We start from the raw sequence: 72,089 nt of genomic DNA, 5'->3' as shown, positions 1-72,089 counted from the left end.
GATGGATCGTACAACATGACTCGAGTTAATAGCAACATACTGTACACTTGAAAAATGTTAAGAGGGTAGATTCTAAATATCCTCCCTACAAGGGAAAGGGGAGGGGAAGGAGAAGTACTGGGGTCAGAATTAGAATAATATATATACCAGGCTTTGTATAATTATGTCAAAGTGGATTCTGTTGTCATAGTTAACTAAAAAGAACCAATAAGATAAAGAATAAACTCTCCCCATCAAAAAGTCAATAATATGTGGGGTAATAGATATACTAATTCGCCTGATGCAGCTATTCCACAACTTGAGGCTATATCAATATCACATTACACATCATTAATATATCCAAATTATGTCAATTAAAAATAAATACATATATAAAATTTTAAAAAATTTTAGGGATTGAGCACTTGCAGAGACCATTTCTTTTTCCAAGGCGGATAAACTACCTTTCCCCAGCTCCCTCTTGTGAAGTCTTTGAGACTGTGTTTTTGTCTTGGTATCTGGAAAACAGAGGATAATAACTAAGTCTTTGTACTGACGTGGGGCACTTTAAAGGCACATACACAACTGTCTTCTCCCACAGACTCCTGCTCTCCTTTCACCTCCCAGGTGCCTCAGTGGTTTTCATTCTGTTAGAGATGGGAACTTTCTGGGAGGTTGACAGGGAGGAAGCTCTTCCCCTTTTTTCTCTGAGGTGCAGGCTCATGGGGGCTGGGGGTCAACATGGGTCTGGTTCCCCAGGGGATCTCACAGACACACATGTGCCCTTGCACTTCATCTTCCTGCCAGTTCACAACCGGCCGGCTTGGGGTAGGCTTTGGCTGGAGTCTTTCCCTTCTCAGGCAGATACACATTTTCAGGTGCTCTTCAAGCCGGTGGAAATCTGTTTGGATGCAGGAGAGCAGGTGTTTGGGTGCTGTGTGGAAGGTTAACTCACTTGCTGGAAACCTGGTTCCAAACGGTGGGGATCAAATTGCCAGTGTACCCCTCTATGAGAACAAGATCATTAGCCATTCTCGAAACCCAGCCAAGACAGACTTCATTTTCTCAACAAACATTTGACCACCTCCTCTGCATTGTCCTCAGTTCTCTGTGTCAAGGAATGTTCCAGATCCTGGAAATATTACAAAGAACAAAACAGACAAATATTCCTATCCCCATGGAGTAGAGAGATGGAGATCATAAATAATATAGTAAATAAAATATACAACACATTAGAGGGTGATAAGCATCAATGAGGTGAAAAATGTATGTGAGGGAAGAAAATGATGAGGACGATTGAAATATTAGATAGAGAAACAGTGAAGACCTCCTGGTAAGATGATACGCTACAAAGGAGGCAAGAGAGCAAGCCATGTTTAGTGGAAGAGTATCCCAAGAAAAGGGTAGGGCCCTGGGGTGACATATTTAAATAACAATCAACAAGGCAGTGGGAGGAAATGGACTTTTTGTTTATAGCTGTTTTTCATATTATCTCTGCATAGTGGAGAAGGTCTAATGTGTGAGTGTGACACAGTATAAATGGTTCCATATGTCTGCTGATTTCCACTTATCCAAAGGAGCCTTTAGATAATACAGGTGCTGGAATCCTCTTCCAAGCTAGTCTAGGTAAGTGGATCAGGGGCAAAGTTCATGTTTCTGTCTTTGTAGACAGTTTCCCAGGTAGTTTAGATGACCTATAAGTCAGATCGACAGAGGATGATCTGTAGAGATCAACTATATGAGAATCTCTATGACAAGAGCATCTATGGATCCCTCTGCAGGGGAATGAAACATTCAGATCATTCAGTTAGTGTGAGATTCAGTTATCTTATCAGCCCGGCAAAGACATGTGATGACAGGCTAAAGTTTTTATATCTTTCAAGCAAGAATTGCAACACAGTGTAGGATTTCCAGTTACCCTCCAGATTTTGTCCTTTTCTGTCCTCCCATGAGATCTAACCTCTGTCTTCAGGAGGGTTTCGTTACTCTATTCCATGTCTCCTTGTATTCAAGTGTTATGGTTTGGATATGAGGTGACTCCCGAAAGCTCCTGTGTTAATGCAGGCATGTGAAATGATCAGATTATGGAAGCAGTAACCTAATCAGTGGATTAATCCATTAGGTGGGTTAATAATTTGAAAAGACTGCAGTATTGGATTGTAACTGTAGGCAAGTGAGGTGTGGTCAGAAGAAGTAGATCTCTGAGGGCATACTCTTGAGGATTATAGCTTGTCCCTCTGACTCCTTCCCCTCCCCACCCTCCCCCCTCTCTCCTTCCTAGTTACCATGATTTAACCATCCTTCCTCTACCACACCCTTCCGCCCATGTTCTGCTCATCTTGGGCCTAGCCATGAACTGAACCTCTGAAGCTGTAAGCCCAAAATAAACTTTTCCTCCTCTAAGTTGTTCTTGTCAGGTATTTTGATCATAGCAACAAAAAACTGACTAACATACTGAGGAAGGGTTAAATAATCCAACTGTAGGTATGATAGGGGTATTTGGATCTCAAGGGAAGAGTCTGAATCTCAGGGAAGAGGCTCAGTAGCCTGTTATTGATCAGCTGCCTCCTATTGTGTGGATCTAACATGGTCAATGTCATACAAGAACAAGGTCACTTCTAATAGCCACGAGGGAGGCAGATGTCAGTTCTTTAAAGAAGGGAGAACGAAGTTGCAGATGAGTATTTCCTTAGGTGTATGCTCCACAGCTGAAACTTGCCTTGAAATTTTTTTTTTTTTTGAAATTGATTTAGTGCCATGGTACTCCAAGACCAAAGTACTTAAAGTTGAATAAATGGCTCTACCAAATGTAGTGACCCTTTCCCTGCCCATGTTACTTGAAATTGTAATTTTCACATCCCTGGGCTCCCAGCACTGCCTAGTAATTTTATCCATAATGCTCATTACCATATGGCATACTATGTCTTTCCTATTTGTTGTCTCTTTCATTTACTACAATATTAGTTCCAAAAAGCCGGGGATTTTTCTGTCTTTTGTACTTCTGTATCCCTAGCATCTGGAACAGTGCCTGACATAGCAAGCATTCGAGAAATAGAGAAAGAGTTGAGAAGTTTATATATGTATATTTGGACACCAGGGTTATTACACAGACATACTTTTCTACGGTTTTCCATGATTAGGAGCTCAGGGTAGAAGCCCCACCTGAGCCTCCTTTGGATTGAATCCAGTAGTAATTCCAGAAAACAAACAGAAGAGCAGGCAGGGAGACTGGTGTTGGCATAGCAGCTGCTGAGCTGGGAAGGAGGCAGCATCTGTATTACTCAAACACAGCGGCATCCCTGGGGAGAGGGTAACCCTGAGGCTTTGCAGGTCTTTTCAATATCTTGGATTAAATGAACTGTGAAATATTTGTTTTATTAGAAGAGTTTGAGTTTGTTTCTGAGGCTTTAAATTGTGTCTGTTCTGGGTAGCTAATCCACAGCAGAGTGGAGTGGCACAGTGTTTACAAAACTCCTGGGAACTTGCCCCTATCATTTGGGGTTTATCTTCAGAGGCCCTTCTCATTTCTCTTCCAAGACCAGCAATCCCTTCGTTGGTATAATACATTGGGGAGAAAGATGAGCTTGCAGATTGTTTAAAAAAAAATGTGAAGAGGAGAAAACTCAAGTCGTACTTAGGACAGAGGGACCCTGGAAATTGTTTTAACAGAATGGCAGCAGTTCCTACAAGTTCTGACTGGAGCAAGTGCACTGAATGAGGTTAGAATGAGGGTTGAGAAAAAATAAACTCCTAAAGCTAATAGAAAATTAGAGAACTTTGATGGGATTGGGAAGAAAAAAGCTCCTCATGAGTTCACTTATGAATAAAGTTCTAGAGCATCTCCTGTTGCGTCTTAAATCACACTTCCACCCATGCCTATGAAAGCTGAGGAGCTCTGCAGTTCAGGAAGGCACCCTCTTTCTGAGAGGGGAATGGTAAAGCCCAAATCCTGTGGTGAGTTCCCAAGGTGAACACAAAGGGAACCTCCTCATTCTTAACCTTAATCTTCTGTCTACTAGAGATTTGTCTTTATGTACATATGCCTGTGAATATTTATCTCTCTATGCATGGGTTGGTGTACATGGGTGTGCACATGTGAATGTGTATGTGTAGGGTGTGTGTATAAATGCATGGGAGAAGTTTAGGAACATATACCCTCCTGATGTCTGTTTAACTCTGCAGATAGAAGGGTTAGGATTAGGATTAGGGGTGGGGAAAATAAAGGGAGAAAAAGGAGTAGGGTTTTAGTTCAAGGATTATACAATCCTAAAATGTTTTCATCTCTTTTTCTGCCAGAATATCTCCATACATTTTGAATAGTTTTAAACAATTTTCAAAAAAAAATGTAATTGAAAAATAAAGTCACTAATGGACAAAAAATTGACTGATCTCTCCTCTTCTGCTCTACTCCATTTTCTACCCATCTAAATGACCACAGCAATAGTGGACTGGGGAGGGAATATCATCACACCATGAGGGGATCATTGTTTGTCTAATGTCATTGACTTACTTCTCTACAGATGTGCCATTATTGTATGCTGTCCCTTATATCTAGACTGCATCCTTCACCAACCCTAATTATCTTCAATCACCAAGTTTTGCTCATCTTCTAAGATCTATCAGGATTAAATCACCTCCATGAAGTTTTCTTTCCTTTGCTCATCATCCGTTCCCTCCACCTGTCCACCATGTAGTAAGTGCCTACTGAATGTTGAACACTGTGAAAATGTTAGGTAATACAGGTATCCTTCTTGCTGGCTTGAAGACAATATTATAAAGAGAAGAGACAGAAAAGTATACAATCAAGCATAAATGTATGAATATGAAATTCAAAATGGTAATGAATGCTAGAATGAAAATAGACACAGTGTCCTGAAAGAGAATAGTAAAATGACACTCAAATGAAACAGGGTGGTCAGAGATGGCATTGGTCCTGACCTGGAATGGAAAACATGAACAACATGTTATAAGGTGAGACAGAAGGAAAAGGAAAAAAACATACCTACGATCTCCTCTGCTTCTGAATTCCTATATTGGCTCATCACAGTGTTCAATATATTAACTGCTTCTATGTTCACTGGTTTGATTTTCAAGTTCTTCTTCTTTTTTTTTTTTAGCTTTGAGTTGCCTATCATGTACTAGATGCCTGATAAACTGAATCAAGCATCCGTGGACTTCACAGTAAGAAGGAGCACCCTCATATTTTCCCAAAGATAATTTAAAATCTCATTGATACTACCTCTGGAAAGTTTCTAAAAATACAGAGATTATTTCCAAAATGATCTTCAGGACCTAATATTAAAATTGTTTTTCTTTTTTTTTTTTTGGAACTGGGGGTTGAACCCAGTGGCACTCTATAACTGAGCTATACCCTCAGCTCGTTTTTGGGACAGGGTCTTGCTATTTTATGTAGGACCTCACTAAATTGGTGAGGTGGGCCTTGAACTTTCGATTCTCATACCCCAGCCTCCCAGGTCACTGGGATTACAGGCATGCACCACCATGTCCAGCAAAATTGTTTTTCTTTTTAAAGTCACCTCTCTGCAAGACCATTACCTGGAAGGGGAAAGAAAGATCATCAACATCACATTTTCCATTCTGGTTGGGTAGTCAATCCTTGTAACAATTATCTTTAAAAACTATTTTAGGTGCTGAGAGGTGGAAAATGGAGTAGAGCAGAAGAGGAGATATCAGTCAACTCATCAGACAATATCTTTTTTGAAAATTTATGTTCCCTTAGGCCTCTGGTCTTTTCTGGGGAAAAGAGACTATTTTTGGTAGACCAGAAATTATCTATAGTAAGATCTAGAATCCTCCCAGCCTCTAACCACTATGCTTCCAGATTGAGTGGCTGCTATTTTCCCAACTAACTGAGCTGCTTGTCAGTCATGTTGATTTTCCTCTAAGGTCTGCCCTGGAGACATGAAAAGGTTTTTATTTTCTAAATCAGTCACTAGGAAAGATCTTTGCTCTGTCCCTGGGGACTATCATCTTTGAGATGGAGATGCTAGAAAGAACAACTCTAATTCAGAAACCTAAGTTGACCAGAATATAATGGAAAACACCTGAGCATATCTGAAAAGTCATAGATTCTTGGAGTTACAAGAAGCCTCAGAAATCATTTAGGGGGCTGGGGGTATGGCTCAGTTGGTAGAGTGCTCGTCTCATAAGCCAAGGCCCTGGATTCAATCCCCAGCACCAAAAAAAAAAAAAAAAAAAGAAGAAGAAGAAGAAGAAGAAGAAGAAGAAGAAAGAAATTATTTAGGTTTCTCTCCTGCCTGAGGCTGCAATTTGTTTACAATAGTGCTAAAAAGGACCCTATGTGTATCTCACTTAAACACAAATACTGTCCTTGTTGAAGAACTTAGTTCCCTCTAAGAAAGATCATCCTTACTTTTAATTATCTTTGGTTATTAGACATTACTTCATGCTGGTTTCATCCCACAAACTTCAGTGAGATAGAACCAATGTTTCTAGCATCTTCCTTTACTCCTCAGTATGCTCATTGAAAAGTTAAGGAACATGTCTTATGTAGGGCCTAATTAAAATTAAATTGGGCCTTAATTCAGAAGGTTTAAATCATGGCTCCACAAATTAATTGACCTTGGGCAGGTTTTTAATTTCTATGCCTTAATTCCCTCCACTCTAAAATGTGGAGAATACTTACCTTGCTGGGCAATTGTGAGGACTAAATAGGAAAATGTGTGTGAAAATGCCTAACACATGTCCAACACATAGGAGGTGCTCAATATATTTTCTTCACGGTCCCATTTCCCTTTGTCATGCTTGCTTAGAGAGCTTGAGGACAGCTCTCAAGGTAAGGAGTGCATTTGGCTGCAAGTATCAGAAAATTCAAGTAACATTAGCTTAGATCATAAGGAAGTTTATGGTTTCCTTAATGGGACAGGTCAGGTAACTCACTGACCTCATCATGAACCCAGCCTCTATCCCTGCTCCACCATTAACATTACTGGCTTTTTCTCCCTGTGCGCTTTCTGCAACATGGTGGAGGAGGGTGGCCATAGTTTCAGGCACTGTGAACACATCCAAGGCAGGAAGAGAGAGGAGTGGCATCTGCAAGCTGTCCTGTCACTCTCTTTCTCTTTTCTCAGGAACCAAATGGGATTCCCTGAAGCCTCACTGCAGACTGTTGCTTAGTTTTCATTGGCATGACTGAGTAAAATGCCCATCCCTCCCTGCAGTACAGGCTGGGAAGCAATGTGGGTGGACGACGGGAAGGAGAGTGGGGGAGTTCACAAATTAGCCAACTAACTCTGGGAGCCATGACAGTTTCCATGACTTCCCTCGCTCATCACTAGGGTTATTACTCCCCTGGGAATCAGCAGCTTTGAAAATGACTTAGTATGCATGGTTTTCCACCCCTTTGAGATCCTTGATGGGTTAATCATGGCCAGAACCAGGTGATGGCTGTACCACTCATGGTTCAATCAGGGAGCAAAACCAATGTGACTGTTATGGACATTGAGATTTATTGTGGGATGAGATCTTACAAAATATGGGGAGGAGTTAAACAAGTAAGAGAAGGAAGGAAAAGGGCACTAACCAGCTCTCCCAAAGGATGAGCATAGGGGGACAAGTCTGAATTTGTGAAGCCAGGCATGTGAGCTGCCAGGGTGGGATCGTGGAATTTTCTAGAAAGCCATGACCTCTGTCTAACCGAGAACCCAGATCACTGCCAGAGCAATGGTCAGGAGGAAGAGATGTGCAGGGGACAGCTAGAATAATCTGAAACCTATTGGTCTTTTCTTCTTTCATTTCATCTATCACTGGCTACCCTCAGAGAAGGAGGCCAGAGTGATTTGACTAGGCTCAGTGTTGCTTCTCCATTTCTCAAATATCTCAAAGGGGATGAGAATGAGGCTGTGCACTCAAATGTACTATGGCCACCATGAGCTTCTGTACATGTTCATTGTAGTGAGAAGTGTTTTTAGGGCAATTCTCTGAAAGTCTATCAAATGATGGAAACGGAACCTATTCCAAAAGTAAAAAAGAAGATTAGTATGGTATAGGAACTTAGTTGTTTTAGGCCTCCAACCAGGGGCAGGAAAAGCATAAATTTAAATTTTGAGGAAAGGGAGAGGATGAACCTACACAGAGCCTACACCTCACAATTATGTTGCTGCGTAATTTCATCCCATCACCCTATTGATTTTTGTTTCTTTAATTTCTGCTTCAAAACCCCATGACAGCAGTTTTTCCTTAAGTGTATTTTCCCTCCGGAATGAAATCTTTTATCTTTGTCTTGACTCATATATCAGTAAATGTTTAGCAGCATGTTAGCTGTTATCTTTTGTGTACCAAAGAACAAGATTGTTTAGCATAATTAAGTCACGAGATGTCTCCCCTACCCATCTCAGCATTGCTACTCTTTTTTCATCTAGGTGATAAAAGCCAGACATATATTAATCCATATCAAATTGTCTCATGATAACTTGAAAAATTAGGAGGGAAGAGTGTTATCTAATCATGAAAATAAGTTCAATACCTTCTTTCATATAAATAAGAAGGTTTTTTTTTTTTCCTCCTCCATTTACAAAGCAGACAGAAGATCAGTGAGCAGGGACATTTTTTTCTAGTCCATTATGGAACACATGTGATGTATTTATTGTTTCTAAGATCTGTCCTTTAGGGTTAATTTGTCAAAAGGACAGCCTGACCAGTGTCTTCTCTGCATGGCAAGCTGAATGCCAAACAAACATCTCCTTCATTCCAAAGACACTGTTCTATTTTATTTAGGCAAAAGATGGCACTGGCTTACTTAGCAGGAAATTGCTTGGACCCGAGGACCATCTATGGCAAGCTTATTTCACAGACCTTCTCAGAGAAAGTAAGTTTTGATGTCAGTTCTTGTTAAAGAAATAGTTCCAATCTAATTTCCAATTATTATTGTCCAAATGGGAACATTCAAGTGCTGGGATTTCCTTATAAAAATTGCAATCCTAGAAAAAAAAAATCACATTTAAAAAAAAAAAAGTGCACGACTTAAGGGTATATACAAAAGCCAGCATTGTAAATTCCATATTGCTCTGGACATGGAGAAATAAGCAGATGGAATATATTGGAAGGGCTGAGGGCACAGATGTCTTCTTGGCTTGGGTTCAGAGTGAAAGAAGAAGCCCATTTTGTAGCTGAGTCTGTAATAGGAAGCATCCAGATATATGGAGAGCTAAAAAATCAAGTGCACGGGTTTTAATGAACTATTTTTCAAGACAATGATTACAACATTTAAGCAACAAGTTATTGTTTGGGATCAGATTCTTCTAGTTAATTCAAATGTGTTTTGAGTGGGACATCTTTTCAATGGTGACTGAGCTATATAAAGTCTTTTTAGATCTTTCACTTATGCATTGCTATTGATATGTCCATTTTTTTTAAAACAACAACAACAAAAATAAACAAAACAAACAAACAAAAACCAAAAACCAAAACAAAACAAAACAAAACAAAAAACCCTAACGAATAGAAAAACGCAACTTACCCATTGCAGCTCTAAGTCTTTGTTCATTACAAGTAATGTCTCTATGATGTTTGATGAACTGGGAATGGGTGTTTACTGTGTAAAGCATTTCCTTAAGATGTTAAAAATAAAATCATCTGCTATACATAGTTTAGGGCCATGTTCCTAAGGGAGAAGCCATGAAAAATGACTTCTGTTGTTTAATTTTTGCTACAAAATTTATGCATACTTACTATGGACAATGTAAGAAAATCCAGACCAAGAGAGAAGTTGAAATCATGAAAAATCCTTCAATCAAGAAACAATCTCAGCTAACATTGCATAATAAAACCTCCAGTCATGCAAGGACTGGCTGGATAGCCTTTCTTAAATTTCTGCTTTTTTTTTTTGCAGCCATATCTTATAGAGGTTGTTTTTTATGTAAATGAAGATTTTTTTGAAAATTTTAGTGGATGCCTATATTTTATCTAGTGCATCACTTATCTAATTTATCCATTGTTTGTAGACACTGTGTTTGTGCTAATCTATTATCTATTTATTTTCACAAATATAGCAGCAACTATCTTTGTACATACTCTCTGTGTGCTTGCTTGATTATTTTTTTGAGTTGAATTCACAGAAGTAAAATTGCTGGATCAACGGGTCTGCACAAGTTTAACTTTTGATAGGTATTGCCAAATTGCCTGCCAAAATTTCATACCCATTATACTTTCTTCAACAGGGTGTGAGGGTGTCTTTTCTCCATATGCTCCCTAACACTGGGCAATATCAATCCAATTAATCTTTGCCAAGTTGAAATTCTAAAACAACCATAGCAGCAATACTCGTCATTCTTACTTGTCTGTTCAAGGTTATCATTGAGTTTGCACATCTTTTTACGTGTTAATTAGCACTGTGTACTGAACACTATGAGTTTTCAGACTATGAACTTGTATTTATTGTATTCACACTTTTTTTTTGTATTTTAAAGAGATTATATATATATATAAAGCCTGACAGTTAGAAGACCTGACATTCCATCCCTTAGGGATGAGTTACTACTTTTCCCTGTAAAATGGGAACAATGATAAATCAAGCAGGGCACAGGACTATTTTTTACTGTTGTGTCATTGGAAAGGGCGAGGTTTTGTGTTCGTTTCTTCTGGCTTTAGATTTTTCTTTGTTTTTAAAATTTCTATCCACTCCTATGGTAGGCAGTCTATAAAATGGTCCCCAAGGATCCTCACGTCCTGGTCCTGGTATCCACACCTTTGTGCAATCTCCCCTTAGGTGTGGCTGAACCTGGTGACTCGCTTCCAGGGAAGGGACCACAGCAGAAGGGACTGATGAGAGGCCACTTTCCAGATTAGGTCGCCAGCAGACTCTGACTTCATTTTGCCCAACCAGTCTCACCCTCTCACTCTCTATCACTCTTTCTTGGCATCCTTGCTTTGAGAAAAGATACCACCATGTTGTGAGTACTCTGTGAACAGGTCCATGTAGCAAGACACTGATGTCTTTGCTCAACATTCAGCAAGAACCTGGGGTCTGTCAATGGCTGCTTGAGTGATCTTGGAAGCAGACCCTCAGTCCCGCTGGAGATGCCAAGAACCCCAGCCTGTATCCTCTGGATTCAGACTTGTGAGAGACCCTGAGTCTTACCCTTCCGGCCAGCTTGTGCCCAGATCTGTGACCCTCAGGAACTGTGGGAAAATAAGTGTTTATTGTTTTAAGCTGTGAAGTTTTGGGGTGTTGGTCTGTGACAATAGGAAACTAATAGGACTCCTGAGTTGTCCTCTTGGTCATTACTATTGAACTGTGAGCTCCTGCCTCCTGTTCCTGGTTTGGCCATGAGCCACCTCTCTGTCATCACTGTACCTCTCCTGGAACTTGGAGGTTCTCATCCCACTGTACTTGACCTATCCTCAGCAAAGAAGGCTGGGGGACAGCTATACTCTGGTGTTCACCATGTCTTTTATTTTCTGTCTTTTGATGCTTTAACATCTGGACCATGTGACCCTGAAGGGACAGCCCCTCCCAGGGTCAACTCCAAGATAGCACACAAGGCCTCCAGGCATGTGCTTTTCAAATGCAAACCAGCCAATCCAGGGCCCACGGGCCGCCCAAACACCTTATGGATTCCTCACCCTTAGAATCACTATCCAGCCTAATAGCACCAGACACAGGGGCTGGTACCAGACGGCTAAAGACACCCCCTGTGCTCAGACATTGTTCACACTCATCAGTTCTATGCCCTTTTACCCTTCCTTGCTCATTTTTTTTCCCAGAAAAACAACAATAAAGGTCTTTACCCACAGTTTTCTCCTCTCCTGCTGCCCCCAGACTGACCCTGCTGCTTCTCCATGTGGTCCCCTCCTGGTATGATGTGCCCCCTCCTCCTGAAATCCACAAGTATAGCAAGCTGTCTTTCCTGTGGCAATCATTTCCTGATCTGCTGGCCTTGCCGTCCCTGAATAATCACAAGATCTATATTAAAACAACTCTATTTTTTTTTTTTTACTCCTGCTTGCCTTATTCTCCTCCCTACCTTCCCTCAATATCTTATTGAATGGCTCACTTAAGTGAAAGGCTGTAACTACATGTAACCAATGGCTAGTACTGTTTCACAGAAACCCATATTAGCTGAAAGTGCAATAAGAAAAAGAAACACATCTGTAAAATGCACTTGATCTGCAGGATTCCCGTGTCTATTAATATGTAAATCAGTATCAGTTTCCCTTTGTTTATTACAACTTGACGATTCTGCCTTAGGCTCACCAGTATTTAAGAAACCAGGCTCATTAGAGCACAGGCTACCCCATGATGGTGACCCCAAGGTTCACTAAGACTGGTATGAAGTTTGCAAGTACTACCTTCAAAAATAAGAGGATTTACTGTCCACCCTCTCCTCATTTCTTCTTCTCAGAAGCCATACAGGTTGGTTTTACCAATTATTTTATTCAAAGTACTCAACCAAATGATATTTCAAGGTCCCATTTAAGGTCTTTGAGTTGCTTGCTGGTTTGGGGGTTGGTTCTGTAAATGGTAGAATGAGCCTTCAGAACCACAGGTTCTGATGTTTACTTATTCCTTGTTTCTGTGGTTCAATTTTGGTCATTTTTTTTTTTTTTTTTTTTTTTTTTTTTGAGGAAATAGCACTCCAGGGCATGGGATCCATAAGCCTATCTCCAGTCCTTACATAGGAATAGGGTGGGAATATACAGGAGCATGCCTCTTGGAGACTGTGTACCAGATTTCCCACACACTTGTTTTCCTGAATAGGATGTTATCATTTGTATGTAAAGGGAACAAACTTGGAAATTATTCCAGAAGAGGAAAAGTGAAAGGGTGTGCTTTCCTAAGGTACAATAGAATTTTGTCACAATTTGCATTTAATGAGCCCATTTGTCAACATTGCATTGTTCCTAAAATGCTTTTATGCACTCTTATTTGTCTTAGGTTGAACTAAGAAGCATGTAATTTACTAAATCACTAAAACATGGAAAAGAGAAATATTTCTTACTCTTTGTTCTGCATCTCAGCTGTGATGTGCCATGAATTTTGTATTTCAGGAGTGTCAATCACTTCCGATTGTAGCACTGCTTTGGTAAAAATTAAGATACTCTGACAGGTTATATTCAGATTCTTTTACTCCTCTGTTTGTTTAATAAACTGTCTCTTCAATAACACTCTAACTCTGTGGAGGAAGACAACCTCTGAATGGTCGTGTGTTGACTAGCAAGCACACATGTGGGATGGTGGTAGGGCTTCTGTAACCAAGAGAAGTTTACAAAAAACATTAAATTGTTAAGGGAGTTGCAGTGTTTCAGAGATTGACCTTGAAGTTTTGAAAAAGTGAATTGATACACTAGAACGAGTACAAAGCCAGCTTTGGTGCTAAATGTAAATTGTTAAAAATGGTACGGAGTAACATCTGCCTCAGAGTATGCCTTAATCAGCACTGTGAAAAATGAAAGTTTAACGATCTACTATAGTGGCTTCTAAGTGAAGGATAAACAAAGGATGAAAGAGTTTCTTGCATGGTTTGTAACTGATGCTATGAAAAATGTCAAGAACCATCTGCCTCAAACTTATCCAAACTGTCATCAAGTATTCTAATCCAGTCAAACGAGATACAACTAGAACAACCTATGGAACTTGCTGAAGGCTTATCAAAAGAGTTGTAAATAAAGGAGAAAAAAACCCATCAACTGTGTAGCTGCAGATTGCAGCCAGCTTGCCTGTGGCTTTGAAATTCAATCCCATTTCTCTACTCTGACAAACTGTACTAAATAGCAAAATGGATTTTTATTGCTCTCAGCCATTTTCACTTTAGTTGCTATCAGGAGATAAATACCCAGTTACCTAATAGAATCAGAATCATGATTTATATATATTTTTAAAGGCACAGATTAGTTCGGACCTCACCGCTCAATCCATGAGTAGGCACCACATGTGTGCAGAGGAGTTTAGCACTGCATTTCGGTCAGTAAGAGATCACTCACCCATCTATGGCTAGATTCCCATGCTCTAAGATTGTATATATGTATATGTATACATGTGTGTGTGTGTTCATACTACTTACTAAATCGATTTTTTAAATAATTACTCATTAAAAGTGTAGAGTTCAGAAGCAGAACGATGGGGTTTATGTTCCAGTTCTGTCCCTTACTGACTGAGTGATCTTAGGCAGGTTGTATGACTTCCCTGTTCTTATTTTCCTCATCTGCAGAACTGAAATAAGGATAACCACCTAATCGTAGGTGGACCTGAGTGTACACTTGTGAAATCCCTGGCATCCATTATGGCAGAGACAAGTAATGCCCACTGTGCTTCCATTGGTTTCCTGGTCTCCTGTGCAATTGGGTTGGTGCTATTGAACTTGTTCTGGCCATTGGACCACAAGTAGAAAGGATACATGTCATTTCCCAGCTAAGATGTTTAACTGCCCACGTGCCTCCTCCGTCTTTCTCCTTCTGTGACAAGGCAATCTTGGAATTAACATGTTCCAGACAGAATAGTTAAGAGAAAAATAAGGGCCACTGGTTCAACATTGGACTTTCCATGAGAAAGAAAAACGTCTTAGTTGGTCTTAGCTGATCACATTCCATGTTAATTTGTTCCTGTACATTCACATAGCAAAGCTAAGGCTAATAAATAAGTCAATAACTGTTAGTGTTTATAATTATAGATGTCTACTTTTCAACACATATATATTCAATTTTATGTAATGTTCTGATGATTCATATCATTCATATTTCTAAATCAGTAGAAACCAAAGACTTTTCTTTTTTTAATGAGTCACAAGGAAAGAGGATGAAGATGCAAATAACTGTGGGATAAGGCAAATTTTGTTCAAGCCATAGGGTAGCTTTACAATAGAACCTTTGAGAAGTTAGAAGAGGGGACCACTCATGAAGAGCTTTGAAAAATCTCATGGCTGTGGAATCTCTTTAGCTAGCTTTGATGGACAGGGAATATTCGAATAGATCTAGGGGTGTGGAGGGCATTCCTTGTCTGCCACCTACTTCACTTCCAAAGATGAAGAGGCCAGGCAGGAGTTTTTAGCAAAAAAACCCAGAAATGACCAATATGCATATGAAAATATATTAACTCCCACAAGCAAAGTAACCAAATAAAATTTAATCAAAATTAAAACGATAATCAGGCATTAATTTTTCACTCATTAGATTGGCCAAATTAAGAATAATAATATCCAGAGCAAGCACTGGATGACGGATATGGCACTACCACTGACCTCCAGTGGAAGGATAACTTGCCAAACATCTGAAGATTTGGGCAATTATATTAAAGGCCTTAATAATGTCCACATCTTTCGCACAGTGATTTCATGTCTATAATGATTTCACAAAGATAATTATATGAAGATGAATTCACCACCAAAAAAGATTAAAATAGTAAAAATGAGCAAAAGAACCCATAGTAAAAGAAAATAATATAGATGTCCATCAGTAGGAGATTGGTAAAAACAAATTATAATATATATGAGAATATTAAATTGAAATGATACATTTATAAACCCACTGACATGGGAAAATCCATACTTAAAACATTATGGACTTTATGACCACATTTGTGTTTATATTTATGAAGTTACCTATTGTCTATTTCACATTTTTAGAATTTATAAATATAATTTATAAAATTATGTAAGGTTTAATTACACTTGCACCCATTTTATGTATTATTTTGACTTAGATTTAGATATATATATACACATGCATATCATTTTATGTATCAAAATTTTAACAATGGTCATATTTGGTGGTTTTAAATGGGATCATTAATGATATTTATTCTTACCTCATTTTCTGAATTGCTTTCCATGTATATATGTGTTACTTTTATAATATGAAAAAAGCTATTTAAAAATTAAAGAAGGAGGGTAATGGTCTTCATATTGTGACATGGATTAGGGGTTTCTCTAACAGACTCCTTCCATATGCAATGGATATAATGTATTATAACCTGACTGTAGTACTCTTTGAGTAAGGAGATGAGCTATACCATCAAAAAGGCCATTTCTGCTTCTATCTGTCATATTGGATTGAAGAATACTGCCTACCACCATTTAAAAAAATCTTTTGAGTATTATCTGTCATTTCTCTAAAAGTCATTGTGCCTCTAATTTTGCAATAAGTCTGAAGTGGTCTGGCAGGCCACACAAAAAGATGGATTGACCATTTTAAGGAGCAGAACACTGAAACTCTCTTGCCTTGTACAGTCAAGGCAGAGAATTCTTTGTTTTGTTATGTTTAAAATAATAGTAGCTATCATTTATTGAGTGCTTCCTACTGGACAGGTCTACGCTGAGCATTCTCTGTACAATTTCTCATTTTTCCCTTACCACTACCCTTTGAGATCAGTTCAGTTTTGTTTTCCATTTTATAGATGAGAAAACTGAGTATGCAATTTGTTGAGTTTCCATAACTAAAAAGTGGCAGAATCTCTATTTTACCTGGTAATTGAGAAATGATCAGAATGCAAATGGTGGGTCAACTTGATGAATGAAAAAGAGCCAGGCGATTAGATAGTCGAGGTTATATTGCCTCTAATTCTTGATAAGTCTTTCCCTCTTGATGTGGAATAAATATGGTAAATGGAGCATATGCATGTATTTGCACTCTGTCACTCACCTGAGAGGAAAGGAAAAAAAAAAAAAACCTATATCTGTACATCTAGATCTATAGCAACAAAGACATAAAATGGCAGAAGAGGAACCACAGTTAAGAAATGGCAGGCTGGGAGCGCTGGTGCATGCCTGTAATCCTTGAGGCTCAGAAGGCCTAGGTAGGAGGATTGTGAGTTCAAAGCCAGCCTCAGCAATTTATTGAGGCCCTAAGCAACTCAGTGAGACCCTCTCTCTAAATAAAATATAGAATAGAGCTGAGGGTATGGCTCAGTGGTTAGGTGCCCCTAAGTTCAATCCCAAGTACCCCACAAAAAAGAGATGGCAGAGTGTTGTGGAAAGATTGAAAGCAGAAGAAAGATTAGTGACTAACCCAGCAAGGCAGACAGGGCTGAAATCTAATTGCTTGAGGTATGAGGAGGTGAGGCAAAGATGTTTACTCTAGAGATTCAGGTAAAAGTTCTGAGATTGAAGGCATTCCAAAGAACATTCATGCATCCAGTTATTTTCCTCAGAATATTTTTTGTCTACTTTGTAGAATTCTCATTTTCCAATATGTTATTGTATGGTTGCTTTCTTTTTCTTCATTTTTTTTCGTTTTCCTTTCCAATGCAGACGTTCTGGACTTCCTTAATTATAAAACTGCCATATTCATAAAGTGAGAATTTCAAATAATGCGGAAATGTAGACAGTTATAAAAAGAAACTCATACCTCCATTTGATTCTGGAGTTGTTACCCAGAACAGTATCCACTAGCTCCATTCTGCTATTTAAATTAGAACTGATTAAGCTGAACTCAAATTAAAAATGAAATGCCTCAGTTGCCCTCATCGTTTCAAGTGCTCAAAAGGCACTGTGGCTAGTGCTTACAGTATCGAATGGTGCAGACATGGAACATTTCCGTTATCACACAACGTCTGTTGGTAGCATTGTTCTGGAGGGATTCACTCCTAACAGTTTACTATGTAGATTTCAGTGTTTTTTCAATTACATACAGAATAGAAAGCATCATTTCACACATGCCCATGGTTTTCACAAATAGTCTAGCTGCTTCTTGGGAAAATCAACATTATCTTGTCCTATCCTTCTCTCTTTCCACCTCAGTTCGCCGGGAAGTACCCACTTGATTTTTCTTTTTAAATCAAATGATCATTTATGAATTATAGCAAACCGAATAACATAGAAACCCAAGAAAAGCACTCCTTGCCTCTTCCATTCCTGTACTATGGAGACAAAATCTACTTAGTACTTGTTTTTAGCTATTTTGGTGGCTACTTCCACAAGGTCATTCCTTGATTTGTCACTAGTCAATGTCTATTAACGCCTCAATGGGGAAGATGAGGATTATGTTCACCCACATTGACTTCTGCCCTTTAGATCTCTTCCTATTTATAGGAAATTTATATTATTACATTCTATTAGATGCCTCTCTAACTCTAAATGACATTGTTTAACCTCTATTTCTCATTCATCAATTTCTTCTTGACTTGAAAAATCGTGATATCAGCTCCTCCAAAATATCCTCCATCATTTCCTCCCATTTCCAAGCCCCACCTTCTCTGCTGAACCTTGACCCAGACATTATATTTCTCTCTGTCCACCAAAGCTACCGTTTCTGTGCTTTCTTCATGGATTGGCAGTAGAAGTCCAAAGGCAATTGGTAACATTCATTTTAAACAAAGAACATGATTTGCACTAAAGGCTCTATAATGTCCCTAAGTTTGGCTGTGCTGCCCTGAGGATAGGCTGACATTAGACTGTCTGGTATAAACCTCTCTTACATCAGTGAGGGAGGTTTTTGCATGAGTGTGTGTGTACGCATGTGCTCATGTTTGCATGGGTAAATGCTCTTCTCCTCTGATCATGTCAGGTGGGAGGTGCATGTTTAGGGCTTTGGCTGTCCCTGGGAGATGAGCCCAGCAGTATGATTCTAATCCCTTTGATTGCATACAGGCCTCACATCCCAGGTCTTTGTTCAGATACTGTCTCTCTGGTATGGCCTGGGGGCTGTGGGTACTGCTTAGCTTTCTGATCTTCCAAAGTATAAAGATTCCCTAGACTGAGTTAGCACATGGACTAAAAGATACAGAGAGCAAAATTTCAATCCCAGAGATCTATGCAAATACATGGAGCCATCTATATTCCATCCTCCGTGAAAGTTGATGCAAGTTATTTATAATTTCAATAACCACATTGGATTGTCTTTAATACATACCAGTTGAAAGAGGTAACTGACCAAAAGCTAATACTGGAGCTTGTTCTGGGGCTGCTGTGAGGCCCCAGGAATCTCATTGGCAGTCTCTTTTGAAGATCAGTTGCCTATGTCCATTAAACCAAGATTAAATTAGTTTGTGGGAGCTGCTTTTAGCATTTGCACTATTACATTATGCATGATTCCTGACTGCACATTGCATGAACAAACTGCATGGAGGTCCATTAGTGATTTTTTAGGGCTGTGCTTCACTTGGAAATGGATTGATTTTGTGTAGGTTAATGTATAGCAGGGATGCTGCCATGGCCTTCAAAATACCCTCTTCCATTTGATATCAATAGGGAAGCACTCTTTGGGGATTATGGCTCATTTTAAAGGGATAAATTATGTAGATTGCATGATTAGAGAGCAGTAAACCCTGTTACAATATATCGTGTCTCAGGAAAAGAAGCAATCCCCTCCTCCTTGTCTTGGAGAGGTCCAAGTACCTTATTCTGTGTGTGCTCTATGGAACTGTCCTCATCAAGGTAGAATGATATCCCTGGGATTAGTCAACAAATCAGGGAAGAGCCAAAAATTGAATGCACATTTTAAATATTGGTCGTGAGAATCAGGAAACTGGATTTTTAATGGACTTTAGATCCTCCTCTGTACTGAAGAGCAGCACTAACCTTTCCGTCCTTTCTGGAGCCTGGCAAGGTGCCTGGGATAGCTTAAGTGTTGGTATGCAATTGCTGAATTGAACTAATCATTCAGCTTCCCTATTTTAGAGGTGAGGTGTGGCTGAAACAGGGTATAAATAGTTAGCCAAAAAGTTCCTTTAGGGAAGTGGACCTCAAGCCAGGCACAAAGGTTAAACCAATCATCAGCACTACCCTCTAGGAGAGGAGAGTTGAGAGTTCTGGTAGGGGTGGCTGAAGGCAGGCAATAACCCTATAAAATGGTAGCATGTAGCAGAGGCTCTGGGAATCTGCAGAATGGTCCTCTAGCTTCTTTGGGACAATAATACCTGTGGTTAGGCAGACAGATGAATTGACAGAAGACATCCAGGCAGAGGACAGACTTGAGTGCAGGTAGAAAGGTATGAAACACTGTGGAGTGGGCACAGGTCAAGAAGCCAGTGTAGAAGATATGGGAGAAATCAGGAGAGGTAGGTATATTAGCTACTCTATGTTGTTACTACAACAAAACACCTGAAGTAACTAACTTTAAAAGGGCAAAGATTTAAGTAGCTTAGTTGGGGGAGTTCAAGTGCAAGATCAGATAACCCCTTTGGTTTGAACTCCCTCTAAGTGTGGTACACCATGGTGGGAATGTCTGTAGGAGCAGAATGGTCACATCTCAAACTACAGCAGAGAGGGAGAGAGAGGGAGGATGGGCAGGGTCCCTGGATCCTTTATTAGAGGCCTTGCCCCTAATGATTAAAGACCTCCCATAAGGCCTCACTTCTCCCACCCCCTCCCCCCATACTGGGGATTGAGCCCAAGGCTGCTTAACCACTGAGCCACATCCCCAGCTCATTTTTTTGTTTGTTTGAGACAAGGTCTCACTAAGTTCCTCGGGGTCTCACTAATTTGCTGTAGGCTGGCTTTGAACCAGCCTCAGCCTCCCAAGCAGCTGGAACTATAGGCATGTGCCACCAACCAGGAAGGCCCACCTCTTAAAGGTCCACAACACCTCCCAGTACCACCCCTTTGGGGGCCACACTCTTGGATATGGACCTCTGGGGGACAGTTATCCAGACCATAAATGTAACAGAATCCCCCTTCCAGGAGAAGGAGCTTGCCTTGCCCACGGATGCCTGGCATTTAATGGCAAAAGCAAGAGTCAAATCCAGACCCTTGGTTCCCAGAAACACACCACCTCCTGTGTCAGTCCACGAGGCTCCTTCTCCTGCCTGGGTCCTGGAGTCAGTCTTTGGCTGCTCTTCCTGGGTAACATCTGCTGTAGACCATTCTTTTTATTGGTATTTTTAAATTATAAAAGTAGTACATGTTAATTTTTTTAAAGAGCCGAAAGATAAAAAGAGAGAAATAAAATGTCTCCCCTTGTCTGCTTTCTCAATCTCAGACCACGGTGGTTTTTAATGTGTCCTCCCAGACATACTCCACGGTGGGTAAGTGGTGTGATAGACAAATGGCATCAGGCAACATGGACTGGGAAGCGACTTGCTTGGTTTATTTGATAATAAATCTCATATCCCTTCCCATGACTTCATCGTTCTGGTTCAGATTTTTTTAAATTACCACATAGTATTTCATAATGTGGATTGGCTCTAATTCATTTAAATATTACTTCATATGTATTTAAATATTACTTAAATTATTTAAATAACACTGTGTTATTGAACATTTAATTTTTCCTCTTATTTATAACTATATTATAAACACACACTTTCATATATAAGTAGACTTACATACTCAGAGACACACATATATGTTCATACCATGTGAAGGGTATTTATGCTACACACATACTATTATAGAGATGCAATATACTTATTACACAGGCATATGTATATGCACATACACACAGAAGGATAAGTATGAAATGGACAGGATACACTAAAAGTCATAAGACTAGTTGGCTCAAAAAACGGGATGGAGAGGACAGTATAAGTGACGTGATCTTTATCTATAATGTTTTATTTCCTTAAAAAATATAGAAAAATAGGTACACTGATAGTTATGGCATAATCCCTTGTAATTTTCTGTAGCTATCAATTCTGTAGGTTTAATTTTAAAATATGCATGCCCAAAGCTGGTTGACATTCCTAATTCCTGTAGACATGCACTTGAAAAGTATCCATGGAGTCACCACAGACACCTCAGTGATAGGCTCCCCAGATTTGGTCACAGGATTAGTGAGCAGATCCTAAATTTCTACCTCGTTTTACTACATGAGACCAATGGGAAGCAAGGCCCAGGAATGAGTGAGACAGATGATCTCCCCTCCCCCCATTTCATTGGGTGGCTTTTTCCTGCAGCCCTTCTGGAACTTTCCAGTGTGCCAAGCCAATATACTCGCTGTGGACCTGCTGGTGCTCCATTGTGGTTTATTGTGAAGTGGCAGCCAGTCCAGGAACCTGTCACCTGCAATATTTTGAATCATCGTTTCCCTCCCATTTTCATCACTGTAAGCTTTATGTTAGTCAGCCGTTTATCCCTGTTACAAGAACAACTTAAAGGAGGAAAAGTTTATTTTGGGCTCTTGGTTTCAGAGATTTTAGTCCATGGTCAGGCAACTCCATTGCTCTGGTCCCAAAGGTGAGGCAGAACATCATGGAGGAAGGGCACAGCAGAGGAAAGCTCTTCAGCTCAAAGCAGCTGGGAAGTACCAGAGAGAGCAGGCAGACAGGCTAAGATATATCCCCAAGGCCACGCCGTCTATGACCTACTTCCTGGAGCAGGCATACCCTATCTGCTTATAATTACTACCCGGTTAATCCATTCAAGTGGATTAATCCACCATGCAATTTACAACTCATAATCTAATCATTTCACCCCTGAACATGTTTTCTGTTTGCAACTTTTTTTTTTAATTAATTTTTATTGTAGGTTGTTCAAAACATTACATAGTTCTTTATATATCATATTTCACACTTTGATTCAAGTGGGATATGAGCTCCCATTTTTACCCCATATACAGATTGCAGAATCACTTCAGTTGCACAACCATTGATTTACATATTGCCATTCTGGAGTCTGTTGTATTCTGCTGCCTTTCCTATCCTCTACTATCCCCCCTCCCCCCTCCCCTCCCCTCTTCTCTCTCTACCCCCTCTACTGTAATTCATTTCTCCCCCTTATATTTTCCCTCCTTTCCCCTCACTTCCTCTTGTATGTAATTTTGTATACCCCTGAGGGGTTTTGTATACCCCTGAGGGAAAGTTTATTATTTACTTATCACAGAGGAGGAAACTGATTCTCACCTTTCATTACAGACTTGATAATCTAGGTCTCTACCTGATAAGGACTGTGTTGGGACTAGATAAAAGAGAGAGATTGAACTTGTGAAAAATAAGATGCTCCCACATCTGAGGTTTGAAAAAGTTGTACAAATCTATGATCTATGTTGAAAATTACCTTAAATTGCTTAGGTGTTATTTTTTTAAACGTTTGTTTATTTATTTATATTTATTCTTTTTAGTCATACATGACAGTAGAATGTATTTTGACATACCATACAGGAGTATAACTTCCCATTCTTCTGGTTGTACATGATGTGGAGTTACACTGGTTGTGTATTCATATATGAACATAGGAAAATTATGTACAATTCATTCTACTGTCTTTCCTATTCCTACTCCTCCTTCCGCACATCCCCTCCTATCCCAATCCAATGAACCTTCACTCCTCCCGTCCCCTCACCCATCATAAATGAATAAAAGAACCCACATATCAGAGATAACATTTGGCTTTTGTTTTTTTAGGATTGGCTTATTTTACTTAGCATGATACTTCCAGTTTCATCCATTTACTTGCAGATGCCATCATTTCATTCATCTTTATGGCTGAGTAATATTCCACATTTTCTTTATTCATTCATCTATTGAAAGGAACCTATTTTGTTTCCATAGCTGAGCTATTGTGAATTTAGCTGCTATAAACATTGATGTGCCTTCATCACTATGGTGTGCTGATTTAAATTCCTTTGGGTATATGCTGAGGAGTGGGATAACTGGATGAAAGGGTGGTTCCATTTCAAGTTTTCTGAGGAATCTCTATACTGGTTTCCAGAGTGGTTGCACCAATTTGCAGTCCTACCAGCAATGTATAAGTGTACCCTTCTCCCCACATCCTTGCTGACATTTATTGTTATTTGTATTCTTGATTATTGCCATTCTGACTGGAGTGAGATGAAATCTCAGTGTTGTTTTAATTTGCATTTCTCTAATTGCTATTGATGTTGAACTTTTTTTCATATATTTGTTGACTGATATTATTTCTTCTTCTATGAAGTGACTGTTCAGTTCCTTTTCCCATTTATTAATTGAGTTATTTGTGGGTTTTTTTTTGAGTTGTATAAATTTTTTTGAGTTCTTTATATATCCTTGAGATTAATGCTCTATCTGAGGTATGTGTGGCAATAATTTTCTTCCATTCTATAGGCTCTCTGTTTACATTTTTGATTGTTTCATTTGCTGTGAAGAAGCTATTTAGTTTGATACCATCCCATTTATTGATTCTTGATTTTACTTCTTGTCCTTTAGGAGTCTTGTAAAGAACTTAGTTCCTAAGCTGACGTGATAGAGAGTTGGGCTGACATTTTCCTCTAGTAGGCATGGGGGTCTCTGGTCTAATGCCTAGGACTTTGATCCACTTTGAGTTGAGTTTTGTGCAGAGTGAGAGATGGGGTCTAATTTCATTTTGTTACATATGGATTTCCAGTTATCCCAGCACCATTTGTCGAAGAGACTATCTTTTCTTTAATATATGTTTATGATGCCTTTGTCTAATATGAGATAACTGTATTTATGTGGGTTTGTCTCCATGTATTCTGTTCTGTACCATAGGTCTTCATGTCTGTTTTGGTGCCAATGCCATGCCATTTTTGCTACTATAGCTCTGTAGTATAATTTAAGGTCTGGTATTGTGATGCCTCCTGCTTTACTTTTCTCACTAAGAATTGCTTTGGCTATTCTGGAGCTCTATTTTTCCAAATATACTTTATAACTGTTTTTTTATTTCTATAAAGAATATCATTGGAATTTCAGTAGGAATGGCATTATATCCATATAGCGATGGCCATTTTGACAATTTTAATTCTGCCTATCTAAGAACATGGGAGATCTTTCCATCTTCTAAGATCGTCTTTAGTTTCTTTCTTTAGTATTCTGTCGTTTTCATTGTAGAGGTCTTTCACCTCTTTTGTTAAATTGATTCCCAAATATTTTATTTTCTTTGAGGCTATTGTGAATGGAATACTTTTCCTAATTTCTCTTTTAGTTGATTCTTCATTGATGTATAGGAACAAAATTAATTTGTGGATGTTAATTTTATATCCTGCCACATTGCTGAATTTGTTTGTGAGTTCTAAAAGTTTCCTGGTAGAGTTTTGGGGGTCTTCTAAATACAGAATTATGTCATCAGCAAATAGGGATAATTTGAGTTCTTCTTTTCCTACTTGTATCCCTTTAATTTCTTTATTCTAATTTCTCTGTCTAGAGTTTCCAGGACTATGTTGAATGGGAGTGATGAAAAAGGGTGTCTCTGTCTTGTTCCAGTTTTTAGAGAAATGCTTTTAATTTTTCTCCATTTAGAATGATGTTGGCCCTGGGTTTAGCATGTATATCCAGGATACACTCAGGACCATCAGGGAGCTCTGAGGACCAGATGTGTTCCTACTATCCCTGGTTTTTTGAACATGAATGGATGCTGTATTTTATCAAATGCTTTTTCTGCATCTATTAAGATAATCATGTGATTCATATCTTTGAGTATATGGATGTGATGAAATTATTTTTATTGATTTCCGTATGTTCAACCAACCTTGCACCCCTGGGATGAAACCCACTTGTTCATGACGTACTATCTTTTAAATATGTTTTTGTATGTGATTTGCCAGTAGTTTATTAAGAATTTTTTCATCTATGTTTACCATGGGTATTTGTCAGAAATTTTCTTTCCTTGATGTGTCTTTGTCTGGTTTTGGTTTCAGGGTGATACTAGCTTCACAGAATGAGTTTGGAAGGGTTCCTTTTTTTTCCTATTTCATGCAATCATTTGAAGAGGATTGTTGTTACCTCTTCTTTGAAGTTCTAGTAGAACTCAGCTGAGAATCCATCTGGTTCTGGGCTTTTCTTTGTAGGTAGGTTTTTCATGGCATCTTTAATTTCATTGCTTGAAATTGATCTGTTTAAATTATGTATGTCCTCCTGATTCAAATTGGGGAGGTCATATTTCTCTAGAAATTTGTTGATGTCTTCAAGATTTTCTATTTCCTTAGAGTATAAAATTTTCAAAATAAGTTCTGATAATCATCTGTATTTCAGTAATGCCATTGTAATACTCCCCTTTTCATCAAAAATTTTGATAATTTGATTTGCTCTCTCTTTCTTTTTGTTAGCTTGGCTAAGGGTTTATTGATTTTATTGATTGTTTTTCAAAGAACCAATTTCTTTGTTTTGTTGATTTTTTGAATTGTTTCTTTTGTTTCAATTTCATTGATTTCAGCTCTGATTTTAAATATATCCTGTCTTCTTCTGCTCTTGGCATTCGTTTGTTCTTCTTTTTCTAAGGCTTTGAGTTATAATGTTAGGTTACTTATTTGGTGAGTTTCTATTCCTTTAATGAATACATTTGGTGCTATAAACTTTCCTCTTAGCACTGCCTTCATAGTGACCCAGAGATGTTCTGATGTTGTATCATTATTCTCATTTACCTTTAAGTATTTTTTTACTTTATCCCTGATTTCTTCTGCTATCAATTTGGCATTTAACAGCATATTATTTAGTCTCCATGTATTAGAGCAGATCCTAATTTTTATTATGTCGTTGATTTTTTATTTTCCTGAACATTCTTGCATTGTCTCACACGTGAGATTTTTTAGCAATACCTCTTATGCAAACTAGAACAGTTTTACCAAAATAACATAGCAGCACTTAAATCCTCAACTTCTCCTGTTTTCTAGAGTGCTCAGAACATTCCTATGACCCAAATGCTGGTTTTGACACAGAGTGCACACAGAGTCTTATAAATCCTGGCCTGTAGTGTTTCTGGAACAAAGCAATGTGGTTTAGTTAATGCAGATGAAATTGTGAAGCCAGGTGACCTAGAGTCTGACTTTGGCTCTACACATTATTAACTGCTCACCCTTTTATGACTCTCATTGGTCTAATGGAAATCATGTTAGTGGCTTCCTTTATCCTGAAATGTCATCATCAGGATGAAGACAGACACATTTCCTTTCCCATTTATTAAAGACTTTATCATTACTGTAGGTAGTGATACTTGTTTCATTTTGTCATCATAACTAAACTGTAGACAGTATGCTATAATTTGTTTTATAGATGAGCCAACTGAAGACAAAATATTGAGAAAATATTTAATGTGTAAGTCAGAAAGTATTACACAAATGATAATTATTGCTGTGAAACTTGAATTTGGTCCAGTGATTCGTTTCCCTTTTCTGTTGATTCAAGTTCAGTGTTAAAAATTTATAAAGTTGTGGAAACTTCAGATACTTCATTACATCTACTATATAGGTATGCTGTAACAAAGTACTAAAATGGTGTGGCTTATAATAACAAAATTTATTTCCTGAGAGTTCTTTAGGCTACAAGTCCAAAATCAGGATGTCAGAAAGACCATCCATCCTCAAAAGGCTAGAATCCTCCCTTTTCCAGATTCTGGTGAGCCCAACTGTTTCTTGACTGTGTTATTAAACATAACTTGAGCATAATTCAGCTCTGCCTCCAACATGGCTGTCTTTTCCTGTCTCTCTCTCTCTCTCCTTATAAGGACACCCATCATTAGATTTAGGGTCCATGCTTATCCAGTATGATCTCATTATATCTGCAAAGACCATATTTAGAAGTAAGGTCTCATCATGGGTACCTGAATTAAATCTTCCACATGTTTTCTGGAGACACAAACCCACACCAGTCATATGATGTCTATAAAAATGTATATTATATATATGGATATATAATTTTTTTGGTACTGAGGATTGAACTCAGTGGCACTTAACCACTGAGACATATCTCTAACCCTTTTTTAAATGTATTTGTATATTTAGAGATAGGATCTTACTGAGTTGCTGAGACCGGCTTTGAACTCACAATCCTCCTGCCTCAGCCTCCCAAGCCACTGGGATTTCAGGCGTGTGCCACTGGGACCAGCTAGATATATAATAGTTCATGTATGTATATATACATATATAATATTACAGATCTATATATCTATAATAGTATGGATCAGTGAAGTTAGCAACAAGAACATAAGTACAATTTTTATTAATAATAAAAATTATCTAGGTCTTAGTAATTTTTTCCTAAATGTTCAAAATATCACACTTTAGTTTCTAATTCTCTGCCCCAAACTTATCACAACATCTTTACAATAGTTGTTTAATTCTGTTCCATGAAGTGATCCTTTAAAGAGGTCCTCTATCATTCTAATAATCAAGATCTCAGCTTAGGGAGAAAAGGAGAAATGAAGAAAAGAACTCACATTTCCTTTGCTATTTGTTGAGTACCTCATCATTACTCCAGGTCATACTTGTTTCACTAAATCATCACAACTTACTGTAAACATTATGTTTTTGTTTGTTTTGTGGAGGAGCAAATTGAAGCTCAAACAGTAGAATCATGTCTAAAATGTTCTAGTGCCTGAGGAACTCGAATGCTGGGGTTGGGGGGAGGGCTCGGAATCAAAATACCCAGATGGCTTTCTCATTCTTCATTTAATTCCAGAGTAAACACTATGTGTAATCTCTGTCTCATTTCTTTAGCTACTCAGTAATATCAAGGGTACCATCTGAGCAGTGAGGGACAGACCCCAATCTCTTTATGCCCTGGTGCCCAGATATCATAGTTGAGGCATTTATTATTTCTTTTGTTCATTTAGCAATATTGTGGGACATCTGCTGTATGTTAGGTCTGGGACTCTGTTGGGTATTGAAACAAGCCCTTACAAAGCTTACAGTTTCATGGCACCTAAAGCATGGTTCTGGAGGTCAAACCAGCATCTCATTTTTGCTACCAACAATGAGATTGACTTTAGTTTAAAACACACACAAAAGACCAAGAGAAAGAAGCACTGGATGTGATATGTTCAGTCAGTTCTACAGGCCATAGAATGCTCCTTGGCTTCTAGCACAGTAAATAAAATCAAAGAGGAGAGGAGAGGAAAAGATAGAGAAATTCACCCACCCCCCATAAAGGAGATAAAAGGAACATTCATTTATGCAGGTAACTGTTGGTTCTGATGTTTGCAAGATTTCCCTTTTCATATCATAGGGCATGGTTGAAAAAACAATCCTGTTTCTAGATGCATAAATGCTGACCCACTTTAATAATTCAAATCAGAGCACAAGTTCTCAGATCTTCCAGAATGCTGCATTCAATTCAGACATACATGAAGCAGGGAAAAGGTGCAATCTCATTAGAGGGCACACAAGCTAGGCAATGTGGGTGGGTGGGGCAGGAAAGGTGGGGTCACCCTGCAAAGAGCCCGGGAGAGAGTGCTGGTGGATATCAGAGAATGACTAGAGAAAGTAAGAAGAAGGGGGACTCTGAGGCCCCTCTGAGGAGTTGGTGTTTTCTCCCTATAGAGTGCTAGGTTTGTGGAGTCTGTGAGACCTTTGTTCCCCCCCTTTCCAGGAGTTTTCTGAAACTCATGAAAATTTTCAGTGTAATCCATTTGTCATCAAGGCAGATAGAGCACATCTGCAGTCAGCCAAGAATAATGTAGCCATGACCCAGTTGTGTCTGGGCCTGCATTTCACTGGCTGTATGTACTTCTCAAACCTGCACAAGGTCAGAATCAGTTCCTATCACCAGGCTTAACCCAGTAGTCATGAGTCTGGAAGAAAGCCAATCACATGTGTTCACGGCATTATTCTGCCTTACAGTGAAAATGAGGAGCACCCAAGGATTAGTCCAAGGGGACAGGGTACCTGTACTTTGGCATATTCAAGTCATGTAGCAACATACAGAAATTCAGGCCAAAGAGCTGGATTCACATGAAGTAACATGGCAAAATTGCAGGTTTATTCTTAAATACTTTCAAGTATTCACCCCTAATATTGTTCTTTGTGTCTATTTAGAAATTATGTATATGTTCTACTTTTAAAATATCTACTAAAATGAAAATGAATCAGATAAATAAATGCAAAATATAGTATTGTCTTCTGGACCCCATAGACCATCTTTAACATATGTACAATTTGAAGATCACAACTCTGATATATAGTATTCACTGAAAAGGAGAGAGCACCGATCTCCTCCAGAACTGGCAGGTAAGTATTTTCAGCTGTGTGGGCTAGACACACTGCCAGTTCTCAACCCTGCTCTAGTAAGGCGAGAGCATCCATGATCATATGTAAAGGAACGAGTGTGGCTGGGTTCCAGGGAAACTTTATTTACAAAAAAAGACTGCCCTCAGAATTTGCCTGTGCACTGAAGTTTCTTGACCTTGGTTCTTGTAGGATACAGCTTTTATAAAAAAAGTTAAAGAAACAAACATAGCCTACCAGAAGTTTTCACAACTTTATAAAAATTTAATGCTAATGTTGTTTTGACATAAAAAGACAACAGAGTTTATTGGACCGAATTCATGTTTGGCAGCAATAATTATAACTACCATACGGCTTGTACATTACTTTCTCAAACCTTATCTCTCTTCGTTCTGATGATGACATTTCAGGATAAGGGAGGCCACTAACATTATTTCCATTAGACCAATGAGAGGCATGAAATGGTGAGCAGTTAATAATGTGTAGAGCCAAAGCCAGACTCTAGGTCACCTGGCTCCACAATTTCATTGCATTGACTAAACCACATTGCTTTGTTCAGACCAGGATTTATAAGATTCTTGTGTGAACTCTGTGTCAAAACCAGCATTTGGGTCACGGGAATGTTCTGAGTACTCTAGAAAGCAGGGCAAATTAAGGCTCTAAGTGCTCATATGTTATCTGAGAGGTGAAACCTCATAGTTGTGAAGGAGAGGAAAAAGGAAATGATTCAAAGTATTGCAGGTCGCAATTCTTAGACTGGCTACCACTTCACATTGAGCCATAGTGGAGCACAGCAGGTCCATCCAGTGAGCATAAATTGGCTTGGCACACTGGAATGTTCTAGAAAGGCACGAAGGAGCCATAGATGGAAGAGAGGGATGAATTGTCTGTCTGGCCCCTTCCTGGGTCTTGCTTCCCATTAGCTAACATTCAAGCCATGTTGATCTCTTTCTCCACCCACTTCCAGGTGACCTCTTGTGTCCTTTGAGGCTATAAATATCTATTAGAGAAATGGAAAGGAAACCAACCAAAACTCTTCTAGAGCCTCCTGCTCCCAAGAGAAATAGAAAAAAGAGAAGGATGTGAAGGCCCTGCTGAAGCAAATGGGAGATCACCAGGCGTGCACGTATTAAGACCTCATGTGTCCTCTGCTCAGTGTGGGACATGTCACTGTCATCATCAGTATGAGTAGGTCACTGCATTTTCTAGATGAGTAACTGAGGCTTCGAGAAAATGAGTGATTTGAGGAAATCAACTGAAGGTATACAATGCCGAGCTAAAAATTGTGCCCTGATTACCTGCCATCAAAACCAGAGTTCAGGGCTGAGAATGTGGCTCAGGAGTAGAGAGCTTGCTTAGCGTATGAGAGGCTCTGGGTTCCAGCCACCACTAATTAAAGTCAAATCCCGATTTTATATATGGTCAAAACATTTTTCAAAATGCCCAGTAAACTGATGCATTGCTTATCACTTAGAAATTATTTTTACCTATTTACAGTTTTCTTTAAAACTTATTTAGATAAACTGCCATTTGACCTAGGAAAGAAACTATAAACAAAAAAAGTTTGTTAGGATATTCCTAAAATATCTCCATTTTTGAGTGATGTTTCATCTGGGCTGTCAAGGTCGGCCTCACTTGTTCCATGAAGCTCCTTGGTAATGATCCATTGCGGAATCTGCTATTGTCTCAAGAATTTTCTTGCAAACCATAGACATGATTCTGCTACTGTTGATGCCCACATTCAGACAGTGACAACTGTCTCATGACTGTCATGTGGCCAAGTGATTATGGAATGCATCCCGAGTTCAGGGATGTAAAAAGATAAAAAAAAAATGTATTTTAAAATCTACAAAATATGGAAATTTTATCCCTGGTTACAATCTAGATATCATCTACCATTTAGAATAAAATGTTCTCTTCCTATAACCTGGGGGGATTTCTGCTGGCTGTATAGGCTTATTTGGGGGGAAATGTAGAAAATCTCTCTGTTGCCAGGTTTCAGTAATCCCAGCAACATTAATGAATTGGATTATTTTATAGGTAAACCTAACCCCCTCCATTCTTTGAAAGCTATGAGGTTTAACTGTGTTTGAGAAAGTTTTCCACTAAAACTCCTGAGCTTTCAACTTACGTGGAGTCTTAAGTACAATTCATCATCTTATCTAATCTGATATCCAAGGATAGCTTTGTCAAAGCAGAGTCAAGTATTGGCAATCCCTCAGAAATCTCTGAAGAATGAATAAAAGAAAAATGATTTAAAGCTGAAAGATTTAAGTAGAACTTTGAAATCTTTTTAAAAACTAAACAACGAAACCCTTCCCAAATCTGCTAATGCTGGCTTTGGAATATGAATAGAAAATCAGGCTATGGGAGCAGAGATGGATTGTGGGTATCATCTCATCTCCTGCAAGAGGTGTAGTTAGCATCCTCGTCAAATAAGAATGCAGTGATCCTGTGGAAGATTTCCACAGAATAAATTCCCTTGCTAGGAGTCTCACTTCCTCTGGAAGAAACATTTTGAGGTACATGTTGATATCCTTTATCCTTGCTCTCAGACAATATGGAAAAATATGACCATGTCCCTCATATAGCAAAGGGGTTGTATGTTGTTCAGAAAGAAAACATGTATTCAGATGCAGATTTGAGTTACAATTTTGGTACTTATTAGCTATGGGACCTTGAGTTAATTCTGTGACCTCTCTATGCCTTTGTTTTCTTGTATATAAAATGAAAAAAAAATAGCTGGGTCTGTTAATTGGTATGGTTTTGAAAATTAAATACAAATACTTATTAAGTATATGCAACGTATACTAGGTAAGTGTGTGTTGATCAGTTTTCTGTTACTATAACAAAATACCTGAGATAATCAACTTATAAAGAAGAGATATTTATTTTGACTGTAAGTTTTAGAGGTTTCAGTCCATGACTGATTGGCCCTGTTGCTTTGGGCCTGGTAGGGTGTAAAACATCGTGGAGGGAATAGGTGGTGAAGGAAGCCTGTTCACCTCATGTCAAGTGCAAAAGAGAAAAAGGAAGAAATCAGGGTCCCACAATCCTCTTACAGAGCATGCCCCCAGTGACCTAAACCCTCTCATGAGGCCCCACCTCTTAACGGTTCCACCTATCAACCGTGTCAAGCTAGAGCTAAAGCCTTTAGCACATAGGCCTTTGGAGGATGTTCAGGATCCAAACTCTAAAAATATGTTTTCTTAAAGTAAAACAAAAGTAACAACTATTCCTATTAATTCAGGTTCCTATAAATAACATAAACGAACTGGAGTCCTTTATTATGTCATGTAGCCATTGCTTCCTTTAATTCCAAAAGAAGAACAATGAACCAGCATAGACCCTTGGATTATTTTTTCTTTGGGCATAGTTATCTCAGAATTTGTTTTCCTAAATTCTGATAAATAAAGATGGGAGTTTCCTGGATTGATGTGTAGCCTGTTTTGCATGTGAATACAATATACACATTTTTCAACTTTATTTTTGATCGGCTTTAAATTTGTGCTTCATGCTACATAAGGACAGATGGAACTTATAGGACTTTTTGGCCAAGGCAACTGGGACATTGCATTTAATTTTTTTTTTCTTGGCACCAAAGTCAGAGCTCTTAACTGAAGGATTGAAGGCTCTTTACTCTGGTGCTCTGCTATTAATGTGTCTCAGCCTCCCTCCAGGGGTTGCTTCTTTCTATCCTCTTACCTTCTGGTAAAGTCCTTTTGGGATTTGGATTTCTAGTAGAGAGAATGTGCATGTCCAGTGCACTTTTCTTGCAGCCAGGCTACTTCTTAGGCCACCAGTCGGCCCCACTCCAACGATAGCTTCCCTCATGTGAACAACCTGTTGCTGTCTCCATAAATAGAGATTACATATACATGGGTTGGAGAATAAAAGGCAAAATCTGCTCTGGTGGCAAATAGATTGACATATCTGGTACAGATACTTTGTTCCTACTTGCACTTCCCATTCATGGAAGCAAAATTCAGCAAATCATGAAAAACATGTCTCTTTGTTCTAGAAGGTTCCTAATTCAAACTCAGATTTTTCAGCCCCCTCTGTAAGTAGAATATGGTCTCCATCAAAGCAGGAACATGTGACTGAGTTGGACTCCTCTGCCTCTGTATTGTCAGTGCCTTTCATGATGCCCAGTCCTCAGTCAACATTTAGCAGGTAAGTATGTTATTTCCTTGGATGTAACTTAAGTTTTAAGTTAATATACTGACTAGCTAACTGAAGTGATCACTGTCATTATGCTGTATTATTTTAAAGAAAGAAAGAATGGAAGAGAGGAGGGAGAAATAAAGTTCCAGGCTCTCTAGGAGCAGAGTTGTGAATGATTCCCTGCTTGTTTACATTGTTGCCATGTCTGGACCACACTTATGGAATAGTCCAGCAACTTGACCTAGTAGCTGCCAATAGTATCCACTGGATTATAAATGAAAATGAATGTTTTGGGGTCTTTTTAATATTGTGATGGTCATGAATGCCTGTTTAATTTTTAAAAACCAAGCAATAAGAAATGCAACAAGATGAAAGTCTTCCTTTCTCTTCTTGCCCCCATGAACAGCTTGATCCCCTGAAGTAGCCTTTGTAACAGTCTGGTGTTGATAGTCTTAAGACACTCTTCTACAACATAAAAGCAAATACAGAGGTGGCGGTTATCACAGACATTTCCAGAGAGACTATTTATTAGGCATGGAACTCAGAAAATCATAGATTTTAAAGTGTAGATTACTTTATTTTCAGTAAAACAACATAATTTGACTCTGGCCTTCTGTGCTTCCAAACTGTGAGAAGATTCAACCTCAAATTGAGCTCCTCAACTCTCCAGGATTGTGCTAAGGTCCCTGCGTCTTATGAGGCACTAGGTTATCACCAAGGCTGCTGGGGCCTTCTCTCCATACTGGTTATGGCTGAGATGTCCCTTGCCTCTATTTACATAGCTAAAGCCTTGGCAGAACTTCTAGTAGTGGTAAGGATGCTGAGATGGGCCGAGTAAATGGGGGCAGAACAGGGGTAAGACCTCATTTACCATCTAAGAAGGCATGCGACCTGATGTATTTCTCTACGGGTTTCAGGAGAACCAAAGATGAGGACATCATGGTTCATATCTGTGTAAATCATAATTTAGTTAAACCACAGAACTATTGCTATATTAACTATGAAGTTACATCTGTCATTCTACATTTTCTTTGGGATAGTGAGTTAATAGATTACAATAAGCACAAAGAGAAGGCTAAAAAGTCCTCCTCTCTGATTCAGCCTTTGTTTGCATGAAGTTTTTTTTACCAATGAAATCTTTCTGGTATGTTGAGAGCAAAGCTTCATGATTCAATATGCACCCGGTCATGTCCATAAGGGAGGGAATCGGTATTTGAGCTGAGCGAGGCACTGGCTGTCTTGGAAGAGACCTCTCAATGGGTTTTTCTCCCCCTTTCTTCATCACTCCATGGGGGTATTGATGAGCTTTTTACCTTTCTATCTTCCTTTCCTTCTGTTTGTTCTACTCTTGGTCTTTATTTTCCTAACTGTGGCAGCAGTTTAGCCCGCTCCAGTATGATGGAGGGAAATCCCTTAATGAAATATCTGGCAATAAGAACTTGGGCTCTTCACACACTGTCAATAACTGTTTTTGAAGTTTAAAAGAGAAGCACGAACCTGGTGAGTTTGGAATGAGCCAACTTACTTTGCAATTTAAGCTGGTTGGTTTGAACAATATATTTGCGGCACAGAGGGAGGGGAAGTCTTGACCTCATTCCACATCGCATCCCCAACTTGAGTTCCAGTCAATTTCTGAGTCTTCAGCTAAGTCGGGGAACTTTTAAAAATCCAGGATTTAAAAAGTAAGGTGTGCCGCTGGGGAACATCCATCATGCTATCTTATCTGATGCTGCTGTTCCCCCTTCGGTTCACCAAAATAGGAAAGTCAGTACTTTTGGGTGATGTGCCCTTGGTACTGTAGTAGAAGGCATCTTGACTAAGTTGACAAGTGCTGTTGGAAGTGAGAAGTCAGTTTTATCTTTAAGCTCCCCAAATTTCTATCCACTGGGAGTACAGCTTACTATCTAGAATCTCAGTATCTATTTAGATAACATATCAACTTCTAAAATTTATATTAGAGTAGCTAATAAAACTGGATATCAATTAACTTCTGTGCCAAGAGCTAAAGAAGAAAGTACAAGAAATTGCAATGGTTTGCGTTTTTGTCATATCATCTTGGTGGCTTTTTATTACTATTTCAATGTTTTTCATTATCACAGGATAGCAGGTTATGGAATTATGACACACATACATAACCCATGGCACTCATTTCTTGACATGGAAAGAGGAGCACACATTTAATGCATATATCTCGATGAATCTGGGGGTGAGTCTGTACCCATCCATGCCGCAGTCTGGCTCTCAACATCTCCCCCTCTCTGTTTAAACAACAAGCATGTGGCTTAGGGACTGTGCCTGCCTTAGGTTGTCCAATAGTACATATGGTCCTTACCCGTTATCTTAGGTTGGTACCATTGTAATTGGATCTTACCCGTCACTGACTACTGGTCCAGTATACAGCCACACCTGTGTAGAGGTCTTTGTACCAGCGGGGTGTGTGTATGTGTGTGTGTGTGTGTGTGTGTGTGTGTGTGTGTGTGTGAGGTTCTTTGCCTCACCTCTGTTGGCCCCCGGTAGAGCTTTGGTGCTGATAACACCAAGGTCGAGGGTTCGTTCCCCGTACGGGCCACCAAATGCCACAGTCTGGCTGGGCACAATTCAGGAGCCACTTGTCAAAAGAAACTAATTTTATTTTTAGAACCACACATGCCAAACAAAACAGCTCCTCAGGAAAAACACTCAGAGCCAACTGTCACCACCGGCTTCCCACAAGCCACTCCCCAAACCACTAGCCTCTCCACCTCCCACAATCCTCCTGCTTTTGAGGCCGATTGGCTGGGTCGCGTGGGCGGAGCCAAAAAAAGTCCCCCAATGAGCAGCTCCGTGGCCTGAAAGGGCAGGGAAACAGCCCAATGAGCATCACCGCAGAGGAGCCAATCAGCTAGATGTTGCTGGGGCCGCTGTGAGCCAATCATTAGCTGGCAGTCTGAAAGTTTGCTGGGGCCCCTTCGACTGTGGCTCTCAACACATCCCCACCACCAAGACCACAAACATAAACATATCCAATATATCTTCCAAAGGATCCTTCCACTTCAAAGAGTTCCTGGTGTTTTTCATACCCCAAATGGTACACACAACATAGTAGGCCCCAAATTTGTTTCAATTTCCTAATGCTCCTGCATCCCCAACTTTCTACCTGTGTTATATGAGACTCGTGACCATTGAAAAATCTATTTTTTTTTAGAATCTTGGGCTAGGTTTTGGAGATAAAACATTTTTTTAATTTTTCTCATTGCTTTTTTTAGACTATTTTTTTCCTTCTCTCCCTGTTTCTTCAAGATGATGCTCTCAGATGACTTGCTACTGTTCCTTTTTGATAGAGTCATAGTAAACATGTGAGCCAAATGTTTCCCACATCTTTATGCTTTGAGGGGAACCCTAAATTAATAAGGAGGGTCTATAAGATTTAACATCTCACATTCTTGCTTCTTTCCCTTCCAAAAGTTCTTTTCTCCACATACCTGTTTTAGCCATCCATTTCCATGATGGTACCCCAGATGGCTAAGCTCATTTCCATTCTTCTGCCTCTATCAGGGGTATTTTCCCCGGATCCCCTGTGTTACTCAATCTGTTAAAACAAAGCATCACTGGAGAAGCCTTTGGATTGCCCTGTCTAAACTCACCATTCACCTCCTAATCCTCCCTACGCCCTCACTTCTTATCTTGCTTTTTTTTTTTTTTAATCCTTATGTCTCTGACTGCCATCTTGACAATGCATTCTAGATGAAAGCAATTCCTCTTTCTTCCTATAATATGCTCATGAGGGTAGAGCATTATCTGCTTGTTCACCACCATGGGTCTAACATGTACCTAAACTCTGTCAATTCTTATTGGACCCTAAATAGGTATTTGAAAGTGATATAATGGAAAGATCATAAGTGTTTATAGCTATGTACCAATTTACCTTGAACACTTTGGGGCCATTATTAAATTATCACACCATCTCAATGCTCATATGGTAACTCTGATATATTAAGAGCATTCCTGGGAATAATTTCCATTAGAATTTTTATATTTCTCCACTTGAAATGTGTCTGATGTGTTCTAATTAATCCAATCACTTTCATAGCCTATCCTGAATTGCTGTGCAGATTCCTCTGGGGAGCAATTTTGAAACGGGCATGCCAGCTCTTTATAATATTTCTAGCATAAGTTTTGATAATTTTTCTTTATAGAGGATGAGAGAAATTGCATAAATATCAAGGGTGAAGGAACATGGGTCATTCTTGTGAATGAGAAGATTTATTGCTTGCTTAATTCTCAAGGAAATACCTTTAGCTCCTTTTTAAACTATGGGTCAATAGCTGTTCCTGTGTTTATGTAGTAGCTTTATACATGGGTCTGATATTTGGCCCCTTCTGGAGAGTTCTAAGATTCTGCATTAGAAAAATGCTCTGCTTTGTGTACAAAGATGATCTGTTGACCTGCCTACCATGGGACCTCCTGCTGGGCCGCTTTGCCAGAAGTGGGATTTTTAAAAAAATTCATTTTTCTAAGGCATTAATAATTCTTTTCTGATTTTTCTTCTGATCAGTGGCCTGAATTTGTAAGGTAGCTGGCAGGATCCATAGTCACAGACCAATGCTGAAGAAAAGATTTTCCCCTTGTGTGAACCTAATTAAACTTTATATAGACTTTGGCCTCATTAACTCCTTTTTCTAAGTGATTGTATAGCACACTCCCAAGGTTAAGAAGCCCAGATGAAGTTCTTCCCTAAGGTAACCTCCTCTGAAAACACTGTTATATTTAAAGGAAGCCACAGGGTCCCTGAACTAGAGTAAGAAGTCTTCTCCCTCTACTTTACCATCATCCGTATTCAATAAATGCAAAAGAATTGATTGAATGAAAAATGGGAAGATTGGAGGTTAGAAAAGGGGGAGAAATTTATTATGTTCCTGGAGATCTTCCTTGGTAAAAGTTTTAAAAATTCAGCCTGGGAACTTCTTGGCCTTAAACATTAATCATGGCCTGGTGAGGGAGATAAGATATCAATAGTACAAACTCTCAACTTAATGTGTGAAGGGAAAAATTCATGAACATTAGTACCCCTTTCCTCACCACCCTCTCTCCATTATTATGGTGAAAAGCAGAGAAAATTTCTTGCTAAAGAGAGAAAAACAGCGAGAGATGATTCAGAATAAAGTTGGATGTGTTTTGGATAGAAACTGGGTGTTATGAGAAGTGTTAAACATGAGAAATAAAACAAAAAAGCATCTTAAGAGGAAAGAATAGCTATGTACCTTGTGTGGTTTCCTTCATCTTATATGTATGTGTTTCCTAATAGAAATTATTTTTAGACACGTTTTCCATTATTGTTATTGTATTGAAGGCATTTTGGGGTCCTTTGTACCTGCTCAGTCATGAGCTACCATTGTTGGAGGGAGTCTTCAGAAATATATAAATCACCCCCACCCCCACCATTGAAGCAGACATTTTTCAAATTAAGGAAAGAAGAAGGTATTCAAGAAAGGAGCACCAGCAGAACTCTCTTGATGGCCATGTAGGTGCAATTTCTCCTAAGCCATGCAGCTACCTTTCAAATAAAAAATGGTATTATTTTTATTTAAGACAAGAAATTTACCAAGATGCAAAAATACTGAGAAAAAAAAAACATGGCTAAAATGTCACGCCCTAAAGCATAGCTAAGTCTCACAGAAGTAATGACATTTATTTGCTTGGAAATATTAAATATAGAATCCAGTCAGCACACCCCCCTCATTTCTTGCTCCTAAGTCTATTGTCACTGTTGTCAATCATAGCTGCTCCATCTCTCGCCCACTTACATTTATATTGAATGCACCTGTGTGACTTTAAGGTACAAGGATCCATAATAATAGGGGATTTGGAGTAAAATTCTTCTCCCACTGAATATATAAACCCAGTAAAATATTAGCTTAAATAACAGATGGAGGGGTGATGAATATATTAATCATATTGGTGAATATAGTAATCATCTCTACAAAAAGATTTGTGAGTTATGAGAGCAATAGGATATTATGAACTCATGATTTCATTTAGGGTTTCCATGTTTATTCATCCAGCACTAGTTTACCATGATAGGTTCTTGGGGTACAGCAGTGAAGAGACTTAGCCCTTCACTTTGTATATTATTGTTTGAGGTGTTGATGCATGGTGGACACGTGATCACAGATACATCCTTCAATCCTATGGATTAAACAGGAGGAAGCACGAGGTGTCTTGAGAATGTACACCAGGAGGACCAACTTGAATGTTTGGTCAAGAACACCCTCCTTAGGAAGTAGTTCTAAGGGCAGTGTATTCAAGTTCTCCAGAGAAACAACCAACATGGTATACAGAGGTAGATGAGAGAAGATAGATAGATAGATAGATAGATAGATAGATAGATAGATAGATAGATAGATAGAGTTGCCATTTAAAGACAAATGATAGACTGCATGTCTTAAATAACAGAAGTTTATTTTTTCACACTTTGTGGGGCTATAAGTTCAAGCCCAAGGTATTGGCAGGTTTGGTTTCTTCTGAGGTCTTTCTCAAGTTTATAAGTTTTGTTATTTTTTGTTTGGGGTGTGTGTGTGTGTATGTGTGTGTGTGTGTGTGTGTGTGTGTGTGTGTGTGTGTTGAATACTGGGGATTGAATTCAGGGCTTCATTCATGATAGACAAGCACTATACCATTGAACTATATCCCCATCCCTTTTTAAATTTTTTGTTTCAAGACAGTGTCTCTCTAACTTGCCTAGACTGTCCTTAAACTTGCAATCCTCTGGCCTCAATCTCCTGAGAACCTGGGTTTACAGGCATTTGCCATCAAGCCCAGTTTGTATGTCCTTATAGGTTCCTTATATGGTATTATATGATCTCTGTGAGATCCCATTTTTGGAATCCCTTTGTGTGTCTAAATTTCTGCTGCTTATAAGAATACCAGATTGTATTGGGGCCCACCCTAATGGCTTCACTTTAAAGGCCCTATTTCTAGATAGAGTTATATTCTGAAATCCTAGGGGACCTAGGGTTACACATATGAATTTGAGGAGGGTACACAATTTGACCCACAACAGACAGAATCTGATGAGTAACAAGATGTCAAATGGGAAGGAGATGGAAAAGTGGGTGCCTTTCCCAGGAAGAATAAAAATCTCAAAATACTCTATGACCATGGCAAGCCCACCACCCACACGTGCTCCATGTTATTTTAACCTGTACAGTCCTGACAGCACTTCAATTATGGCCCCTGTCCTGCTGATGAGGCAAGTAGGGAGGATAAGTCACTTGCCCAAGACCAGGGAGGTGCAAAGCGGAGGCTCATGCTTCCAACCACTACACTGGAAGGCCTGTCCCCAGGCCAGAGCTGAAGGTCAGCAGGGTACAAGCCAGAGAGCATGTGGTGAGACATGCAGCTGGAGGTGGCCATGGAAGCTTCCGGAAGGAAACTGGACTCCATTTGGAGATCAGTGAGGATCCCCTGAGGAATTTAAGAGTGGGAACAACAGGATTAAAAGATTCCTCTTGCTGTTCTTTGGACAATGGATTACTCAAGGATAAGAATGTGAAGAAGGAAATGAAAAAAAGGAGATTTCCACAAATGACTTGGCCATTGACTTGGATGAACTGACTTGGCAATAAAGATGGAAGTAAATAAAAATCCAAGATGTGTTTTAATAATGGAAGAAATAGGATTTGGTGATTGATCAGATATCGGGAGATGGGTCTTTTAAAAATCGTGATAATATGACTAATTGTATATATCATTCAATTGCATATCATCATGCAAAAATTTTTGAATCACAAGATAACCTGGTATTGACAAATAATTGAAAACATGCGTATTAGATTTCTGTCTAAATAAATGACATGTTATTAATTTGTCTCCTTCCTCTCCCTCCCCAACCCCATTAAGAAAAGTAAGCAAAGAAAATTTACCAAAAAAAGGTCAGATGAATGCATCTTCTGGGCTAATTCCCCCTTTCAGTTCCCATCATTTCTGAACACGAGCCTTTTTGGAAGCACCTACATACAGCATGTGGAGATATAAAATGAGGCCATTTACAGTGACACATTTGCTCGAAGATGTGTTATCCTAGCCAATATGTTCATCGATGAACTGTCTTTTTGTAAAGTGTGTTTTCTTTATCACTGGGAAAAAAAGGTTTGGGCCCACCAGGAATAACCAGATGAGGTATGTTGAGATTCATCTCAGGCGCCTGCTCTGAGGGCACTCAGTGCCTCCTGTCTGGCCAGAGTGCAGTGCTCACTGTGGGGTGAATTCCTGGTGAATCTGTCTCAGGTCCAATTCCAGACTGTGCTTTGCAACCGACCTTCTCATGGGACTGGTTTTGCCAGTACTTCGTCATTGGCAGAAGAGGCTGGGATGTGAGTTCCACCCTAGGTCCTTTGTGAGAGCCATACCATTTGTGACAGAGATGTGTGCAGAGCAAAAAATAATGTTCTGCAAGGAATGCCAACCAGAAGGAGAAACAACTGATAAAAACAAAGATGGGTGAAAGATTCATGTGTAAGTGGAACAGAGGCTCCTGCTCTTCTCCACTGCATCGCAGGAACAATTCTGCCCCAAGAACTGGCACTGGCTATTGTTCCTTCAGGCAGACCTGACAGTATGCCTTCCTTGTGCCCATGACCTTACCATGCGGCATGTCCTGTAGCAGATAGATCAAAACCATCTGCGCCTGCAAGGCCAACCTCAAGTACCACTGCTTCCAGGCAAAACTACCAACATCCATTGCTCTGTTCAACTTCCTCTGTGATTCCTCCAGCCCCCTGAGCCCATCAGTCACTTACTGTGTGTGGCAGTACGGTTTGCATCTGGAAGGTCCCCCAAGGACTCAGACTCATGTGTTGAATGCTTGGCCCCCAATGCAGCAGTGTTCAGAGGTAGGGCTTTGATGTGATTGGATCTTGAAGGTGCTGACTTCATCAATGAGTTAATCCATGAATGAGATTGTAGCTGAATGGGTGATTGGGAAGTAGGTCACTGGGGATATGCACTGGGATTCCCCACTCTTTGCTTTCTGGTCAACATGAGCTGAGCATCATTGCTCTACCACAGTGCTGTACCATGATGGACTACCACTTCATCACAGGCCCAGAAACAACAAAGCCAAGTGACCATGAACTCAAACATCTGAAACCATGAGCCAAAATAAATCTTTCCTTCTTTAAGATGCTTTGCTCAAGTATTTTGTCAGAGCAATGAATAATTGACTAACACAAATGGTATATAGGCATGACATTAAAAAGTATCCCCCAAGGAGGGTTATTGTTTTTTAAATTCTTCAGGCCTTATCTTTAAATCAAGAGGAAAAATTCAAGTTTTGTGCTAAGACATCTTTATCAATTCTTTGATATCTGGTAGTCATTTTTTTGTTTTTTAAATAAAGAGAGAGCAGGCCTTGGGCTTACAGCTTTGGTAGCAAACAATTTCTAGCTAGAATTTAATAATATTGTTTTATTTTTCACATACTTTCTATTTATGGCCAGGGACAGTAATGTTCCATTTGTATTTGTGATAGAGATCTTCCTTTAGAAATAAATGTATTTAAATAAAAAGGGAACTAGTGGGGAATGTTAAGCACTAGTAGAGGAGCTATAAAATGCAGCCAACAGTACAAATAACTAAAGTTCCAGCAGCACAGTTAGAATATGTGTACCATGATGCACAGAGAGGCAGTTCTCTGCTTCTCTATGTAACAGAGCCCTGAAGGTGTGTGAAAAAAATAGGTGCAACAGGCAGACTAATTATGAGAACTAAGAAAATTATATTTCCAGAGTCAGATATGCATTTCTTTAATTCTCTTCTTTTACCTTTGAACTCTCAGTCACACGTGACCCACTGAACATTCAAGGGAGGAGCAGGTTTGGCCAATCTTGCCACACCTAAAGATGTTCATGCTTGAACTTCAAGAAGGTTATGAAAACTATACTGCAATTTCACGGTGTGCTTTTATTTCCATCTTTATTTTATTTTAAAAGCCAACATGCAATAAAATAACCATCTTTGACCTGTACACTGCAACAAAAAGATGCAAGAAGGCCCAATTTTAACTGTTGGCTTTCTGGTGCTGTTATGTTGATACCTTGGCAGGTGCCTGGGAAAGCAGATATCAAATATCAAGCCGCAGGTGGTTTAGGGGTATCAATGTACAGAGCACAAAATTGTGTATTAAAAGGAATTGAATCTTAAGAAGGTCTCTGTTTGGTTCTATGTAATATGCTTATGCTATAAATAGAGCTCAGGCTATTCTTATTTGAATGCTGTTTTATATTGTTTATGAATTGATTTGTGTTTTCCCCAACAAAATATTAACCTCCTGTAGGTTAGGAAGTTTTCTTTTTCTTTTTAGACATTTATTTAGTTATTTGCATGTTTTAAATAAGTGCATTATAATTGCATATACTGATGGGATTTGTTGTTACATTTTCGTACATGCACACAACATGACAATATAATTTGGCCAATATCACTCCCCAGACTTTCCCCCTTCCTACCCATCTCCCACCCCTTGGCTTAGGGATTTTTCTTATTGTTTCATTCCTAGTCCTTTTTTTTTTTTTTTTCAGAGGGAGGGGTTTATGTACCCTCTTTACCTCCTCAGCATCTCCTCTTTTGGATGGAATACCAGAATTTTCTTTTGGAGAATCATGCTTGGTCCAGCTCATGTAGTTTGGATAGGGCCAACCTCGTCCCTCGCCTTATGGGTGAACATTTAATCCACATCAGGTTAAGCAAATTGCTGTATCTAATGGGTCACAATAACTCATTTGTTAATAGGTACGTGGTCAAGGCTGGACCAGAAAGAGCCTTACCTCAGGTTTTACTTGAACTATTAGGATTTTAAAAAGAGTCTTTCCACTGCTGAGTAACCAGGATGTCAGAATAAAGGTACCAGGGCTCCCATCTTGAGACATTGGACCGAGAGTGAAGCCAATGCAGAGAAAAGCAGAGCTTTGAGTGATGGTGACAGTAATAAAATGCAGGAAACCTTGTCTGTGCCTTAGGTCCAGCCATTCCTGCAAGCACGACTTTGAACTTCTAGTTATGTGAACCAGAAACCTCACCCTCCACCTGTGTAGGTTACAACTTGTTTGGTTGGGTTTTTTGCATCCTGCTTCTGAACACACGCTCACTAACGAAGGCCCTCTCCCCATCAAGCAACCAGCACCGTGCCAGGCATGTGATGTGTACACAATAAATACATGCTGCTTTGCATGTTCCAAAGTCCCCTAGGATTAGAGAATAGGCTTATATAGTTTAAAAGGCACTGGAAAAAGAGTCTGGAGATTTAAATCATTGTCTCACTTAACACGTTTTTATAGAGCACCCACTTTGTGTGTCGGGCACTGCTCTCGATCCTGGGGAGACAGGAGTGACCGAATAAAGAACTCATTGTAATGAATTTTCAAATAGGACAATGATATTCAAATAAAGCAACATAGAACATGCCAGGTGGTGATCTATTCTATGCATCTGTGAAACAAGACTTGCTCCCAATGAGGCATGGGACCTTGAATGGGCCCTTTGATTTTTCTGGGATTCAACCTGCTTCTGATCACAGGCTCATATGAGTTTCTTCACATATAAAAAAAGGGAGAGTTGCAGTTACACTTTTTACCCTGTTTTCTTTCCTCCTTTTCCAGGACCACCAATACCTATATTAATAACATTTCCACTTTCTTGGCCCTTTCACAGACCTAAATTTTACATTTCCCTGTGTTTATTGCTAACTGTCTCTCTGCATAGTTTCAAAAGCTATGAATTCCTTCTTGTTCAGGTTTCCCAGAAATGAGTCCAATTCCCCTGGGATTTGGGGGCTGACTAGATGAGCTGGATTCCCTTGAGGTCTCCTCCTGAAAGTTCTGTCTGAATGTACCTTTTCTGTCCAATAGCCTTCTCCGAAATCAATGACAGCCAGTCCACTCAGTCACCTTTCATTTGGTGAAAAGTTTCTGTTATCTCTGAACCTTGACTAAGTTGAGATATTGTTTTCCCCCAACACAGCTCCTAGTTAATCACTTTACTTATCATGATCTCTGGTCTTGTCTGCCTCTTCCTACTAGTTCCCAGAGTCCTCAGGACTCTTCTCCCGGTGGAAATTATCTCGCTAGCATGATTGCCGCTGCTTTTTAAATGATGCCATGAGGATAATTTGCCTCCAAAGAGCAAATGCCATCCTTTTGGCTCTCGAGTGATGCTTTTAGGCCTCATTTCCATATGTGTATGTTCTTTTAACAAACATTTATTAAACATATACTGGGTACTAGTGGATACCCAATTCTTCTGTCTGGTAGGAGTAGGGGAGAAATAAATTCAATTTTGGGCAACCACCAATCACTCCTTTGTGAGGCAATTTCCAGGGTGCCTTCTAGGTCATTAGAATCTTAGGCTCTTGGAAAAATATCTTTTTGTTTTTCCTGAAAATCTTCTTAAAGATGACTGTGAGCTTCTGGAAGTGTTTCCTGAAGAGGCGATTTTGAGCCTAGGCATGTGGTACTTACATAAACTCTGTCACTTGCACTATAGTACCAGCTTTACTTTAGGCCAAAGGCATTGGGTTGTCCACCAAGGAGATGAAGCCTCCCTCTGCTCCCAATTGTCATGATTTTGGCAGGCTGTCTCTTTGGGCTCTCCAGAATCGACAGTGTAGTTGTTACAACCCTAGGTAGCTCAATTTTAGCTTGATTAAGTCACAGGGGCTTTGCCACGTTTGTTTCCATAGAACACATTGGAATCATTCTTCAGGTCCCATGACCATGCCTTCTGGTGACATTTCTCCTAAGGAGTCAGGCTGCGTCTCATTTTTCTTCATCTTGCAGCTCCTCGCTGACTGTTTTGAATGCAACGAGTGCTCAGTGAATGTTTTGACAATTGGATTTTGAATCAGTTACTTTCTTGGATAGCTGTTGACAATATCCCAGCTTCTTGATAAAGCAAAACCTTATGTTAGTCATTGAATTTCTATCAAAGGCATTGCAAACTGGTTATTGATTTTTTTTTTAAAAAAGAGAAAAATAAATCAACCACTGGATACTTACTCTTGCATTAAAATGTGAGCCAGGGCGACCAGGTGTAACTCAGAATTACATGAAACACTTGCGAAATTAGTAATAATAAAAACAGGAGAGTGAAGTCAGACGGGGATTTAGGTGACTTTAAACAACAGCTCCTTATGCTATCTTGGGAAATTCTAGAACCCTCTCCACCATGGAGGGAAGATATTAGGATTTAACTCTACACTTTATGACTCTGTTTTCTTATTTACTTCGTCTCGTCACACTCTGTCTTCATCTCAGCATGAAACTCAGGTGCTCCACCGTGTCCACCAAAATTTTATTCACATACAAGCGTTTTATGAATTTAGTAACTTTAGTGAAGGACAGGTGTAGTCCACAGGCAGTCACAGGGAGCTTGTGACTTCCTGGTTTGGGCCACCCTTCCTTTTTCTCTTTCCTTTCTCCCTTGGTGGAGAAGCCATTCCTTTCTTCCCCTTGCCTCACCACCAGCTCCTCCATCCACCCTCATGCCCTCTTCCATCAAAGCACTTTCCCCAGTAGCCTTCTTCTTAAGAATCCAAGCAGAGTAAAAACATCTCCATCCATGACAGGGAAAATGGGTCTGTCATGTAGAAAGGGCTACAAGTACACTCACTATCATTCTTTTTTTTTTTTTTTTTTTTAATTGATCCCAGGGTCTTTTGCATGCTAGGAAAGTGCTCTAACACTGAGCTACATCCCCGGTCCCACTTACTGGCATTTGACACCCCACTTCCTCAAAAGACACGTACTAGAAATGTGGGGAACCTATAAACCTAGTGACCCACAGAAAAGATGAAGAAGTTGATCATCTTCAGCCCCCTCTCTTCCAAAAGAAGTCTTCTCACTGGTTGCCTTCCTTGAGTCCTGCTTCAGAGGAGCAGGGACGGAGAGGTCCCCCAGATTCCCACTGTGAAATCTAAAGAGCCCTGGTAGGCTGTGGGGAGCTAAGTTCCTAGGCTGGAGCAAGTGCTCTGGCTTTGATGGGCACCTCTGTCCATCCTCCCTGCACCTTGAGAAGAGGCTGGAAGTTTGTCATGAGAGAGTCTACGGTGGGTCTCCATAGATGGCTCTGTGAAGTAGGTTCTGTTAAAATAAAGGCAGTTAACAGGAAGCTCCATCTACACCCATCAGAATGGTCTTTCCATTCAGAAATGGTGCCAAGCCCCAACGCGGAAGGCTGACTGCCAAAAATGTATTATGTGCAAGTGTAGCAATTTCTGGTTTCCACAGGATGAATTAGATGAAGGGTACTCAATAAATGCTTGGAAATGATGACACTCTGGCAGCAGTGGCATGCATATATCCCTGCTTCAGCAGAGCATGGTGCCCTTCCTGTGGGAACCCGAATGCTCTGCCAACACTCCCACCCTGCAGCTTTCCCAGGTGCTTGCTCCTAGCTAGGAATGCAGAGTGAGGTGAGCAAAGAAAAGGTGGAGAATCACTTAAGACAGGAAGGAGAATCTCCTCTTTGTCTAAAGGGGGTGTGAGCTCAATGTGGTCATTAGATTCCAGATGAAACAGGAGACAGACAGATGTGAATGGTGGGAACACGAGGTTAAGGGAATAATTCTATAAAATGGGCCCACAGTGCTGACCCCACATGCTTTGTTTTTCAGGAAGCAATTAACCCACAACCCTGCCTGGCCTAAGTGGACAGGATAGATCGGATTCCTTAGCAAACTACCTGTTATCTGCAGGAGAAAGGCAGACCCTAAATAATGTCAATAAGAGGGACCTGTGTTACTCTGAAGGAGAAGACTTTTATGACCCTTTTCACAGACCAGATCCCAAAACTCAGGGAGATAAGAATAATTCCTCCTAACCATAAAATCTATTAAGAAATTATAGTTAAGAATCCAATTAGAACTGGTCAGCACGGGCCAAGGTGTTGTAGAGTTGATATGGCAGTGGGGACTTGGAAGTCTGATATCATCTTGCTGTCAGTCAAAAGTCAAGAGGTGGACCTGGGTGGGACTCTCTGGAACCTTCTCTGGGATCCCCAATAAAACTGGAGTACAGGAGAGGCACAATGACCATCTCCTCTTTGAGAGAACCTATTCTCTCCCTTGAGAGTGTCCCTTTCCCCTTTTTCTATCCCATCAATAAACTCACGTCTGTTACTCTGAGCAACAGTCTGAAATCTTCCTGACTTGATCATAAAAATCAGGGCTTGAGGGGCGACAGGTCTCCATGCTGCCTCAGTTTCCCAGAAAACCCCAGCTCTGTAACAAAACCAAACAGTGTATTTAATCATGAAAACTCCAAGGCTAACAGGTCCACACCAGGGGTCAGTAAGCTATGACCTCAAAGCCAAATGTGGCCAAGGCCTGTTTTATACAGGCTGCAACTTAAGGATGTGTTTACAATTTAAGAGTTTGTATAAAACAAAGAATAAGTAATACAAAATGTATGTGGCCTGCAAGCCTAAAAGTATTTACTATGTTGTTCTTCATAGGGGAAGTTTGCTCCAGACCAACAGTATTTAATCCTGGCCACAAACAAGCAGAGAACTCTGTTCCTGAATGGAGTAAAGCATACTTAGTGGTGGGGTGCACACCAATTCTTTGTGGCCACAAGCCCCATGTCCTAACATTCAATTCCACCCCAGTTCTTACCAGGGTTTGCATCTGATCCTCACCAGGGACTCTGTTCCACAAGACTGCTCCTCAGATGCTCATCACAAACCGAGGCTGGCCCCTGTGCTTCTGACCAATAAATTAAGGTTTCCATGATCCCCTGCATGGGATTATTTGCTAGATCAGCTCATAAAACTCAGGAAAAATGTACTGACTTGGTTATGGATTTATTATGAAGGAGACAACTCAGAAAATGGGGCAAGGTGTGGGGAAGGGGAGCAGAGCTTCCATGCCCTCTCTGGGCATGTCACCATCCCAGCACCTCTATGTGTTCAACAAAACCTTATGGACCTATTTCAATTGGCCCTTGGTGATCAATTACAAGCCTCTAGTCCTTCTCCCTTCCCACGCCAGGGAAGTGAAACTGGAAGTTCCAACCCTTTAGTGAAATGATGGTCTCCCTCGTGAACCAGCCCCCTAACAGTCCCCAGGCACCTCATTAACATAAGCTCAGGTATATTTGCAAAGGGCTGGCTATGAATAACAAAAGATGCTTCCTTCACCTTTAGCCTCTTGATGCTTAAGAAATTCCAAGGGTTTTAGGAACTCTGTGTCAGGAAAAGAACCCAAGACCAAATAAATACTTCCTAAAAATTGCAATGTTTGCCACTATTGCATATGATATAGACCTGTTTCTTTGTTTTTGTTTTTTCCTCACTTTTGTTACTGGGAAAATGGAACCCAAGGGTGCTTTACCACTCAGCTACATTCCCAGCACTTTTAATTTTTTTTTTTTTTTTTTTTTTTTTTTTTTTTTTTTTTTTTTTGAGATAGGGTCTCAATAAATTGCTTGGCCTGGCTTCAAACTTGTGATCCTCCCATGCCCAGCATGTAGACCTACTTTTTTTTTTTTTTTTTTGTGGTGCTGAGATTGAACCCAGGGCCTTGTGCATGTGAGGAAAGCACTCTACCAACTGAGCTACTGTAGACCTACTTTTTAAAAGGGGTCTCATTACTGACATTTCTGCTGTGCCTAACATTAAGTGGAGAGTCAAATTTACACTGAATGAATCACAGCCAATGTTTCAGACATTTCTGGGGCAGACTGAGTAAGAGAAAGCTCCAAGAAAGATTCTGTCTTGCCCAGGAAAAATCTGAAGTGACAATAAAAGCTAACATTTATCGAGCACTATTGTATTTGCTAAACACTTCATGTACATTTTCACATTGATTCTTGCCAGCAACTCTATAAAATAAATTATTGTGAGGTAAATGAGGCTTAAGAGTGTTAAGTGATCCATCCAAGATTACCTGGTTATCAAGTGGCAGAGCTGGGATTTGAACCTGGGTGTGCTTTGCTGTCAGGTTGCCCCTGAGCAGAACCAGTAACTAGAGATTTGATGAATGGTCCAGGGAGCAGACAGGACAGTGTGTGCAATGCATTGACTTAGATTCTTGGTCTGACATAGAGGCACAGATGCTGGGAAGGTCAGCCATCTGATGGGTATGTTGGAGAGGGATGGGGGAGGCATCTGGATTTCAGCCCTTTATTCATCTGAGATATTTCTCTGGTTTCATAAGCTTCCACCATTACCAGGGCTCAAAGGCCACACATACCCTGCTCTTTCATCCTGCAGTACGTCATACAGCGCGCACGCATGCTCACGGGAGTGACAGGAGGCAAACATAAAATGTGACCTTCATGATCCCTATGGAGTGGTTCAACACAGAGGCTCTATTTGATTGCTTGTTTTGGAGGAAGCTGAGCCTTAGAGAGATTAACGAACTGGCTCAAAGTTGCACACATCCTACTGACCAGGGTCTGTCTATGGTCCAGGATTTTTCTGTGGCATTAGCACTACCTTGTCTGGCTGGTTTATGGACCAGACTGACTCTGAGAGGTCCCTCTTCTCTTCATCTATTTTCCTGGGATCCCATCAGGACTTTCCCAATAAAGAAAATACCAGTGAATCCTGGGGCCTCCTCATGAGGCCTGGGTATGAGCTGTCCCTTCTCAGACCTCTCTGTGGCCTGGTCTCTGCTGAAGATTTTTTCCCCTTCAGGAGGCCCAACTGCCGCCACATTGTCAATTGCTAGCTGGTTGCCATGGAAACAGGTCTCAAGAGGGATCTGCTTTTCTCCCTTCTTGAATGAGGAGGAGTAGGGGGCTTTGTGAGGGGCAGCGCTTCCCCCCTTCATGGCCAAGAGAAGGACTGGCTTTGGGTGACAGGGCTTATACAATTTTACCTCCTACGGACCCCACTCTTTGTGAGCAAAAGATTGCCAATTTTTCATTTTGGAGAACAACAGCCCTTATTTGGAGAACATATCCTTTCTCTTTTTTGATGGGCTACAACGACTTCTCTTTCATGAAATGATAATGATAGTAGAATGGTTTAAAAGATGTCATGGCTTGGTAGAGTAAAAAGTTTGTTGATACACACGACAACGTGGATGAACCTCAAAATCGTTACAAGGAGCAAGAGAAATCTTGCAAAGAAAAGAGTGCACACGGCAAGATCCATTTATATAAAATTCTAGAAAATGCAACTAATCTAGAGTGGCAGAAATCCAACCAGATCAATGGTTGCTAGGGGATGGGGTAGAGGGAAGGATGATTTATAAAGGGGGATGGGGAAGGTTTAGAGGGAGATGAAAATGTTTTGATTGTGGTGGTAGTTTTGCAGGTGTGTACGTATTTAAAAACTGATCAGATGGTATAATAGTATGTGCAGTTGAATACCTCAACAAAATTGAAACAAGGTAGGCATATCTGTTGCTCTAAGATTTGTATTTTTTTTTTTTTTTTTTTTTTTGCAATTTAATCTATTTGGGGAACACCATAGTGAGGGAAGCCTGGGACCCTGCTAGCAGCAGGTCCAGATATCATTAGGAAGGAGGCCCGTAGTTCTTCTGTAGACTCAACCCTGACCCACAGGATGTCTTCTATGGTTTGTATGTGATTTAGGCCCAAGGTCTTCTGTTAATGGTTTTAAGAGTTTGGTGGAAACTTAAATGAACTATGATGTTCAGAGGTGAAACCTTTAAGAAGTGATTAGATTAAATTAGGTCATTAGGGTAGAGTCTCCATGACTGAATCCTGGTGGCTTTCTAAAGAGAGAGGGAGAGAGAGACCAGCCCACAGAGATGCCCAGTGCTCATGACATGAAGCAGCCAAAGCGGTGCCCTTGAAAGAGCCTCTGCCATGCTGTTTTGACCTCACCTCTCCAGCATCATGAAATAAAATAAATCTAGTTTTTAATTAAAAAAAAAACCCAACCTGCTCAGGTGTTTTATTGTGGTAACAAAAAGCTTCCTAATAAAGTTCCATTTACAGAAGTAGGAAATTCCATAAACTAATTGACACCAAGGTATTTGGAGACTTAATGAGGCCTGTCTCCTAAAAATATTTTCATTTGATAAAGAATTCCTGAGTATGAATCGTATTTAGTCTGATGCTATCCATATTCAGCAATGGAATTTTAAGCTCTAAGGTACCTAGACAAAACTATTGTTGTAAGATTATTAGATCACCTTTGTCAGATGCTGAATTTAATGATTCCTTCTGTGTTTCTAGGGCCCTCTCTTGTTTTCAGGCTCACCATACTAACCATAGCTGTTTCCATAATTATCATTCTGCCTGGAGTTTTTATATGGATGAGCATGTGATATAAATATAAATATATAGAAAGAGACATGAATATACACACATATGTATATATATACAGTCATGTGTTGCATAATGATGTTTCAGAGAATGGCAGACTGCATACGTAAAACTGTGGCTTCACAAGATTACATTACCTAGTAATATCATGACTATCTTAGTTTGTATAAATCTACTGTATGAAATTTACACTTGATGAAATCATCTAATGATGCATTTCTCTGAATGCACCCCTCTTAAGTGACACACACAGGCACATATGCATTTATACATTTATTTATATTTAAAACTATAGTTTTGACTAACAAAGATCCAATCTGAATGGAGGAGGCATTGAGTAAAAATATCTTTACTTGCTACACAATGTGTTGCTTATATGCCTTCAACACCAAAATAATCCTCATCACCTACCGTGTGCTCAGAACTATTATAGGAACTAGAGATTCAAATGCAAGTAAGATATAGCCCCTGACTTGGGAGGCACTCATAATGTAGTAGAGGAAATGGCCCAGTAAGTGAGCAATTGAAATAAAGCAGTGTATATGCTAAGATCTTGGTAAGCATGAGAGAAGAGGACCAGCCACTGGGGTGTCAGCAAGAGTTCCTAAGAGAGGTAGTAGCATTGCTGAATCTGAAGGACCAACCATTAGTTGGCAGTGAGGCGGGAGATGGACTTTTCTGGAAGTGCTGTTTTGAGAGACTGAAAGAATTATTTTTTTCTGGAATATGAGCTGGATCCTGGGGAGAGTTGAACCTGGAAAGGTATTTAGGAATGAGATGATGATGTGCCGATTTAAGACTCAATAAGAAAGTTAGACTTTATTGTATGGTCAATGGGCAGCCTTTGTGAGGTTTTAGTCCATGGAAGTGCAGAAGCCAAAATCCGAATTTAGAGGGGTCATTTTGGCTATTGGAGATTTATTTATGTTCTGTCAAGGTAGCAGCTGGGAATCAAGTTAGGAGATCATTGTGGCAATGTAGCAAACGACGGTGATACCTGGAACTAGGGTAGGAGAGTGGGGATAGAAGCAAAGGATTCTTTGAGAAGGTTAGGATTGGCAGACAACTGAACAGGACTAGATTCAGTAGACTGATTGGATATGAGGAGAGAGGCAAAGTGAAGGAAAAGCAAGGAATAAAGGCCAGGGCTTGGCCTTAAGTAACCCAGGGGTTAATTTGTGCAGGAGATGTTCAGGTTTAGCTAAGGTTAGAGATCATGAGTTCAGGCTGAGATATGGTAAGTTGGAGGTGCCAGGAACGAGTCCTCTAGAAACAGGAAGGAAGTCAAACTTATGGTCATAGGACACAAAAGCAGGTCTAGCCTGGAGATCTTGAATCAGGAGAGAATGAACAGCAAACAAGTGTTGAATTAAAATTCTTAGAGGTTTAGTGAAGAGCTGTCCATGTTTCAGGGGCGATTTTTTTTTCCTCTCTTCCCACACAATGGGGAAAGATGTTCTTAATTAGTGGCAGGGAGAACCCATGCTTTTCTCACAATAAAGATGGGTGCAGCCTGTTGGGGATAGAAATGCAGAGTTTGGATAAGAATCACAAAGCCTCCATCTCTCCTTTGTTATCTGCTTATACATTTTTAGATTTTTAGAAATGTTCCCACATCATTATTCCCATGAGCCCTGCATGTGCTTTTTAACCTTGGCCTTTATATATTTGTAAAACTGTCTTCCCACCCCCCCACCCCCACCCATAGGATTAAGCTCCTTAAGGCCAGGTACCAGCATAATTTATTTAAATTCTGATATGCGGTAAAGGATTGGTGTGCTAAATTGAGTATCACCTCTCTGCAGTTGTAGTTCAGGTGTTGAGTTTTGTAGCAAATTCCTCTTGAGTTCCCCATTGACATTTGTGTATGCATGAGAGCAAATTGAAATGTAGAGGTGTTTGTTTCCAACCAAAAGGAGAATTTTACTCATTCCAATATAATGAAGAAATAAGTGATTGTTATTTAAAGTGTTACATGCTAAACCTACAGGTGTGGCTTTGCTGCTTATTATAAATCTAAACCTCTAGGCAGATGTTCTTGGTTCTTGTCCAAACACCCGGGAGATCCCTTTTAATTTGGTCCACGGACTGTGATTTTTCTTTAGCTTGCCAGACCAAATCTTCATTCCCTAAAATCACCCGGTAAAGATAAGTAACTCCAAGGTCGCTATGTTTTTGTCAAATGCTAAGACAAACCAATCACATCAGAACATTGTCTGTTTGTATTCACATCTTAATTTTAAGCCAAATGTTTTTGTGTTTACCGTCCATGTTGATTAATTGAGAGCATCATGAAAATGGTCTGTATTTGATGGGTGAGTTTCATAATGAGCGGGATTTCTGCATGGATTTCTTACTCATTTAACAGTTGAGAACATGTCATTATTTTATAAGCACTACTGATAAATCATTTGACAAATATGCCTCGGCCCTTTAAAATAATTTTTATTTCCTGTGATTTCAATTGTCTCCGCATTTTTCCTTGTAAATAGTTGAAGAGTAAGCACATTTTCAAAGAGCTGTAGGGAGGCTAAGATGCCAGTTGCATTTTAACGATATAGGGCATTATCGTTCTTACTGTAGCCAATTCTCTTTTAAATCATTGCAGTTTGTGCTCTAGCCTCCAGCTATAGAATTCTTTTCAAGCTGGCAGTGAACTTGGCAGGTTGCCAGAAGAAATATAAAGGTGTTTTGGTCCACCAAAGTATGTTGAGTGGTTCTTAGTGATACAGTTTTCTTCAGTACATCTGCAAAACATTTTTCTGAAGTGAATTTTCATGTGAAAAGCCTCCTTAATCATCACCAGTATTGTTTATTTCAATGCAGTTATTTAAGTGCCCCCCTGGGTGCCTACAAAATAAACAAGGGAATCTTCTAAAGAGTTTTAAAAGTGGCAGGTGCTGAGGCTGTGCCCTATTCACTTAGTTTGCAATGACATTTTTGTGCTAATCTATAGACAAACAAGAGACAGGTGACACACCAATCAAGTACAATGCACAAGAGAAGACGGTTTGAGCCAATGGGGTCAGTGCTAGATAAGATGCTTTGGAGGCAAACGCCTGCAAGAAGTAACTGCTTTTGAACTCTCTTGCTATTTGCATTCTGACTGTAAAACTCTGATATTTAAACTTGAGATGTTAACCAAGCTTTTTGGTTTTAAATGGAAACAAAAGGAGATTCAAGATGAAAATACACAGATCTATGTGCCTGTGAATAACCGAAGTATGTATGTATGTATTTGCATATGTCCACACACTCACGAACATATATATTCACATTTAAAGAGAATGAACATGGTTAAATGTTAAAATGTGAAAATAACCATTTGTTTGCTATTTGGGTCATGCCTTCAATCCAGGTAAAGTCATATTTTCACAACAAACCACTGTTTGCATGCCAAACATGAACACACATGATGGGATTTAAGAAATAAATGATTAAACACATTTTATATTCTTTCTCCTTTATTGATTGTCTGTGTGTAAAAATTATGCTTCCAGTGAACTTTTTAAAAAGGTAGATTAATTATCAATTTAGAAACTTGATGGGAAGTTTATGGCACATTATTAACCAGCACCTTCTTGTTTCCTTTTAAAAGTAATGCTGGTCATAACTTGGTGACAAAATTGGTGAAAAATTAAAAATAAAGCTTATTTTCTGTTTTTAAAAAGGAAGCATACCTATTGTAAATATTACTGAATATGCGAGAACACTGTAAAATCATTAAAATGTTCTACGGAGCTACAGGGTACAGTTTTGAGGGCATTTATATACAGCTTAAGAAAAGCTGAAGGTTTTGCATATAATCCCATTAAAAAAGAAGCAGCAGCAGATGATGGCATTTTAGATTATTGTGATCAAGAACAAGAAGTACTCACTGTGATGTGGGCTAGATCTGCAGTATCAGGTAATTTCAAGCCCTGGGCTTATTGTTCGTGCTCAGCTGCTTCCATGGCAATCAGCCATGGTTTGCAAAACGTTTTATTTACTAAATGGCCGATAGAAGGAAATATGTATTTCCTTGTAGTAAACATGGCAATCATAGAATTTAACAACCAAAGGAAACTTAGATATCATTTTGTGACATTGGGAGAATTTGAACTTTAATGAAATTGAACCGAGAAGCCATGAGGCAAACATGGTACTTCATGAGATGTAGGGTGAGATTTGTGATGGGGGAAGCGTGTTCTGCTGGCATTAGAGGTGGCTGCCTGTTGACACAGCAGCCCTGTGGCTGGTCTAAGTATGTCGTGTTCTGAGCATTATCAAGAAACTCTCAACCGACTCGGTAATCAGTCAGTTAAGAGAAAGGAATTGTCCATTGGTTGGCCTGAATCAAGTCTTTAGCTTTCAAATTTGTAACATGCTACTTTTCCTACTGAGCATACCATGACAGTTTTTCCATCAAAGAAGAGCTCAGAATGTATCAAAACAATAAATCTTCCTGGCAGTCATCTTTGGACTTTGGCTTTCAGAGTCACCCCCCAACATTCATCGAAATATCGATATCTGAATGCCTGCCAGAGGATGAAAGTGAAACAGAATAGAAACCGAAAGAAATATCCACCTTTGTAGAAATAAATGCATTACAGGAATACATTGTTTGAGAACAGACTGTTCTGTTTAAAAATACTGCAGGACTTTCTTTTAGAAATGGAACAATTACAATGAGATACAGATTATGTGGGTAATATATAACTATTAAAGGGAAGTGATGCCTCTTGCTTAGAGGAAAAGGTTGGGCTCTGGATCTTTTGAGTAATTTAATGAAATATAGGACATTATGAGCATGTGCACACATACTCATACAGACTGTATATACATACATACAAGCACAACCTTGGAGGAAATAGAGACTTCCATGAAGGAGGTCTGTGGACCTCTTTAGGGACTGTGGATACCAAGTTGGAGACTATGTTAAAGGAAGCAAAATATTGCCCATGTGTAGGGTTTTTCTTTTTGGAGAGATTTTAAATTTCACTTTTGCATACGGTGACCTCATTACTTTGATGACCAGCACAGAATGGAAGGAAAGAAACAAGTCTTGGAGTTCTATGTCAATGAAATCAAGAGAGCTTGCAATTGCATAGGGCTTTTTGCTTTTGAAACCATATTTCCATCTACTATGGAAGAGGCTGGTCCTGTAGTATTATCTTTACTTTTCAGGAGAATAAACAAATGTGGGAGTTAAGTGTCTGCCCCTGAGTCCATGATCCCTAACCCGCTGCTACTTTACTCTGACAAGGGCTTTCTTTGAATCCAAATCAAATTCTTGTCAACTTGACTTTTCTTTCTTAGTTTACAAGCACTTAAAGTAGGCTTATAGTGAACTTGTGCTACAACCCACTTGTGTTCTTTCCTATGATCTTTGAGAAGATGATATTGATTTTAGATGCTTTAGACAGGCCAGTATTTGGGCAATTTATACAGCCAAAGGAAACACATTCTTTTCACTCTAAATAAGAAATTTGCCATCACCTACCTTCCATAACTCCCTTTTTATGTTATCTTCAGAATCCTTCCAAAAGGAGTCTGTAGTCTCTGTACCAGTTAATCATCTTATTTCAGAATGCTCCGTAAGATATGAAATTGAGAAGAGTGGCAATTTCCAGCTGACTCAGATAAAATAAAAAAAGAAAACAGAAAAAAAAATCATAGCTTCTACTTGAAATAACCAAATAATTGAGACAAATATAAACCATGATGAAACCTACAGCCATTTCCTGGGCATCATTGTTATGAGTGGGTTTTACTGGTTTGGTAGTCAGAATGTTCATCAAAAATAATCACACTTAATATTTGTGCCACCCCTTTAACTTTGCCAAATACTTCTTGCCACAGATTTAAAAGGAGCTCCATTTAAAATGGTTACCAACACTTGTTTTATAGGATACAGATTGTGAGGAGTCAGATGTGGTTTGGACTGTGGTCTTACCTGAGTCCAAGCCACCAGGTTGAAAAACAAAAAATAAAAATCAACTACAAATCTAAAAGTATCTCAAATTTCTCACAAGTTTATGGTGTTCTACCCTCTAAAAATAGGCTCACATCTGCCATTTTTTAATCTCTGTGTGTGGTTCTGGGGATTGAATCCAAGGCCTCACACATCCTAGGCAAGTGTTCTACCACTGAGCTACATCCATAGCCCTCATTTGTGACTTAATTTCATCTTTGTCTATGGAATCATCAAGCAGGAAGCTGGAATCATGTGGAGGTACATGTGGACAACTGAGGCTGAGAGAAACCCAAGAACTAAACTAGAACTAAGGTCTTTTCAACCCCAGCCTTTCCCATTGTGCTAGAATCACTGGTCCATTTAACCAACATGATTGTTATGCTAGGGAAGGGCCAATAAAGTTGGCTCTTATTTTATACCTATTTCTTCTGACCCTCCTATGTCCTTGCAGGAAGCTCCTCAAATTGACTTTCAAGATTCAGGTAACCAATTTTCTTGCTGTTTGCTTAAGAGCACTCATTTTGAAGTACATGAAACTGGCTTAGACCTTTAGACAGATTCCCCAGGGGATGACTTATGTGTGCAGTGGTGAAAGTCGATTTAACAAAACCATTAATTTGAGTTTCTGGGAATAAACAGTAGCTGTCACCCGCCATCAGAAAATACACAGACAGTGCTTTGTAATCCAAATTGCAAAGTGCCCGAGAATACGACTGAATCAAGGAAAATAACTTTGGTGGTTGTTCAAGTCTGTGTATTGTTTTAACTTTCTGGCCAGGATGGTTCATTTCAGCGTGGTTTTCAGAAAACTAGATATTGGGTTGTGCCTGCCACATTTCATCAGTCATGCTGTATTACGTGCATTAGGAGGCCCTATGAATTCTTTTGGTCTCAGATTTACTGCAAGATGAGGCAGAAATCCATTTATGAATCCAAGGAAAGAGACTGTTAAAGATAGTCCCCCCTTCACCAGGGGAGACAGCCCTTGCTTTTCTCTCACCGTTCTCTGGCGACAATCCTCCTGCCAAACCTAGTTCCTCTCCTGCAATAAAGAGACTTACAACTCAAGTAAAGCTAAATTCAAATAGAAGGAAAATATTTTTCAAAGAGACGTGGCTGTTTTAGAAATAATCTTTATTTTTTTTAAAACAATTCACAGTAGGTAGCATGGCTGTAATGAGCTTATTTAAAAACAAAAAACAAACAAAAAACAAAAACAAAAAACCAAAAACCAACCACCAAGGATGAGATGAGCCCAAAAGAGAATATCTACCGATATTCTCAAATGTCTGGAGTGGGTGTTCCTGTACCAGCCATGTTTATTGACTTTCTGCTTTGAAATTATTCAAGATATTTAATGTGGAATATTTCAAGTATACAGAAAAACAGAATGTCGTATGTGGCACCATCATCCAGGTAGATATGAACATTTTGCTATCTTTTCTTCAAATCTCCACTATTTTTCATATAAACAATAAAATTGTGTGATTCACACACATATATACACACAGACCTACATATGTGTATAAACACATGAAGTATTGTAGATAGAAATGAATTTTAATTTTAAATATGTAATTTTATATAATATATATGTATTTGTAATTGGTTATAGATATACACACTGAAGTCATTATTAATAAACATACTTTAATGGGGATGGGAGGCCCCCTGTATACACTTGGAGTCTCAAATTCCCAATAAAATATGTTTGCTAATAATTCTTTTAGGAAAAAAAAATCTGTCAAACTCTTTAAATCTTTGTATGTCAGAAAATATATTTATTTTGGTCTCCTATTTAAATATTCAGCAAACATAACATTCTAGGTTGACAAGAGAAACATTATATGTTGTTTGCTAAATTTTTCCTTTTCAGCCTGAGTCTGTTATTCTGTACCTTTCTGGTATCCCTTGCTGCTGATTGGGTCTGCCATTTTGTGTGGGTTACTTTACATTTAGACTCAAATACTCAGTGGAAACCAAAATCTAAGCTATTGCTTGCTATAGGCTCTCAACTCCAACTTATTTTGTCAAAGAGATATTGATCTTACTTTTGTCTCTGACCATATATTTTATATTATCTTATTTTTTTTCCATTTCTTTTCATGGTCTATTGCTAGGTGAAACTTGATCTAAGGGAGGAAATAAGAATAAAAGCTAAAAATTTAATCTCATTATGATAAGTGATACCATAGCGTCCCCACCATCTCTACTGCAGGTTAAGGGATCCTGCCTATGCTACTGTTAACTTAAATACTTTTGAGAAAAAGAAAAAAAAAATAGCACTTCTCTTGCACCTGTAGACATTTCTATAATGGTACTTGTGTCACTGTTTGGTCATAATTTATCTGCCTCACTGTCTAGATGATTCTGAGCTTTTTGAACCTCAAGGAATTTGGCCCACTGCCAGGAACATAGTAGGTGCATTAAGAAATGGATGCATTAGTCAACATAGCCTTTAGATTTGAATCCTTAGGAATTTTATTTTAAGGTTCTAGACATTTCTGTCCTGTTGATGATTACTGAATCGAAAGATGTGACTTTATACCCACAAGTCCTGTGCTTTTTGCTCAGTGTCTTCTCCTTCAGCGCCACTTTCTGGCAGGTACCTTCTAAGCTGATGTGGGAGAATCAATCACACAGTTTTCTAAAGTGTGCTGGAAAGGAAGTCAGCAAGCATACAGAGGGACAGAGCCAATGTTCTTAAAGTTGCTTTGTCCTTTGGGGGAGAGAGATGAAAGAAAGTGGAACACCATTGACTGTTCCCAACGAGGTGCTGAATGACAACCACTGGTTTTAAACCATAGTTGACACATAGTTGAAAAACCCACAATTCTGGTTTCTCAGAGTTAGTGACTCAGGTGTTCTAGGTAGCAAAGGACAGGTTTAGTCCACGATATGTTCACCTCTGGAATCTCGTGGCTCCAGTAGTAAGTTCTAACAGTCTCCTGTTTATTTAGAAAGATGAAGCAGCTTAGGGTTTAACTGTCAGTCTAAATAGAACAGGTAAGCTGTTCAAATTCTAAACCAAAATGAGTGACAAGAAAATGTTCATCCATATGAATATGTGACAACTAGGAAAAAACCAATCTGGTCCAAGTGGAGCTGGCCGTTTTCCGTTCTGTAGACACAGTTAAGGGGCCTATGGAGAAATGAACACAAGGCTGCTGCGCTCAAGCCAGCTTATTATAGCCTTCCATTGTTCCTTATCTGACCCAGATTCTGAGTCACTACTCTGAACTTAATTTAAGGAGTGGTTCAGTGTAATGAGTTTCCAACTCCGTGCAGAAAACAAATTTGCATTTTTCCAACTGATTAGTTTCTCTACTGATTAACTCAGCAAGGTCAGCTTTTGGTCATTGATGCAGCTGATAGGCACAGCTGATATTTTCCAGTTTTAGGTTGAGAAGCCTACCTTGAAGCTCTCATTTTCACTGCTGAAGGACGAATTATGAGAATTCAGAAGGGAAGGAAAGGCTGGCATGCTCACACATCTACTTTGGTGCTTATGGGCTTCCGTTGTTTGGGGACTTAGCAAGGGACAAGCTCAACTCCCTTCCTCTCCTTTCCTAGTGCCAACTACAGAGTCCTCTTATGAGAAATGCCAAAGATGGTCCATGGCAGGGGTCTCATGGTTGCACTGGAAACATAGTATAAAATAGAAAATATGGGCTTTGGAAACAGAAGACACTGGATTGGAATCCCCAGTTCTACCATGATCAAAGCTATGTAAACTTGAATTAGCTCTGTGCCTTGGTTTGCTCATCTGTACAATGGGGACAGTATTAGCCTTCTCATTTTATTGGGAACAAAACAGGAAACATGTGACAATGCTATTAGTAAATAATAATTATCTTCCATTATTGAAATCCAAGGTCATATATGGTGGTATCTAAGAAGGAAGCATAGTAGCACTTATACTACAATTCTTTTCTGTAAGTGCCCATATTATTTCTGTTCTACAGTGTAGTGGTTGGATAATCCTGACTATGGATTGGACTCCACTCAAATCTTACAGTATCCATGAGGCCTCAGCAGATCACAGATTGCTCCTTCCCTTGATATCAGGAAGACTTATGGTGAAAGAGAATGATCTGAGTTTGTGCAGATGCATGGTCTTTTCAGCCAAAATATCCAGCTGAAATTTTATAACATCATTTTATTTTTAGTGCATTTGCTTTTATACTTTCTAATTTCTGGAAAATGTTGCTGTGTTTCTGGTTTTGGTCATGACCTAAAGTTTCCTTTGACTATGGGGTTATTTAAGAAAAAAAGAAGTGATTAATTTATATAACACTATGGAGTAAACAATAGTGATTCCAGTGGATGTGAAAATTACAGAGGGCAAACTATCAGATTATCAAGCAGGTGACTGAACTTTAAGAAATGTAAGGTGGGGGCCTGGGTAGAGTGCTCGTCCAGGGGGATTGGACAACCTTACCCACCTAGGGTGAGGTGAAGCACTGGGTTTTAACCTCAGCACCACATAAAAATAAATAGATAAAATAAATGTATTGTGTCCATCTACAATTAAATAATATATCTTAAAAATAAATAAATAAATAAATAAAAAGGTATTGTGTCTGCCTACAACTAAGAAATATTTTTAAAAATAAATATAAGTCTGTTTCACTTTGTAGAACTCCACTCAAAGGGTCTGCTGTCTTTTGAGTTTACAAATTGCTTCTTTCCTATTTTCCCCTCAAATGGACTGTTAACATCTTAGCAAAGAATGTCTTTCTACATCCTAACCTAACAGTTCTATGATGTATTTGCATGAAACCTAGTTATTACTTGATTGAAGAAGAGAGTAATACATTTCTTGATTCAATCTTGTAAATTGGCACACACCCATGGAAGTATAATCCAAAGAAAAATAGTTATGCTGTGAACAATTACAAATTGTGATAAAAATGAGAACATAACTCACCCACTGTGACTTTTCTTCCTTATAGGCATCTCTTAGTTGTTGCTGGAAACAGAATATTACTGTAAGCCTAGAAATCATGGGAGAGAATAGAATGTTTCTGTACTGGATATTAGAATTAAAAGAAGTTCTTCTTTGAGAACCTACCAACAGGGACTGGCTACTCTGTCAATTAGGCATGACTGGCCAGCTGCAGAGAGGAGCATTTTGATGTGGTGGCCCTTGTCAGTCCCTATTTGTCATAGGAATTATTCTCTACTTGATTATTGGGAGTAGAACTCTGATCATTGGGAGGTGCCAAAGAACATGAAAGAAATTCTTGGTTAAATGTGTAATGCTATGTACCCTCACGCCTTAGAAATGGCTCCTATACACTGTTCAGCAAACAGTTTTATTTGGTTTAAATGAAGTATCCATCTGTCAGGATGAATTACGTTAATCAGTTATTCAAAGAGAGGTCCCTATGCTACACGGTCATATTGTATTGGCAATATGGAAAGAGCCCACTCACCAGCTCCTCTCATTCCGATGATTTCTAGAGTGCCCCCTCTGAAGTTAGACAGGGCCACCTCTTCTTTCAATGTCTTTATCAAATGAAGCAGTTAGATTACTGAGGTTGATTCTTTAATCAAATCTGCCCCTGTAAGATGACATTCTATGAACAGCGGATCAAACTTTTCATTTTCTAACATTCAGATGTACTGAAAATAGCAGTCATTCTTATGGGGTGGGATATCCTTTTAGCTTTAACATTATAATGTTTTTTTTTTTTCCTTTTTCAAGGTGGTTAACTTCCATGTCGTCTGCTGAGTAGGATCATAGAAAAATACTTTTCTCTTATGATCTTGCTTCTGCTTTGAACTAACCGTTTGGTTTGGCACTGCAGGAATAAATTCAGGGCAGCATTTATGGATTCCAACAACTTATGTTTAACCTAGAGGAAGAAAATCATGCTCTGAAGAGTAAAATTTGGCCCTATGTAGGATTTGTATCTATTACTGGATATTATCTGATATATTTTTATATATTTATTATTTGATACTATTTGGGTTTTTTAATCTTTTATTGTCTGATTCTTGATGCTCCTGAGGAGAGTTGGACAACCAAAGGCCCATTTGTGGCAAAATGGAATAGTATTACAATAATCATTAATTATTACAGAGTATTAATAAGGAATCTTATTTGCTAATGGCAAAACCCAGTTCAAACTAACCTATACCAGAATAACTGCTTTCTTATTTTTAATGTTTTATTTTGGGTGTGGGTTGAGAACATATAAAATTCTGGGCTTTGTATTCTTCTTAACTTTGCACTGACCCCATTCTTTCCCATTGCAAAAGGTCTTTACATGTCAGGGAAGTGCCCATTCTCCAAGAAGATACTAGAAAAAAACTCTATGTCTCATGCCTGTTTCTTGGGCAGTCACTGTGGTTATGAAGGCAGGGTTTTAAAAATACATATATGTATATATGTTTTTATACACATATATGATGAATTTATATATGTATAAATAATACATAATAATTATATACTAAAATTATGTTATAATTACATAATACATATAATATATATTATACAATACATTATATAAGTATATAATAATATGTATATATTTATATATGTATATATTATTATAATAATATGTATATATTATATATGTGTGTATATATGCAGTTGCAGTTCACTCTTGGAAAACATTAGAATTTTGGAATCTGAATGAGGATTAGATAGAGACTAGCAGCAATGGCCCCTCATAAAGTTAGGCGATGACTTCAATTAGTACCCACTATGTTGAATTGAGAAAGGAGGATGAGAATCGAGGGCAAATTCATATTGTGATGATATTGGACAAATAATAGGAGGAAAAACTGTCTCCTAAGATTATTTCCAGTAAAATCTGATGTGTTGATTGGGATGAAGGCCATATTGCTATAAAAGAAGAGACCGTTAAACACAGACTAATGAGATAGACATGTGTCTCTCTCCAGTTACAGTCTAGAATTGGACAGAGGTGCAGACTGGTTGAGTCACTTTGTTCCATGAGCTCCTCCAAGGAACCAGGTTACTTCTGTCTTCCTGCTCTGCCTTACTCTAGGCTCAGGTCCACATAATTAAGTCTGGTTCACACCGTTACCTTTGCACTCCAGCGCATAGGAAAAGAAAAGGAGGGTAGAGGTCAAAAACCTCTTGATAAAAAAATCTGAAGCTGGATGTGGTGGAGCATACCTGTAATCCCAGCTTCTCAGGAGGCTGAGGCAGGAGGATTGTGAATTCAAAGCCAGCCTCAGCAATGGTGAGGCGCTGAGCAACTCAGTGAGACCCTGTCTCTAAATAAAATACAAAATAGGGCTGGGGATGTGGCTCAGTGGTTGAGTGCCCCTGATTTTTCAGGTTACACAGATGGCTTCTTCTTCATTTCATGAGTCACAACAGCCACATGCCACACATACCTACAAGGAAAGCTGGGAAAAGTGATCTTTTTGTTTTGTTGTTTTTTGGTGGTGTTAGGGATTGACCTAGGGCCTTAGGCATGCTAGGCAAGCACTTTACCAACTGAGCTATACCCCCAGCTTGGGAAAAAGCAATCTTTAGGTGAGTAATCTCATACCCAGATAAAGCTCAAGGGGTTTTGTTGTGATAGAGACTGGAAAATAATTAGCATCCACCATGCCCACAAACAAGGAAGCTCCTTTAAACTACTGTAGCTGCAGTGTGGTGAAAGGTAAGCGTATTCATTGTTTATGGTGCTGATTAAGATAATGCACTTAGCCAGGTGAGTGGGGGTCCACCCCAATATGCAGCTATGCATGTATACATCTCTGTCACCTGTCAAAGCTCTTTGGTAGTACAGGCACCCTTTGCCTTGGCACCCATGTTACATTTGCTGTCCTTTGATTTTCCTTGTATCCGCTAAGACAAAAGGTAGATCGGGTCTCTGGAATCATGATATTTTTGCCCAATTTAAGTCTGAGTAACAAGGGTGAAGGGTGGAGAGAGACTTCCTCAGATTGGAAAAAATGACAGGTGCCGTGGCATTTATAATGAATCCATTTGTACCCCCATCATTGTTTGGCTTCCCTTGTGTAATTTTTCCTAGGCATTCTCTGCCAGTTTCCAGGAGTAGAAAACCCTGCCCTTCGTAGCATCTCTCCCGTCTTGGGCTAAACCAGCCTTCGTTTTCCAGGTCTCTAAGCAACAGAATCTTAAAAAATGAAATATTCATTTTCTGAAACCTAATTTAATTTCAGCGATGACTGGGTTGCAGAGCTTATCAGATCACAGAATCTGAAAAATTCTCGGAATTAACAATTCTCTCCTTGTGATGGAGTTTTTATTTAATTTTATTCCTCTATTTATTTATTTATTTGGCTGCACCTTGTTAAAATGTACACACTCTGTTTTAACCTCGGTGTGTCTGACAGTGATATACTCATTTGTGATCTAGGAGTAATGAGAAACATTGCAGGCAATCATCTCACTGTCAATAAACGAAATACATCATTATTTTTCTAAAATGGGGATTAGTGTTTCTCCCAAATGTAGCTTCTACCCTGAGTGAGAAATCAACTCTTCTTTCGTTTTATTTTTGGAGCAAATTCTGAAGTATGGTAGTAAGGAACTCATCTTTCATAACTTCTGGGGCTGATGAGTCATTACTGACATGTAATATCCAATTAAAGCTGTGACAAATGTCATTGTGTGTCCTGCACCATGGGGGTGATAAATTGTACCACATTTGAAAAGCCATGTTTTGGTAGATGTTGTTTTGCTGAAAGACTGAAATTATAGCCTGCTTTGAATGGGGTGCCTTTGTTTTAAATACAGGGTAATGGAGTTCTAAATAGAGAGATCAGGTTAACAGAAGACTAGCAGTTGACGTTTTGCTATAGCCACCATTTCTCCCTGTAGCCAGTATCCATCTAAATTCCTCAAGGTATGGTTGCCCCTAACAAGTTTGGTCCAGAAGACTTCATTTCTCTTTGAATGACGTGAGCCATTTTGGTTAATTCTAGTTCCTTGGTGTTGTAGGCCCTCAAAACAGTACAGAAACTCTAAAATCCTTCAATGAAGTTGTCTGATATTCAGACAAATGGGAAGAGTTTACATCCTTCAATTTTTACCTTTCTGTAAAATAGTTAAACAGAGAGAGTGGATGATTTAGTTGAATTTTGTTTATCAGGCAGTTTTTCATCTCTCCATATAAACCTTCCTTTGCTAGTATACATATTTTATGATTGTGTCTCACTGTTTTATGTGGGTCTGTTCTAAAGCTTAATATTTCCTGATCTTAATAAGGAGATAAAGAAATTGGTAATGAAGCTGAGCATGGTGACCCAAGCCTGTGATACTAGCTTCTCAGGAAGCTGAGGCAGGCAGATTAAAAGTTTGAGGCCGGCCTAGACAATTTAGTGAGACCCTATCTCAAAATGCACATTTCATATTGAGTGCTATAAAAAATACGCAGATGGTTTTCCTACAGCACAAATATTTCTAACAATATTGGAATAGGAGATAGATTTGTTATAGAATACAATTTACATTTATCAGTCAGATATCTGGTTTAATAATATGGAGAGTATGTCCATTTTCAGCCATCATGGATATATTAGTCACATCCATTACCATAGCAAACACTTGAAATAAATTAACTTATAAAGAGAGCAGGTTTATTTTGGCTTACAGTTCTGAAGGTGTCAGTCCATGAATGATTGGTCCTATTTCTTTGGGTCTGTGGTGGTGCATTTCATCTAGGTGGGAGTATGTGATAGAAGAAACCCCAGGTGTGGAAGAGAGGAGGTGGGGGGAGGAAGGGAGAGAGACAGACAGAGTCAGAGACAGAGACAGAGACATATACACAAAGACACATACACCTCCTCCCCATGTGGTCCCAGTGATATACAATCTCCTGCTAGTCCCACCTCTTAAAGATTTCTACCACCTTCTAATAGCATCAAACTGAGGACCAAACCTTTGACACATGGGTCCCTTGGGGATATTCAAGATCCAAACCAATGAATGAGAAGACCAATCCTCCTGCTAAGAATGACTAGAAAAGCTGAGGAAAGTTTACAAATATATCATTTTGAAGGCACTAGAGAGATATCAAGGTAGATGTTTTTCAGGGGCCATGATCCTGAAGAGAAAGGAAATGCAAAAAATTGAGTCTAAGCCACTTGAAGCAATTTCCAATTCAAAGGTAGTTCAACACAAAGAGGAGAAAACCAATCACGTGGTAAGAGCACAAGGAGGCTCCTAAAGGGTGAGAAAGTAGTAGAAGCTCCTGACAACATAGATGAAATGGACAAATTAATAAGAAGAGAAATCATTAATGTTTACTTAAGAAAGAGAAGATTTTAATACTCTCATATCTAGTAAAGAATCCTCAATAAAAACCTTCCCAGAAAGAAGTCCCAGCTTCAGATGGGTTTATTAGTAAATGGATCTAAACAGTAAGGAATAAGTAATATCCCAAAGTCTCAGGTGTTGAAGCCTTGGTCCCCAGTGCAGCAAAGTTGGGAGGTGGTGGAAAATGGGGGCAGGTGGGGCATGGCTGGAGAAAGCAGGTCACTGGGAACATGCCTTTGAGGACTACATTATATCCTGGTCCCTTCTTTTTTCTCTGTCTGCTTCCTGGCTGCCATGAGCTCAGCAGCTTTCCTGTGTCATTATGTTCTGCCTTGCCTCAGGCCCAGAACAATGGAAACTGCTCACCATGGACTAAAACCTCTGAAACCATGAGCCAAGATAAATTTTTCCTCTTCTAAGTTGTTCAGGTATTTTGATCACAGAAATAAAAAGCTTACTAACACAGAGAGAATAATTACTGACTCGTTTTATGAAGTCAGCATGACTTGAAAGCCAAAATCTGACAAAGCATTCTAAGAAAGGAAATTTACAGATCAATTTCTCCAAAAAAGATATAAAAAGTCTTAATCGAAAGTTTTAACAATAATATCAAAAGATATGTACAAAGTAAGTCAGATTTATCCCAGGAATCTAAGTTTGATTTAACATTTTAAAGTTACTATAATTTAACATGTGAATAGAATAAAGATAATTATCTCAATAGATTGTATCATTATCTCAATAGATACAGATACACATTTGGTTTAATTCAGTATTTATTGTTTAAAAACTAGCAAGAGAAGAAAAATTAATACCTGATCAAGTGTATGTACAAAAAATACCTATAGCAATGTGGTATTTATTAAGGGCAGAATATGGAAAGCTTTCTCCTTGAAAACAGGAATGAGACAAACTTGTTGTCCCATTTGGATTTATTATCATATCAGAACTCCAATGCAATAAGCGAAGACAAAGAAAAAAAGTATTTAGCGTGGAGAAGAAGAAATAAAAATGTCAACTTATTCTAGTTTCTTCTGCTCACACGGTAAATTACATTACATGCTAAAGTGGCCTAACAGCTGAGAGGTCTCTCTGCAGGCAGCACTCTCAGCATTTCATAACTGTCTCTGGGAAGACAGCCATCTTCAAGTCCACATTCTGTCTTGGAGCCTTACTATCCAATGACTGATGGGTATAAGTTATAAAATCCTGTTTTTCTCATGTCCATTTGGGCATTCTAACTTTAGAATTCTATATCCTAAAGACTGAGGCCTTTATTGAGACTACTCATTGTGCAACTTCTTCATCTCTTTCATGGGTATGGATCCCTAAAGCTGCCTAATAAACCTCCTGTACACTGGTCTCCCATTCAGGTTATGCTTTCTGAAGAACCAAACCTTCAACAATTAACACTAGAAAGAGTTGGAAAAAGTAGATATTAAGATGAGATTTTGAAGTTAGACATTTCTTTCTGCCTAAGTGGCAATGAGGACATATCACTGTTGATAGATAGAATATAACATTGTCGTAAGTTAGTGGTACTATTATTAGTATTTTTACTAGTTATATGGGATAGTATAGTGGCAGAAGGAATTCCAAAGTCAGTGAAATAGTTGGTATTTGGGAAACATGGTGGCACAATAATAAAAAGGACAGTAGGCATGGATAATAGTTAATAAGCTCCATTGATGCTTTGGGAAAAGATAAAAGGTTGAGAGTAATCAATTGGCAATGAAAAGGTGAAGAGGAAAGCCAAAGAACCTCCTTGGTGGCAAATAAAGAGGTTTTAATCTCCTAAAGTCTAAGGGTAGAGAAGGCTGGTTGGCAAATATGAAGTTAGTACAACTAATTTTATCTATTAAAGGGGAACATGCAAGTACCCTATATGGTAAACAGAAATACATAACTATGTACTCCAAAGGCTTGTACAAAAATGTTCATAATCACAGTATTTTTAAAAGTGTAAAACTGGAAATAACAGTAGTGGGGGAATAGATTGTAATATACTTGGTCAAGGACTACCAAGCAATAGCTTATGATTCCATTTATGTAAATTTAAAACCCTTGTAAAACTAATCTGTGTTAATAAAAGAAGAAAAAAAGGGGGCACCAAGAGGACTTCTGGGGGTGGCTGTGGCTTGTGATGTTCGATTTCTAGGTCTGGGTGATACATGAGTGTGTTCTCTTGAAGGAATTCATTGGGCTATACAGTTACGGTCATGCACTCTCCTGTATATTACACTTGAGTTAAAATGTTAAAATAAGAGAACCAGAATAGTCTGGAACTAGTGAAACCAAATGCTGTTGTACTTGAGATGGAAACTTTTTTTTGAGTGGCACTGGGCATTACCTTCCCACCAGGCTTGTTTCCTTACTCCTGTGTCCAGGCGTTTTCTAGCCTGACTGCAGGCTTTTCCTCACGGAAAACAGCTGTTGAATATGTTTACTTGTCCTGGTGTAATGCCAATTCGGTGAGAGCAGGGATCTAAATTGCTGTATCCCCTGCATCTATATCATTGCCTAGCACACAGTAGCAGCTCAATAAATATTTGCTACATAAATGAATAAGTATTCAGAGTATGTATGATAAAGAGACAAAGTAATCTATTTTCCTAATCCCTCTTCTATTTTCATGAGATCAACATTTTTTCTTTTTTTTCTCTCTAGC

Source organism: Callospermophilus lateralis, chromosome 18, assembly GCF_048772815.1.
Source record: "Callospermophilus lateralis isolate mCalLat2 chromosome 18, mCalLat2.hap1, whole genome shotgun sequence".
In the NCBI taxonomy this organism is placed as follows: Eukaryota; Metazoa; Chordata; class Mammalia; order Rodentia; family Sciuridae; genus Callospermophilus; species Callospermophilus lateralis.
This window is presented reverse-complemented; position numbering follows the sequence as displayed.